Source organism: Pogona vitticeps, chromosome 2, assembly GCF_051106095.1.
Source record: "Pogona vitticeps strain Pit_001003342236 chromosome 2, PviZW2.1, whole genome shotgun sequence".
Lineage (NCBI taxonomy): Eukaryota > Metazoa > Chordata > Lepidosauria > Squamata > Agamidae > Pogona > Pogona vitticeps.
This window is the reverse complement of record NC_135784.1, coordinates 39,003,395-39,075,483: the sequence shown is the minus strand read 5'-3', so window position 1 is coordinate 39,075,483 and position 72,089 is coordinate 39,003,395. Positions and strand designations below refer to the sequence as shown.

Here is a 72,089-nt window from a genome sequence, read left to right as displayed (position 1 = left end):
ATGATTGTTCTGCCACCAGCTAAGTCAGTGGTTGGCGCTCTGCACTCACTTTCTCTCAACACCCAGTACCATGTGGCTGGAACAGAATAAAAAGAGCCAAAACAACCACATGATAAAAGCAATGCTATCTTCAGCCCATTGCAATGGACTACAAGGCTCTAGATAGGAAAGTGAAGGACCTTACAGCACAGGGGTGGGGGTTTGGGTCACTCTTTTCTGTTGAAGATCATGGCCCTTCAAGAGAGACAAAAGTGAACAATTTGCAGATTGTGTCTCTAGGAAAGGCTTAGATTCTTGGACCATAGTCCGTGTTTCCATGAAGAAGGCCTATTGGCAAGAGATAGGTTGCACCATCCAACAGTTGGGAAGAGCATATTTGCTATAAGATTTGCAGATCTGATCAGGATGGCTTTAAGATGAATTCAGTTGTGGGGGGGAGATGATAATTCAGAAGACACCAAGCACAGGGGGCAGGAGTGTCAGAGAAGGATACTGAGAAACAGGAACTTGTCCAGAGGAGAGCAACCACAATTGTAAGAATTTCCTGACCAAGCCCTATGAGGAAAGTCTGAGGGACCTTGACAAGTTTCGTCTGGGCAAGGGAAGGCTGAGAGGCAACATGATAGCCTTTTTAAGTAGGGTTGAAGGGCTGTCTTGCGGAAGATGATGAAGGCCTGTTTTTCATTGCTCAAGAGAGCAACACCAGAAGTTACAAGGAAGCAGATTTAGAGTAAACATTAGAAAGAAGATTTTGACTAAACATCAGGAAGAGCCATTGAACAGTAGAATTGGCTACCTGAGCCAGCGGATGCCTCTCTTTCACAAAAGATTTTAAAGCAATGATTGATGTGGATTTCCTTCACTGACAAGGAGCTGGACTCAGTGACCCCTGGGGTTCTTTCTTGCTCTATGAGTCTATGGAAAACAAAGAAACCAACTGCCAAAGAGCCCAGTGAAACAATCTGCCTCAAGCCAACAGGCACAACAACATCTTCTTTTATCTCTCACACCAGTCCCTTGCAAAAGACCCATTTGTCCACCTTGCTTGTGAGCTGCTGCCAGTAACTTAATAGGAATTGTGCGTGCTTAGTCTTGATTTCTGTCCTGTTTGTGATCACAGAATCTACAGCTTGTCCAGACTCCACTACCACTGCTGGTATTCAGAATACGATTGTTCATAATTCAATAAAACATGGTTGATGGAATTTAATTTCACTGTGCTTTACATATCCAGTACTTCTAATGACTTTGTTCTAGGTGAGCCAACTGATTCCTTATCAATATGGCAGGCCCTACCATTAGGCAGTTAGAGAGCCACCTTAGACGGCAGCGAAGGGCTAGAAGAGAGCTGTGAGTGATATGTATCTTTCTCATATACCTTACACTACTTTGTCTTTGGATGCCTTATTGGCAGTGGAACGGGTGGGGTACCATTTTCTGCCTCAGGCAAGATAATATCTTGTGCTGGACCTACCTATTACAAACTCTTGTTGTGATACTTTTGGGGGCCCTAACGTTTGCAAAAGTAGAGGAGGCATTTTGAGAGCAAAGAGGGTAAAAATTGCAAAATGGACCTGTGATGACTGAACTTGCTAAGTGGCCACAGAATGCTTCATCTCTATGACTGGAGAAAGGAAACAGTAGGGAAGGGCAAATGGAATGGAGTATTGTAAACAAAGCATACTATAAATAAATAAATAAATAAATAAATAAATAAATAAATAAATAAATAAATAAATAAATAAATAAATAAATAAATAAATGCATGCATGCATGCATACATACATACATACATACATACATACATACATACATACATACATACATACATACATACATACATACATACATACATACATACATACAAGTTGCGACTTACAGCTACTCATGGTAAACTCAGTTACCTGAGTGAAGATCCTTACATAGGAAAATAATGCCACTCATACTCAGCAGAAAGTTATCAGCAGCTTTGGGGCGACCTCAAGATTTGCAGGTGCAAACAAAGGGGAGAACACACAAATAAAAGGGTGGAGAGAAAATAAAACTACAAAACCCAAAACCAAAAATGAAGACAAAAACCCATACCAGTCCAATGTGGATTGAGTTATTTTAGTGTGTGATGGTTATCAGTGGACTGTGGAGGACAGGGACAGGATGTGAGGGGGCTGTGTATCTTGAAAGAGAGCATGGCTGGCTGGCAATATGCATTCCATACATCCTGCTACAGTTTCCACCTACCTATACATAAAACCCCAACTCACTCTAAAGAACCTTTTACATTCTAGATCAGTGGTTCCCAGGACTGCAATTGGTCTGCAATTCCCAGAACCCCAGCTAACCCCAGGTGAAGGCTTCTGGGAACTGCAGTCCAAGAACACCTGAGTTACCCAATGTTCTGTTCAGGATGAAAGGAGTATGGCAACACATCCCAATCTGACATATTGGATAGTTGTCCCATTATAAAGGAAATCATCTTATAGCTACAATTACACACAAGGGAGAGCAGGGTGCATATTTGAGGGCCAACCCATTCAAGAGAAGGGACACCCAAGGTTTTTTTTTATTTTAGTATCATCTTCCTCCAAAGTCCCATAAACTGCCAAGTCTCTTTCCACTTCCTTCCCTGCTTTGCTTTTTGGCAGTTGCCAAGCTGTTCTGCAGAAATAGAAACGTTCCATGTATAACAACCAGCCTCTCCCTTCTGATTCATTTTCTTAACAAACTTGGGGGTGGGGTGGGGAGACGGAGAAGATGTCACCAGCATAGCTTGTACCATCACGGAACACATCCAGCACAAGAAGAAAGCGGAGGCTGCTTGTAGGCAAAAAAGCACAATTGGACTCAGCAAATGGCACAGCAATCCCAGACTTCGGGGTGGGGGTGGGACAGGAGAAGAGGAAATGTGTGTAAAAAATCAGAACAGGGTAGGTCAGCACTGACTCTTCAGACAAATTCTAAATGCAGTTCATAGACGACACGGAGGCACAGCGACAGACTTCCTTTCATTCAGGCACCAAACCAGCTTTTAGGTTTCTCTTGCTGTATTTCTTGCTAGGATGGGATTTTTTTAAAAAAACAACAGGGAAGCATAAAGCCTAGTCTAAATCCTGTTTCTTTTGAATTATCATTGCCATTAAGTGATTAAGAATGAACAGTACCTCTCAAAAGTTTTTCTAACTCTCTCTTATGAACTGGCATACCAGTTTTCAGGTTGATGTCTGGCAGAATCACAAGTGAAACAAGTGAAAGGAGCAGCCAGGGAGGAGCAGATCAAAGAAATCTGCCTGCTTTCACCAGGAAGATGGTTTCTGTAACATGTACATGAACAGCCTGCAAACACAGAATTGTGACTGCTTGTATTTGAAAATGCATCATTATCTATACGTTTCTTTCAATAAAGCAGCTATGTGGATTGCAGAACTGTGACAAATTCTAGTGTAACAGCAAAATGCACGTTCATAATATGGCAGCTTGGGACCAGTTGTTGGCCTTTAAAGTCAGCCTGTTGCACATGCTTCCTTCTTAGAGTAATGCAAACAAGAAACATGCTGCTCACATCGATTTTAAAAAAAATTGCAGCACAATTGGATGCATGAACGTCCCATTGTAATAATGTATAATCTGTAGTGTTTGCAGTTCTGAACAAGGTCAGCTCTACTGAACAAAATGAGAGGTGGGTGGAGGATTGGACACACAAAGTTATGATATGCATAGCCATGTATGTGTACACGGATTTTATTTCTGGGTTAGAGAAATGACCATCTTCAAGAAGGGTGGAATGTTTACTGAATGTATGCAGTTCTCTGCTCCGTGCAGAATTACTATATTCTTGTATGGGTCTTTGCATTCATCCTGTTGAAGAGATGCTGTCAGAATCATGTACCAAGTCCAGTAATTAACTTTTATCCACAGAAGTGAACAATATTCATTTATTCATATTGGAGGATGTAAAGGATGAGAAAAATCTACAACTGTTTAGAATTCAGGGCTTCCCAACCTTTGGTCCCTGGATGTTCTTGGACAACAGCTTCCAGAAATCCTGGCCAGCACAGCTTCTGGTGAAGGCTTCTGGGATTTTTAGTTCAAGAACATATGAGGACCCAAGGCTAAAGGGCATTGGTTTAGATAAATCCCAACATTAACCCTATGATTAACACTCAGCAACAGTAGAATGTTCATGGTACCACAAAATCCCCCAACTCAATCAGTGAAAGGCTTTTTTAAAAACCTTGGTGTATGAGGGTTAAAGAAACTATTATTAAGAGCAACTACAGCTTGTTAGTTTAGATAATACAGCAAGTCATTGTTAAACCAAAAATGGAACCAAGAGCTTCTGCTCTCCTTAGGGTCCCAAGGAAGAAAGGGAAGTGTGTATGTTGGTGGAAGGGAGAGACTAGGCTCATACCAGTTATGAGAAATAATAATTTACTGTGCTATATGAATGTAACTGTTCTATATATTAATTAAGGTGCTTAAACAATAAACTGAAAATTGTTTATAATCTGAAATATAGATTTATAGATTAAATTCACTATACACAAGCCAACCTTTCCAAGATCTCTTTACAGTGGGGTCTTGACTTGAGAACTTAATCCGTATTGGAAGGCGGTTCTCAAGTCAAAAAGTTCTCAAGTCAAATCTGCATTTCCCATAGGAATGCATTGAAAACCATTTGATCCGTATCTGCTCTTTTCCGTCCATAGAAACTAATGGGAAGCTGCTATTCCGCCTTCGACCACTAGAGGGGGATATTTTGTTTCTTTTTTTCTTAGGTCAAGAAAGGTTCAGGGAAGGCAGGGAAAATACAGCCCAGGCAGTACCAGGCAGTCTGAAGACTCCCAATCCACTCTCTAAACGCTGGGAGGAGTGAGGAAGCAGACAGGCACCCTTTTCACTGGCCAACAGTTAACCGAAAGTTCAAATTTTGCACTTTCCCTGCCTCCCAGGTGGGTTTTTTTCAGTTCTTAACTCAAATCTAAGTACTTAAGTCAAGTCAATATTTTCCTATGAGAGCGGTTCTTAAGTCAAAATGTTCTTAACTCAAGTCATTCTTAAGTCAAGACCCCACTGTATACGGGATTATGTAGAGAATTCTAAAGAACTGTAATTCTACATAGGAGGAACAGTATGTAGAACGTGTAATATGAAAAATATAATAGAAGCATTTTTGGAGTTGCAAGACAGGTTATAAAGTCATTTTTTCCTGTTTCCCAATTCCTCCAGCCTTTATTACACCTCCCCTATTTACAGATAATCCTACTCAAGAAGGATCCATCTCATAGTTGTGAGAACAATGGTTTTAAAAGAACTATGTTCTCAGTGTTCATTTACTTTTCATTTCTCCCCTTCAATTAAAGCTGATAATAATTGCAACATATTTTAGTAAAAGTGTGAGAATGTTTGAAGACACATTGGATGTCTCTTTTATGTCCTTTTGAATAATCTCCCACAACAAGCCAAAATTGTCGCGTTGCCTTCCTCCTCCTCCTCCTCCATTCTGTGGTGTTCATAAAAGCCCAAGCCATGGATCAGCTCTTCATGCTTTCTAATTCAATTGCATGGCAAAGGACCAACTCTTACAGAAGAAAACATTACCAACTTGTCTTCATGACAGAACACTGAGTAGGTATATAAAATTGTGATGGACTCTATGCCAGCTTTTGTTTTTGTTTTAAAAAAAGCTTCCTTGCTTATAAAATGAAAGCCTAATTTGATATTTTTGTAGTTATATAACAGTAATATTTTGTGACATTTTGTATTGTGACACTATAGATGAAATTGTCATCGGACTGACACCCTTTACTGTTTATTCCTTAATTACAACTGTTAACAACACTGCAGAGAAGCGTGCTAATCTGCCATCACATATTATGAAAACAACGTTATTGTTACAAACACCAACACCCACTCAACAGGATAGTTCTAAGATGGCAGTTTCTGTTAAAAAAAGAGAGGAAAAAACTGATTAATTTAATGGACACTTCAGCAGCAAAGGAAAAAAAAAGTTGACAGCAAACTTCTAGCCGTCTCTTTCAAAAACAGAAACATTTGTGAAATAGCAGTTTAAGAGAAATTCTTCATTAGTCCAGTCCTAAATAACTGAAATGTACACGCTCACTAGAACTGTGCTCAGCCTTACAGACCCTTTATATTTCTGAAGAAAGCATTTACACCTTCCACGCCTTCAAATCCTTTGTAAAAACATATGGTGGCAGTGTGTTTGCTCCCTCTGCTGGCCGTACATCAGGCTACTTCTCTCTTTGGAATCTTTACTCCTCCCTGCAGTCTTTATTTCTCTTGCAGGTAGTTTTGCAAGTCTAGAAATTGCTACAACACTACCTGCCTGCTTTGCTCCACCAGCGAATTACAAAAAATAATCAGCTGACCAAGAAGGATGTCACCTTGATGACACCTTTATTATGAGATAAAGGTGTCATCAAGGTGACACCTTTATCATGGGATAACACATTTATCATGGGATAAACCCATTACACCACTGGAAAGCAAAGGGCAACCACAATTCACTGCAAGAACAATGGAAACTACCACTTGTGGTTGTTGTGGGGTTTTTTCGGGCTCTTTGGCCGTGTTCTGAAGGTTGTTCTTCCTAACGTTTTGCCAGTCTCTGTGGCCGGCATCTTGAAAGGACAGGAGTAGCACTCTGTGCTCTGCTACTCCTGTCCTCTGAAGATGCCGGCCACAGAGACTGGCAAAATGTTAGGGGGAACAACCTTCAGAACACGGCCTTAGTCACCCTTTTGCAACACATGCATACATTCTTTGCATCCTATCTTTCCTCACATACAAACCCACTGGTACGTGGATAAGTTATCCACATGCACCACAGGTGCCCCCCAATCAACAAAAAATAAATAAATAAATACAGCAGCAGAAATGAAACTGTATTCCTCAAAAGCCCAAAGAGTCTTTTTTGTGGGATTTGCCGGTGGGGCTAATCTCTCCTTGTGTGTAGTGCCCCCCACATTTCATCCCATGGGGCAGACAGGCTTATTAGAAGCCCCCATTGCTACATTTTTTTAAAAAAAAGTTAAATTATTCACAACCTTTGAGGGGGGTTACTGCTAGGATGGGATGATCTAATCTGGACCATATATTACAATCCCCTCTCTCATTCCCTCACATAGCAATCAGGTCTGGGGGGGGGGAGACTTGAACTGAAAGTAATGGAAGGTATTTTTCATTCCAAATGCTGCAGAGATGCAGCAAGGAAAAGGGTGCAGATGGGGAGGCATCATGGCTGGAATCCTCCTGGCTCAGCTGCAGCCTCACTTCCACCCTCATTCTACAATTAAGCTTGGAAGAAGGCTTTGATTTGGCTTTAATGGAAGACTTTTTTTCACCATTAACTGGAACGCATAGCATCTTCCTGTGTATGTGTGCGCATATGTTAGATGTAGGAAAGTTACGTGCAAGAGACTATAGGGTATCCCTATCTGACAGTATTTACTGTGCCTACTTCAGATGGCTACTATGGGACAGAAGTATTCCCACTCCAGAAAAAGTTATATACATGTACACAGATACCCACCCACCCCTTAGGAACAAAGCACCTTTGGTTTCTGTGGCCTACCACATGTAGTATGCATCTGGCTATGGGAAACAGCCGTTGGTTTGACAGTATAACAGTTTTTAAAGGCTCCAGTTTAATACAAAAATTAAACCCTATGTTTCTCTTGCTTCTCGGCTCTGAGGACCTCCACACCTCCCACCCACCACCACTTGCAACTTCTAAGATGCTCACTTGACAGTGCAGAAGTCCTTAGCATCTTTAACAGTAAAGTGCAAAATGCATATATAGATTTTAACCTGTTATTTATAATCCACTGCCCAGAACTGCCAAATGAAGCTTAAGGGGTTGCGTCAGTATTCATTTTGAGATATGAAAAGCTACAGATGTGATCTATTACTGCACAAAAAGAAAGATTACTTACCTATAACCATGGTTCTTAGAGTGGACCTCTGTGAATTCACACATAAGGTTTAGTCTGCGCCTGCGCTGACATTCTCGGAACATTCTAGAGCTTAAAGTAACAATTTTATGGGATGATTCCCCATGAGGCACAGGCTCCTCCCACCCAAGATTCCCCTCAGTTCCTGCAATTTGTCCGCTGGGCATGAGAGTCATACAGTAATAGATACCCGTGACGGACAGAGGGGAGGATGGGTGGGTTGTGTGAATTCACAGAGGTCCACTCAAAGAACCATGGTTACAGGTAAGTAACCTTTCTTTCTTCTTCATGGCCTCTGTGAATGCACACATATGGGTGACTGGCAAGCTTCACTTATTGGCCAGTGGGTCGTCATGGTAGGCAGGATGCCAACACCATTCTGCCAAATCCAGTGATATTGTGAGTTCCTACGTCTAGCCGGTAGTGTTTCGCAAAGGTGGATAGCATGGATCATATTGCTGCACGGTGGATGTCGAGAGTCTCGATTCTACCCTGGAAGCCGTCAAGGTAGACGGCGCTCTGTGGAACGATCCTTAAGCTGATTAGACAGCCACATGTCTGACTGCCGATAAGCCATCGATACATTCTGAACCCTCGATGTAGAGATGGATAGGACGAAGCTGGACCTTCGAAATGAGGAGTATGGAAGCATAAAGGGAGCCTGTCATTTGTTCAGAAGTACTGGTAGTGTCCAGACAAAATGCTAGTGAGTGTCTACATCGATAATATGGAGCATGTGTTCTAGAGGAGACGATGGCGATCCGAAGAATGATGGTAATACAAAGCATAAATAACTATGAAGATTTAGTCAAATTAGGGTAAAGGTGAGACATTAAGGTAGTAAGTCATTTATCAGAGAGAAAGTGAATAAGTGGTGGGTCGGATCACAGTCCAGCTGTTTTGCTGGCTCCCTTGGCAGATGTGACAGCCACCAGGAAGGCTGTTTGAAAGTAATTTTGCATTGAAGATAAATGGGAAACAATAGCAGATATATGATGTTTTAAAGTATTGTATAAGGAGATCTGCTAAGTAGGTAACACTTTTAAGGAAAGTTGGTAAGGTAGTTATTTTTCTCAGCATATTTAATAAAGATTTCATTCATTTACATATCAACACTGAGTTGATGGTTTTCGAGCTCAATCAAACACGAATGTAAAAATGGGAGTATTCTCCCGGCTGCCAAGTGCACGGACGATAGATCCAGATGGTAAACCATCCCTCCTTCCAAAATCAGGAGGTCAGGAAACAGAGGGAACTGAAACGTGACTGCCAACATCGAAATAAAGTAGAAACAGGACTGCCTTGGTCACCATGGAGGTATTAGGATTGCATTTGATTAGGAATGATGAAGACGGAAGACTGTCCATAGGATAAGGGTATTGGGGGGCAGAGTATGGCAAATTCCCTGTCCAATGCCATATGAATGTGTCCTCGACGGTGTTCATGTCCGCACCTGCACAGGAACAACAGACCCTGTATTCGGCGATCAGACCTATAGCAAGTAAGTAGATGGCTGGTACTCTCCAATGGTAACAGAACTGAACTTGCAGCTGCTGGGACAGTGATTCCCACTGGGTCGAACAGCGAAGGACACCACTCATGGAGTGGTTTGAAGCTGAGCCTGGCTTGCTGTAGCACTGAAGTCACGGAAGGTATGAGCCCGGGGAGATGTTGTACATGATGACTATAATCAAAGCCCAAGGTCAAAAAGCGGAACGATTCTTTTTTTTTTTAAACGAAGTTGAAGATCATCCTATATAGGAAACGTATGCTATGGTACCAGATGAAACTTTGGGTGATGTAAGTTGAGACCCATGATAGCATCGTAACATGATTTAGGAGTAGAATCCGTTGTAGAGGCCTGACGTTGGAACTTGGATTATGGCATGCTTGTCCAGGAGGCAGAGATCTCTTCCTGGAGGGTTAGCGAAAAAAGAGTAAGTTTTTAAGGTTCCGCAAAGAGGAACAGAGTTAATTCTATAATGTAACCTTGAGACATGTGGTGACATTCTTGTATAAACCGAACCGTCTGGGAGGCTAGGACTCCAGATACGGTTGAAAGAACTATGGGTAGAAGTGAGATTGTCTAGACTGAAGTCGGGAGGAATGAAAGGGCTGTGTGTCCATATAAAATTTAGTTATGTATATTTTTCCTAGTGTCACCAGTCATAGACTGAAGAGACTGGTACCATGCAATGTAAGATATTCAGTTCTGTCCTTTGCATCCTCTGATGAGACAGGCGAACCTAATCAGGCAAGCCTTCTATCGAGATTGAGGATGCCACAGTAATTGAAGCCATTTGCGTGCCTAGCAGCAATCCTGTGTTGCTTTGCTAGAGCCGTGGTCTCAGTGTAAGTAGATATAAGCCTTGTTTTAATGGATCTCAAGATAGGTAAAATCTTAGACCATAATTGCTCTTGGTAGGTGGCTATCGTGACTGGTAGTTGACTACATGGAGCCGAAGTGATTGAATAAATCTCCATGCCAAGGACATCAATGTTTCCGTACTCTTTATAGTAGAGTTCACAAAAAAATTGTTTCTTGCCTTTGCTAAATTTGAAACTACAATGATTGGATTGGGGCTGGTGTCATCCTGAAATTTCTGAATCATTTCGGTGTACCTTGTACCTGCTATCTACTCGTCCTGAGATCTGTAAATAGGAGGTGATTTGCCCTAAACATCCTTTATTAGATTCAGTATAGCTGGTAAAATGCTCAGCTAAGTGATGGTGATCTGTCCAGAGTGATATCAGTCACAACAAGGTTGAAGTCTGGAGAAGGTGGTTCCTCCATTCACATCTAAAGGGATGCAGTAAGCTGCGCGTAAGAGGAAAAGCGCACTGAAGGTGACATAGGATGATACTGGATTGCATCATGATGGAGGGAGATTCGTTCGAGGAGTGAGTTCCCAGTTTACGATCTAAATAGGCAGAAGTTCAATTCGAAGCTGAGACCAGTGTAGATTTGTGTATTTATATGGCGGCGTCACTGGTTGTCCATGTCTTACCCAAGCATAATGGGCTTTGACTTGAGAGATGGATTGGCATCTGGGAAGCATCTTTTTCTGCCGAAGTGTTGATATGGTAGAGAAACAACAAGAACAATATCAACGTAAAGAGGATTGGCATATGGAAACCATCATTCCATGTCAAAGTGTTAATATGGTGGAGAAAAGGGAACGTTAGCTGACCCATGTCTAGCCCAATATAAAGGGCTTCGATAGGCATAGTTCCCAGCCAAGGCGTAGATGTGAGGGGGAAAGAAGAAATATCTAGCTCGTCCGTGTCAAGCACGATCGTAACGGCCTTGACTAGAGATAGGTGGGCTGATAAGAAGCATCTGCCATGCTAAAGCATTGATATTCCAGAAAAACTGAAAGATTTAGTCTGCTCCTTTAGGCCGATTAAAATGGCCTTCAACATGAGACGAACTGGAATAAGGGGAGGATTATTCCACATCAAAGTACTGAAATGCTGTGGAAACAACTGAAGCATTTAATTTGGTGATGTCAAGCTCGATCAAAGCAGGCTTTGATATGAGATGGATCGGCATATAAATATAGCTCCATGCCGAAGTGTAGTTTGTCCGTGTCGAGGCTGACCAGAATGGCTTTGACAAGACATGGATCAGCATATAAGGAGCATAGCTCCATGCCAAAAAATAGATTGTACATGTTGAGCCCAACCAGAATGGACTTTGTTATGAGATGGAACGGCATATGAGAAGCAGCATTCCATGTCGAGAAGCTGAAATACTGAAGATGAAACAGAGGCATTGAGCATGTCCATGTCGAGCCTGATGCAGCGAGGGAAGCATCTGTCTCCCTATCTTCCTTATGAGATAAAAGATCTTTGAGCTTGAAATCTGGACTGTCAAATGCCCACCCTAATGTAGGGCTAGAGAGGGCCAAGGGTGGACTGGACAGTAGCACAGTCATTGAATGGCCAGTTGAAGGAGAGAGACTACTGGGCAATCCTGGAGTTTGTGTAGGTGGAGCTTGCATGCCCTCTCTTCCAGAGGCAGATCGACCAGCTTATCCCAATGATAGTCCATATGGAGGCTTAAATCGAGGTAGGGAGACGTGTTTCCCTTTTCCTCCCTCTTCTCGGGAGATAGAGGAAGAACCTCGAGCTCGAAGTCTGGACTGTCAAATGCCCGTCCTAATGTAGGGCTAGAATGGGCCATGGACAGACTGGATGGTAGCGCAGTCAGTGAATGGCCAGTTGGAGGAGGGAGGCTACTGAGCGATCTCGGAGTTTCTGCAGATGGAGCTGGCACATTCTCTCTTCAGAGGCAAATTTGCCAGCCTCCCTCGATGATTCAGCAGTCTCTCACGATGATTGTCCATATAGGGTCTGAAATCGGGGTAGTGAGACGCGCCTCCATTTCACTTTCCTCTTCTCGTCGAGTAGAGGAAGAGCCTCGAACTCCAACTCTGGAACGTCAAATGCCCGCCCTCATGTAGGGCTATAATGGGCCACGGCCAGACTGGACAGTAGTGTAGTCAGTGAATGGCCAGTTGGAGGAGAGAGGCTACTGAGCAATCTCGGAGTTTGTGCAGATGGAGATGGCTCATCCTCTCTTCATAGGCACATTTGCCAGTCTCCCTCAATGATTCAGCAGTCTCTCACTATGATTGTCCATATAGGGTCTGAAATCGGGGTAGTGAGACGCGCCTCCATTTCACTTTCCTCTTCTCGTCGGGTAGAGGAAGAGCCTCAAGGTCCAACTCTGGAACGTGAAATGTCCCCCCTCATGTAGGGCTATAATGGGCCACGGCCAGACTGGACGGTAGCGCAGTCACTGATGGCCAGTTGGAGGAGAGAGGCTATCGGATGATCCCGGAGCTTGTGCAGGTAGAGCTGACACATCCTCTCTTCAAAGGCAAATTCGCATAAGACGGGCCCCCTTCCAGATTGAGGGGATAGCTATGTGAGAGGGAACTGGGACTGTCACTCGATCTAATTTTCTGGTGGCTGAACAGCGGAGGTAGCCAAAATTGCGGGGAAAAAACAAACTAGAACAAGTGCCACTGCTAAAGCGTGGTTTCTAAACTTTCCTGCGGACTGCAGCTACTGCAACTGGGTAATATGCTACTTACCCAGGCAGAAAGCATTAAATTGCCCTAGAGTCAATGGGCTGAGGAGGCCATAAGAGGCGGGAAAGCCGAAAGAAGTAAACGGTTGGTGTGTGTGTGTAAGTCAAAAGGCTGGAAGCGAAAACAAAAACAACTCACGGGGGATCGTTGATTAGTTAATAGAGAAGGGAAGGTAACCAATTTAGAGGGGAAGTGATCAATAAACTAAGAGAAAATCCTGTGGAAATAGCTCTATTTCTCCGTAGAACTTTACAGCACGGCGGAAAAAAGGAACTGAGGGGAATCTTGGGTGGGAGAAGCCTGTGCCTCATGGGGGATCATCCCATAAAATTACTTTAAGCTCTAGAATTCTCCGAGAATGTAAGCGCAGGTGCAGGCTAAACCTTATGTGTGCATTCACAGAGGCCACGAAGAAGAATAACATTTTTGAGCAAGCCCCTTGTGTTACACACATTGGTAAAACAGATATTGTGTACAAATATGAGTTCATCTCAGTGTGGCAACAGTCTAAAATCCAGTCATACCAGCGAGAGTCAATCTGAAACTCTATAACAGAGGAGAGTAAGATTTAGGCACAAGACATTGTGTCCATAGACCAAACACTGAGCAGGTTCCTACCTTAGCATGCACCATTTTTGGTTCCGTTGAGACAACACCACCTGCTACATGTTCTAATCTACAGACACTCCAAAGATGTAAACCCTCTCAAGGGACAGACACTCAGATTGATATCAGTTTCCTATTTTATTGGGAAAAGGCATTGCTGCTTTGTAAATGTGAAAGATGAGTAACAGATTACATTATTTATCTTAGCAAAGCAAGCAAACAGCTGAATTTCCAAACTGCATTGTTTCATCGACGTTTGATTCCAAAGTTGGAATTCACACACAGGCAGATAACAGACACAGGCACCCTAAAACTCTTCAGTGCAGTTTTAGAATTAATTGTGCTTCGTCAGTAAATATTCAACAGACACTTTATAAGCAATACACTGGAGGCTTGAGTAGATTCTTCCCACAACTCTGGCCTGATTTTGGTTCCTGATTATCTTGATAAAAATTCTTTGGAGCGAGGCGTGTTCTGCTTTGTCAGCTTTATTTTAACCCCAAGAGGAGCATCTGTTCTTCCTAATAAAAATGGCTCCCATTTTGGGATGGATTCTTCCACTTTTGCCCAGTAAAGAGTCTGGAAAAGATACGACATAGTATGTACTTTAAGTTTGGTTTTCAACGAAATCCATTCCACTCTCAGTCCAACCTATCAACAAAACAATCTAAACCATGTGTTTTTAAAGCTTGTTATTATATGTGAAATAATTTAGATAAAGGATAAAATACTTTAGTATTAATTCTTAAATCCCTCAATTATACAGTACAATGAAGATTGGAAAGATTTATATGCTTTGAGTAAATCTGCAATGAGTGGATGTGCCCTCTTGTGGTGAATAATACATTTGAAATGTGAGCCTTGAACAATCTAGTTACGGAATCACAGAACTCTAAAGCCGGAAGTGACCCCTAGGTCATGGTGTCCAACTCCTCCGAAAGCAGGAAATGTACTAAAACCCATAATACCTGAACTTGGAAAAGTTCATTTCTGGATTGCTGCTCTCATAATCCCCCCAACTCAGATAAAACATTCATGGCTATGGGTTACTTGCTTTCTATACAAGGTTTGTAGGCAGCTTTGCAAGGGTCAGGCATTCCCACAACTACAACGTCTTTGGCTAATTCATCTGTGAGCTAATTTTAAACTGTGGATGGCTTCGCTCATTGTCTAGTCAAATGGAAAGGCTTTTTTTTCTTGCAACATTTGGCCAAAACAGGGACTACATGCATTGCCTTATACAGTAACTCCAGTTCTATAAGGGATAAGGATTTTTTTTAAAAAAATGAAGGCTTATAATCAGGGCCAGCTGATGGCGTAAATGGGCACTGGGTGGCATGTATAAAATCCAGGAATTTGTCCAACAGTAATGTGACAACCCTATTCAATACACTATATGATGCCAAAGTACAGTATATATATATTTATATTTATTTATCAGCACTAGTGCTTTTTATACACACTTTGTGAACTAGGCATTAGACTAGCTTAGTTATGCATATTAGGCCTTCAGCAAAGATTTCTTTGTTTCTTTTACAGGCACAGAATTTTCTTTTCATTATATTACACATATCTTATGCTTATCTGTACCAAATTCTTCATTAAAATTCTCTTCTTAATGTGAATTAACTGAGAACTGAAATGAGTTGACCTCTAGAAAAGTACAATGAACAGCACTGATTTAAAGGAGTTTGCAGCAACCAGGTCCAAATAGTTTTGAGCACAGAAGGGGTCAACCCACACCCACATTCCATCCCATCTCTCTGTTTTCTTCCCTCACCCTGTCCACTGAATCCCACACTTCCCGTAAGATCCCCCGAAACAGTCTGGGGCAACCTCCCTATGGATCTACAGTGAGCAATACAACTTGATCTTTCATGCCAGGCAATACAATTTACAACTGATCTTAGAACACATCAGACCAGAATATGTTCATGAATTAAAAGCTGTAAATGTATTTGCTGATGGAAAATAATAGCCAAAATAACGGGTCCTCTCTGATACAGGATAACACATCCTAACCTAAGCCAGAGCTTAGGGCAGTGGTTCTCAACCTTGGGTCCCCAGATGCTCTTGGACTAAAACTTCCAGAAGCCTTGCTGGCTAGGATTTCTGGGAGTTATTGTCCAAGAATATCTGGGCACCCAAGATTGGAAACCACTGGCTCAGGACAAAGGAACACATTTTTGGACCATAACTTGCAGAATTCTCTGGTCAGTGGTCATACTTGGAGAGGGGTGCTGTCAGATTTGCAGTTCAAAAATACAACTTTTCCAAGTTCCGAGTCCTCTCTTTAACAGCTAATCTAATGATCAGCCTTCTGACTCATCCCTCCTTTCTCCTAATCCTCTAAATTTCATTTGCATCTTCTGTTTTCTTCTATACATTGTCATTCTCAGCTGAGGTATCTCATGACCTTCCCACACTCAGATTTAGCTCCACCAACTGTCCTATAACCATCCTCTGTTGTCAATCATTCCTCTACTAATTTTTCTGATAACAGAAGCAATGCAAAAGTTGCAGTCAGTGAGAACTTACATTGTCCTTGAATAGTACCATGATGTTTCAAAGTGCTTCCCAGGTGCAACGCAAGGCGACAGTTTGCACTGTGGTCTTTTCTTCCATTTGTCAGTCCAAAAGCTCAGAAGGAAGCTTGGATCTTGCCTGTGCAAGGCTTTGCTACAAGGATGCTTGCAACACTTCCAAAGACTGCATGACGGAAACACTTCCCAGCCTTTCTCCAAAATTTGAAAGAAAGGAAGGGGACAAAAGATTGCCCCCCCTCATTACTTGGGCCCTAAATGTACTCTGAGCACCTTTGAAATGGTGTGACTGAGGAAACAGTGATGAAACTAATTGTTCAGTATTGACTGATTTTTCTTTAATATTAATATTATTGAGAAAAACTCCCCAAATAAGTTTTTAAAAAGGGGATGCATAGTGTTGAGCCTATCACTTATCCTAATGAAGATAACAAGGCATAACATATTGGCAACTGAAATTGTGGCAACAATTAAGTAGATGTTAACACCCAGCTAAAGCAGCATCCTATTACACAATTACCGTAACATGAATTCCAATACTTGGTCTAACAGAGGGCCTTTAACAATGACCTGAATCTTCAACACCGCACATGGACAGAGTGATGACTACGTTTTTGAAGAATACTGTCCTTTAACAAAAGCAAGAAGAGAGAGCTTGGGTGTTTGTGTTAAAACACAAGGAAGAAGTGGGGATCCACTATAAGCTTACCTGAAGATTAATAGTATCAGGGTGCAGAAGTAAATGCTCTCTTGATTGTAGCCTTTTCTCTGCCACTTCTATATCCTGTAATGGATGGAATTTCAAAACTGTGATGCTTCCAGAACTCCCATGTTTGTAAATGAATTTTCTTTGAAACCACCACATAACTGAACATGTTTCTCTATTCTTACAGTTGATTATAGTGTATAAGCGACATGAATATGCACAATGCTTTATAATTAATTAATTACAGCATTGATTCCAACTTATGGCCACCCTTTTCATGATTTTCTAGGCACATGAGTACTCAGAAGTGGTTTACCATGGACTGTGCAACTTGCCCAAGGCTACATAGGCTGGCTCTTCTCCTGGGAGGCACAGTGGAGAATCAAACTCTCAGCCAAGCAGCCAACTCACTGAATTATCTATCCAGTCAGCAATGGTGCTTCTATCCGAGGCAAAAAGGGATAGGTCTGAAGTAAAATTGCTTACAATTTATAGAGACTGCACAAAATAGGGGGAAAGTGGAGGGTTTTTTGGTAGGGTTCTCTTGTTAGTTCTGTGTTTTTTTTTAGCACATGACGATATCTTCATTAGCTTCTCATTTGTTTCCAAGCGAAATTCAAGGTGTTAAAAGGCCAAGACAATTGAGGACTAGGAACTTTCTCCTTCCACAGAACCTCTTTCTCAATTGCTGGAATGCACAAATAACCATTTTATGTAGCTGCATTCCTTCCCCGGGGTGAGGAGGTCTATTTGGTCCTCTGGCCAGATGATGCTAAAGACACTATTATTTCACCAGGACTCGGATCCAAAAATTAGTTTGTTCTATATCATCTGAGCAGTCTTGTTATTATTAGAATTTTTAAAAAAATATAAAGAGGCCTGCTGGATTAGAGCAAGACCTATCTAATGCAGCAGGCTCCTTTCCACAATGCTTGGTCAAATACAACAAGGCCAAAGTAACTCTTCTTTTTTTATAGTTAGAAGTTTTGTATACCTTGGTTCAATCATCAATCCAAATGGAGATCGTAGCCAGGAAATCAGAAGAAGATTGAGACTCAACAGGGCAGTAATGAAGGATTTAGAAAATGTCATCAAGGATGTGTCACTGGAGACCAAGACAAAGGCTATCCACACTCTTTTATTTTTTATCACCATGTATGGGTGCGAAAACTGGACAGTAAAGAAAGCTGACAGGAGAAAAAGTGATTTGTTTAAAAATGGTGCTGGAGGAGATCTTTTCAGATAGCCTGGAATGCCAGAAAGACAAACGAACAGTCCTAGATCAAATCAAGCCTGAACTATCTCTGGATGCAAAAATGTTGACAGTTCTACTTTAAGGCATATCATGAGAAGGCAGGATTCTCTGGAAAAAACAACAATGCTGGGAAAAGTGGAAGGCAGTAGGAAAAGATGAATATGAAATACAAGATCGACTGACTCCCTGAAGGAAGCCACAGGTTTGAGTTCAGAAGAGCTGAGCAGGGCAGTTGGGGACAGGACATTTTGGAGATGGCTTATTCATAGGGTCATTGTAAGTCGAAGGTGATTTGGCAGCACATAGCAACACAAATTTGTATTTTATAACTCATCCTATCTGCAACTTAGGGAAAATAAAGACAATTTTTATATTAAGAAACCCCCCCAGAATTAACTTTCTCTATTTTCAGGTATTAGCTGTCTGTCTAAACAAAAAAGGGTCCCTGTTTAGTATTGGGGTACATTAGCTTGCTAGATATATACTACCAACCGGCCCTTGTTTCTTTCTATCATGACCATTTGGTCAAGTAGCAACCTGCTGAATCCTGAAAGTCTGGTTAACAACTGTCCTTCTCTGTCTCTAACCAGACTATTTTGGGTGACAGCTCAAGTACCACAAACTCTTTTGAAATTTGCTGTTTTGACAGCGTCTCTGCTCTGGGAGTTTCGTCGATATTAAATCAGTCCATGCCCTGTTGGCATTTCCACAACAGTGGATCGGTTCTATTCTTTCAGGGTCACCTCAGGCAGTATGGTCAAATTTAGTTCTGAACTTGCTGCCACAAATTATGACACCTGGCCCTTACTCCTTGAATCCAACTTGGCAGTGGGAGTCCAAGTGTAACGGGAGATTATTATATACTACAGCAGAACTAGTGAAAAGCATCTCGGGAGAATGATTTCCCTCAGCTGAATAGGAGTCACTGCAATATGGCTGGAAAAAAAGGCTAACAGATTTTAGGGCTGCACTCACAGAAACATGGTTTCCAAGACATGGAAGCAATACTGCCACCTTATCCTGCATTAGTCAAGCCTCAACTGATACAGTGCAGAGGAAGAGAAAGTTCACTGGACATCTTCGGATAAAAGAGCTCTCATTTTCTGCACCAAAGGTGGGTTGGATGGAATCACCTATAAGGATGGCTCTAGCTCTACAATATCTGATGAACACTGTATCAGTATCTCTCGAGAAGTGTCTGGATCTCTCAGAGACAACTCCCCTTAACCCATTTACAAGATAAAATCCTTGAGGAAACAATTAGGAAGACAGTTAATACAACAGAGATTTCAAAAGAATCAGTTCTACCCTGAAAAACACCATGTATGGCGAAAGAATTGTTATTGCTAAGGCATTTTTTTTTGTCAAGAGCTGTGCATCTTGGATGACTTGAACTGTGCATGTTGGGTAGGTGGGAATATACAGTTAAGACGATTCACAATGCAGAGAAGAAGCATTTGCTGCATTCATGTGAGGGCGCCAATATTCCTTCTCAAAGAAAGCTACGAAGTGACAAAGCCAGAAAGAAAAGCAGCAATTTTGTTCAAACTCTTCTCTGCTCAAGACAAAGATGACTTGCTAATATGCATTCATAACATGTGCAGAAAGATGTAGAGAGGCAGCAAGCTGTTCACCAGACATTCAAACTCCAACGAAAACTCACCTCTATTAGCTTTTCTTAGGAAATTTGCACATGGGCTTCCACTTCCATGTGCTGCGTTCACACAAAACTAGACTGAATTTAAGAGGGGGAGGAAGCTGCAACACTCCCCCCTTTTTTCGTGGGCTTTCATACACAAACATTAAAGGAGATCAAGCGCAGGCCTTTTGGGCAAGCCGAGAGAGATGGGAAGGGGCGTAGGAGTGGGGTGTGAAGGAGCCAATGTGGAACAGAAATGGAAGAAGAAAGTATAGCAGATGGCACCGTCGGGAGCAGAAAGTGAGTGTGAAGAGTAGGCATCTTTAAAAAATTAAGTTTTAAAAAAGAAGGAGGAAATTCCCCACAGGGACTTCCCATAATTCCCAAATCTTGGAAGCTCAGAAGAACAGGGACAGGATCAAAAAGGCACAATGCTCTCAAGGAGCAGAGGAACCACTCGGGAATATTGTAGTTAAAGAAAAGCCACTCATATATATATATATATATATATATATATATAAAGGGATTATGGGATCTGGGCCAAATTGACTGCAGACAGCAATGAAAAGAAGTGACCATCTGAGTGACTGTTAACATGCCAAAAAGGGTGTGTGTGTGTGTGTGGAGAGAATGCTAGCAATCTTTCCCTCCTTCCCACATTTCTGCATTTATAGCAGCAGAAGACCCTCCTGATCTCTCTAAGGGGGGGGGGGAGTTCACTATGTCAGACTAACAGATTCAGAAACTAAATGACAGCACACACAGATGCCCCATGAAACACAGATTCTTAGCACTCATATTAGAATCTTTCTGCCTTGGCCTGAAGACAGTCATGGTTATGGTACCAAGGCACCTCATACTCCTGGTTTTAGCAGCATGTTATATAACAGCTATACCATATTCTTCCGCTTTAAAGCACTTTTTAAGGAGTATTTCTCCTAGGACTACACAATCCAATCCTGTTCATTTCAAGAGCTATCATCTCTTTAATTTAGTTCAGTGGTAGGGAACATGCTTTTCATAAAGGTCCTAGGCTAAATTCCTGACATCTCCAGGGAGTGTGCAAAAACCCCTGCTTAAATACTATGGAGAGTGGCTGTGAGTCAGTCTTGATCATCCTGAGCGAGATGGGCCAACAGTGTCTGTGAATCGCTGCTTTCTATGTTTTCAAAATAATGTTTGTGATGGTACAAAAGAAATATACTTTGGGGCAAGAGCAAATAACATTGGCTTGCATTGACTTCTGTTGAGAAAGGCACTTTGGCAAGACCTACATACCAGATGTGTCTTTTTGTTGCTCCTACCCAGTTAAAGCATATTTTGAATTTTATTGTCATCCATAATACTGATTTGATGACAGGCACTGACAGAAATTGTTGCTGGAAGCTGAACTCTGCCTCAAGGGGGGGAATAATGCCACTGAAATATTAGATGGCACCTTTGCATGCGGCTGGAGGCAGTCATGCCTTTTTTGTTTTTTCCCCTTTAAGGCTTGGTGACAGGGTTTGCTTTTGGCAACTTTTCCCAATATTTTCGAAGTCAGCAGTGCACACAGTTTTTGGCATATTAAGTGAAGGGCTTTTGCTGTTATTGTTGTTGATATTGTCATTTTGAACACTGTGTCTTCATAAGTTTCAAAGACAGCTGAAAGTAAGGGGAGGGAGGATGACAAATAAAAGCATCAAGCTACACCCAACCCCTGAAATGTCAATCAGATGCTGTTGCCTTACAGTATTGAAAAGAGTGCAAATTGAAAATGCTACTACAAAAATAATTTCCAGAAATTAAAATAGTACTATCTTTCAAAAACTTTTGTATGAGCCTCACATTATTAGTTAACCATGTGGCACTGAAGCCTCTCTGCAGGTAGGATTGGTGATGATTTTCCTAATTTTCTGTGATGTTTACCTGCTGCACTATTTCATTCTCTAGATTAGAGGAAGGCCAGTTCTGTCCATTCAGACCATTGCAGGTTTAAAGAAACAGTAGTTTGGGCAATGGGTTCTAATGAAATTAAACACATAGCAAAATAGAGAAGCACCATCAAAGGAAGCAGTATCCAAGATGGGGACAGATCCACATCTATGCATGACCTAATGCACTGGTGCTACAAGAAGAGCATGTGTTGTTCTTGCACAGCAGTTAGCTTTAGCTTCCAAAGGACATTCACTGATAGGTGCCATGCAGAGAGTGAGATGTCATGCAACTTTTATAGGTGCTGTGCATTTCAGAGTTATCATGCGAAAGTTTGTCTCTCCTAGATGTCTTAATATCACAGGAACACAGCAGAAAAGTACAAAATTATCTGACACTCTATCACGCAATTCTTCATCTTAAGAAATGAAAGGAACTAAATTCTTAATATGTAAAATGGCTCCTTTTGATGGATTTTGAGAGCTGAGTAGCACACTATTAGGCAAAGGTTGAAAAGTTACTTTTAAGGAGAATGAAGATAATGACAAGTGGAAACCATTGATAACAGCAGTGGTAGGATGAGATAAAATATATGATTGTCAAGCTGAAAATGTTTTTCATAGTAAGAGCTTTATTTTTGCTTGACTCATAAAGCAAAAGTTTTGAGTGTTCTAACACTTGTACATAACCTGTGTTAAGAATATGTAAAGTAGTTAGAAATCTGAAGGACAAATTTGAGATAGATACTTGTGGTGTTGTGTGCTTCAGAGACTGATAGCTGTGACAGTAACGCTGCCCTTAGTCTAATTTTTAAGAAAGATTATGGCATGTTTGAAAGCCTCATATGACAGAATGAGCCAAGTTCCACAAAAATATTGCATCAAGACACTTGTTTATTCCTCTTAATGCCAAAGAAAGGTATAGCTACCAGATGTGAGTGAAGAGTGATTAAATCCAGTTTGATTAATTTATCATTATTCCAGAATAATTTTAGTTTTAACCCAGCAGTACTTCCAGCCAGAAAACTTGTGAAAGACCAATAATCTATCCCAATATGCAAAAATTCTAGATTAACCCCTGACCCTTACTTTAAAAAAAATTTAAACAAGAGAGATCCCAGTGAATTCAGTGGGCTTGCTCCTAAACAAGTATACTTTGGATTGTAGCCCAAATGCTCCTTTCAGAAAATCTATTTAATTTTAACTTTATCCTTTGTTTAATGAACAAGCACATTGTTATTTAAGCATTTTCCCTGATTTAGAAGCTGAAAATTTCAGTTGCAACCAAGAGAGCAGTTCTAACTCTTTTCATAGCTGAAAACAAAACTGAAATAATTTTACTCAGTTCCATTGAAATGCAGGCAAATACAGTAACACCTCATCATGGCATCGGTGTATTTCTGAGAAAGCCAAATCAACAACTCTCCACATGGTAACTGTGAAATGTACAATGCCTGCTATCGGGAACAATTTTCAAAAGTTGGCAGAAAAATCTGAACCTTATTTTCAAGGTTCTAATATAATATTCTGTGTGGATCTTGTTCCTGTTTTATTTTGTCACTAGAAAGCATCTGCAGTGCTGTATGCCTGTTAAAGCCAGAATAAAATTAATACATCTAAATTCCCTAATGCTATTATTTCCTGCCAGACAATTTGTTTTGATGGTCATGCATATGCTTTTATTTCTTCCACGGATGCTGTAACATTTCTGACACTTGGCAAAATTACCTAGAGCAGTGTGATGGCAGGCAGAGACTTAATATATAACTGTATCACTGGAAAAGCCTAATATATTTCTTCTACAGGTATGCACATAATCTACGGTTTCAGCTTATGCAATTGCCATTTTATTTAGAATTAATAAATAATATATCTGAAATATCTTATGCATCCATGGAAAATAATATTTGAGACAATTATTATGGTTTCAAGAAGATGATTTGACGTCTTTCCCCTCACAACCAAAGCAGAATGCAGAAAATACAGATTATAGAGTGACAGATCAGTCACTCCATGCCTGGACCCAGCTTCACATTAATACTCTAGGTCATTGCCTGCAGTTCTTCTGAGTTACTCAAAATGCGACTTTCTCTAAAATCTACATGATATGGATGCACAGCGGAACCTATTCCTCAGTATAAAAGAGATGCTTGACTGTCTGATCATCACTGTTTTATGTAGAACGTTTTATTTCATCTAATCCAGCAAGACAAGTTAGGTTTGTTTAAAGCAGAATGAGAACTACTACAGAAGGCTAGCTCTAGTGAACCCCCCCCCCCCCACAAACCCTAATCTTCTCCCCACTGGGCATCTAAGATGACACTGGGACTTCTCCAAGCTGTAAATTGCTCATTCTAACAAAATTCAGTTCTTAAAAAACACATCCAGTTTATGAATCTGAGATACTGTGTTGTGCTTCCATATCCATGATTTGAAATGCAAGAAAAGAGCACAATATTGCTGCACAATATCATGCCCACACTGCTAGCAGGAAAAAGCAAAAAGCAAAAGCAAAGCGTGCTGCTTATATACCGCCCCATAGTGCTTCAAGCACTCTCTGGGCGGTTTACAATTTAATTATGCAGGCTACACATTGCCCCCCCAGCAAGCTGGGTACTCATTTTACCGACCTCGGAAGGATAGAAGGCTGAGTCAACCTTGAGCCGGCTACCTAGGATTTGAACCCCAGGTCATGAGCACAGTTTTAGTTGCAGTACAGCGATTTAACCACTGCGCCACGAGGACGCCAAACTTTACATAGCAAATGGCGGCTATGGCCACAGTCAAGATGGTCTGTAGGACACTCTCTTGTGCTCTATACCATTCATAAAATGACACTAAGAAAGGGATAATTCCAGAAGCCGTCTCCTTTTTTCATCAGTTAACTATTTCTCACCTGAACACAAAGCAACTGTCAGGGTTGTTTTTCAACAAATGTGAATGGTAGTGAGCACTGACTATTTTTGTGACCTTTCATTGCCCTTCAGAGCACTGACTATTTTTGTGACCTTTCATTGCCCTTCAAACATCTCCTTTCCTGGCCTACAAAGCTGCAACAATGTATCTCCTTTGGAACCCATTTGCTGTTAAGCCTGTTCCACCCATGCTCAGTCATTGTTTTTTCCCTTTTGAAAGGCCTTTTTTGAGGATCAGTCTTTCAGCCCCCCCAGCCTGAATTATTTCCAATTTTTTTTAAAAAAAGGGGGGGTAACCATTCTCTTTCAAGATAAACAAGATCGGCCTTTTCAACTTCTATGAGCTACTTTAAATCAGGGGCATGTTTGCAGTCACCTATTTCTGTACTGAGAGATAAAACAGTTTTACTTTTTAAAAAACCACATCAAAAACCCTTTACCCAAACTTCCTCAAATGGGGCACAGAGCAGGACCAAACTGTCTGCTACAACCATCCCAAATTTGGTGCTTATCTAAAACCCAGTTTCAAAGTTATAATTTTTTGTTCAGATTGCCCCCATTTAAAAAATTCCTTTGTAGCTGTTGGTTTGATGTCCTGCACAATAGGACAGCTGCATTACTACGCAGCTATAATGCACTACCATTCAGCTATAATATAGCCTAATTTCAGTTCCTGTCAAGAACCAAGAATCCCATCATATGCACATTTCCGTTTCAGCTCCAGACAAAAATAATCTCATATGCCATGAACTGAAATGTGCACAAGAAGGTTACAGAACCCTCAGCTCCAAAAAGAGCAGAGTGGATGAGTGGGTGATCTGTCATAACATGTTTAGAACAAAGCAATTAAAAGGAAGTAATTTCTCATTTTTCAAAGAATGAGGTGACACATCCCTATCTTTGAGACTGTACTACCCCAGGGATGTCTCTAGAAAAATAAAACAAAGACACACTGTCACCAAACATGACACCACACAATATGCAACAGAAGAGCAACAAGGTGAATGTTAAAGGCATAGTTGAAAACACAGCTGTATATGCATCTGTGGGAGAGATATGACATGTTGGTTTCCTTTTTAAGGGGGTGGCGGAGAAATGAACTGCAAAATAAAGACACATCATCATCACAAGGAAATATGAGAAAGCACAGAGATTAACAAATACAAGGTAGACAATAGGCAGTTGACCCTCAAGCTTCTTACTTTAGCAAAAGCGGAAAGCAGATGTGTCACAACAGAAGAAAAACCCTTTATAACCAGAAGGAGCCTTGTGTTTATAATCTCCTAAAGGGAAGACTCAGTAATCCGCCAGTTGGAAATGGTTTCCTTAGAGACAGTAGAACCTGCTGACTCTGAGCCAGAAGAAAGACGACGATGGTGAGATTTCTCATGCCTTGGCTCACTCCTAGAGAAATGTTTTGTCATAAAATTTGTGGAGATAGCCTTTGCTGGAATGGGTGAACAAGTGTGAAAGAAATAACATGAGCTCATAAGCCCGCTCTTTGGAATTACCCAAGGGATTGCTTTATTTTTATAGAACATGCAGGATAAGGATTCAGCTCTCTATAGCTTGGAGCATACTCACAATATTTCTGTACCTCACTGCTACTGCTTCTGTTACTGCAAGCTGAAATAATTTCTAGCAAGGGAAAGATTCTCAATTAAATTTTTTTAAAGGCAGGATTCCTCTCTCGTCTCATTCTAGACTTTGTCTTTTCTCACAAAAGGTGTCCTGGGTCAAAACGCAATTTTAAAAGCTTCCATTTGTAACAGTAAACACCATTCATGCTTCTGTTCCAGCATTACCTCACAGGTTAGAATAACAAACAGAAACCAGTGCTTTGTTCTGCCAGTAGGATGGACAGGCTTCATTATCAATGGCTGTGGCCACATAAATCTTTCTTCTACATAAATGAAAGAATATTAACAATTCCTGTAAGTACTCAGATTTGATACAAAATTATGGTGATTGCAAAATCTGCCCATCATGGTTAACACTGGGAGGAGTGTTCTTTATCAACGGTATCCTGTTCGAGACAGGAATGCATTTCTATGCACGTTATTTCTGCTCCCGTACCTCATAGGGATTAGGCTGTCATACAAGCTGACAAGCACTTAAGAGCTGTGTTGCCTATGCCAAAAAAGCAAATGAAAGAAAACTTGATTGCCATATTATAACTCTGATAAGGGTCTTGGAATGACTTTAAAAAAATCAGTTAAGAATGACAGGATCAGATTAGTAACTGTTTCAAACACTGCAGACATGTATGTACTGGGAACAGAGGTGGAGAGGGAAAGAAGGACGAACCTTCAAAGAGGCTTTCAAGGTGAGGATGAGGAACCTGCAGAATTTGGAAGAAGACAGGAAGTCAATATAGGGATTTACGGAAGTATCATGTTGTCAGATTGATAAGAGAGGTAAATACTGGTCAAGACTGAGGGAATAAGGTGAAAATGGAAGATGAGAATAGGGTTTTCGTTAAGCAGAGAAAAAGAAAGAGTGAAAGGAATCCGATGTAACAGCTGATATCACAGAACGAGACATTATGATGTGCTACGTCTTTGCAATCTCAAGCAACCACACAGCAACCACCATCAGAAGGAGAGTCACTCAACCACTTCTGAGTATTTAGACCTAGAAAGCCTTGAAAGGGTTGCTGTAAGAATGTTTAAGAACATGCAGAAGTTGGAGGGTTGACTCAGTAAGGTGGATGACAGTATGGAGGAATGCCCAGTGTCTCCTTTCTTTACTCATTTAGGAGCTAGTTGAAGTGGACATTTGAGAATCGAGATCCTCAGACCTCTGGCTGTTTCATCCCAATATTATTTTACTACAGAGAAAAGAGCTTTCAGTGATATCTAGACATGATCACCAAAATGTTCATGTTCTCAATAGGTATTTATCAAGTGCCATCAACCATTCACAGATGGAACCCTCATCATGTCTTGCTTTGAGACGCCTCAGGACTGCATGATTAGTCATTGCAAAAGAGACAGTCAGACCCCTGGTCTAAACAAGCAAAAGAATTCTCATCTTCCTAATAAAGTCTCTTAAAATGTCTGTAAACAGAAGATGCAGAACAGTTAATTATGTTTCACAGTTAAATTTATTCTTTACTGCTTTTGGCACATGGCATAGTCAGGTTAGGCAGTATTTGAAAAGCCAGCAGAAGTCCATGCCTTAAGAAGTCACATGTAGATTTCCATACAGTCACTTATAAAAAGTCATGGATTCTTACGTTTAAAAGTACGACATTTCTTTTATGAGCTGCAGCAGCTTCTTGCATTTGCCATGCCTTCTCAGCTTCTTTGTCTTCTAGATGACTCTCCATCTGCTGAAGCAACACTGATCTCTGAGATAGGCTACAAAAGGGAAACATTCTGTTAAGTGGGCACACCGTTCTTTCTGCACAACAGCAAGAGAAACAACAACCTTTTACCCTCACCCAATTTTCCACTAATTATACTGAATACAGCGTGGGTGCGCTGAAGGAGGAGAACAGCACAGGAAGTCCCTTCCTTGCAGTGCATGCATGGAGAAAGCAATCTTCGTATTGTACAACAAGTTGTCTCTGTGCACAAATGAGACACCCAGCAAAGAACATCTTTGAATGAGAAATGACTATGAAGTGCAGAGTTTGCAAACTCCAGTACTTATTACTAAATGGATTCACCAGGTCCTGTGCTTCTGTGTGCAGTTCTGTGAAAAAAAGGCAATGCCACATTCAGAAGGAAGGCTTCTGGGTTTTTAACTTGGGCTTCACATAGCTGTTCAACAAGGTTTGTGCACTTTATAGTGTCTCCCCCCCCCTTCTTCCTTGCAATAAAGATTGCTTACACATAGTCAGATGCTTTTGTTTCTGCCAGAATTGTTCTTATAACATCTTTCCTGGGTTTCACATAGTCTGCCTAAAGTTCTGCTCACTTTTCCAGTGGCACCACAAGGTTCCTTCCAGATACTGTTATTTTGAAACTTGTCACTCCTTATAAATTTATAATTCCTTATGGAAGATGGATGAGGATATCTTAAAGTTAAAGTAGTTTTAATGTTTACTTGCTTTTTAATTATTCAACTGTATTTTAATTAGCATATATTTTAATTGTTTTTTAATGTTTAACTTATTATGTTTATAATTCTATTATTTTTAATATTGTGAGCCGCCTTAGGTCCTCTTATTGGGAGAAAGGTGACCTATAAAACAAACAAACAAACGAATAAGTAAATAATTCTGCATTTGTGGGAGATCACTACCCAAAGGAAAATCTGCAGTGGGAAATCTGATGATCAGGAATATACAGAAATGGATTTGTGACTCCACCTGTCATGATGACTTGAGGGCATCCTGATCTGTCAAGGTCGGTTGGTGGATACAGTGACTTGGTGCCTGTGGTACATGTTGGTACCAGCAGTATTGAGAAACACTGTGATGAGGCCTTAGAAGTGAGATTAAATGTCTAAGGCAGGGGTGTCCAACCTTTCACCTTCCCTGGGCCACATTAGAAGATGAAAATTTGGTTTGGGCCGCACATACATTTGGTTTGGGCCGCATGGGGGGGGCAGTCCTAGCCGTCCTCCGCAGCCCCGCTCCAAGCACGCTTACTGGCAGCTCCGATCTCAGACAGCATAGGCTGCCAGCTTCGACTCCAGCGGCTTTATGGGGCCGGGAGGGGGTCCACCTATTGACGGGGATGGCGCAATGCAGTCACGCAGCCCCCCGTCCCCTCCCCTCCCACTCTTTCCTTCCTTCCCTCTCTCCCGGACATGCCCCGGCCACATTCCGGCCTCAAGCGCCGGCAGTGTATCTTGAAACTTTGGAATTTCTTTTAAAATAAAAAAATTGCACTGGGCCGCATTACGAGCTGACCTGGGCCGCATGCGGCCCTCGGGCCGCGGGTTGGACAAGCCTGGTCTAAGGCCTTCAAGGACAAAATGGCATAAAGTATGTTGAGGTTGGAAAACAGGGTTTAGATGCTTTTAAATTACTTGTGTTTTGTTAAAGTTTTTGAGACAAGTTTCACTTGAGAGGTGGGGAGACAGGTCCCTAATTGAGTCAAAAGAGAACTAGACCTCTCATGGTCAAGATAAAAAAGGTGGATTTTAAACAGTCTTGTGGGATAATGCTAATAAAACCTGCAATGCATCTGTTCTGGGACAGTTCATATATTTAAGATGAAGGTGCAGAAGATACAGAGTTTTAAAGTGGTGATAAAACAGATCTTGACTACAAGCATTCAGAGACAATTGATAGCTACTTAAAATGGCTACAAAAATGGCAAGAGTCCAATAAACCAGAACATGTAAAAGGAACAGCCTCCTCAAAATCAGAAAGAGGTGGAAATGCTGGACAACAAAATTAGTTCAGTGCTGGGGACATAGTTTTTCACGATGATCAAAACCCCAAGGGTGATCTTCATGGGAGCAACAGAACCAGGGACAAAATGTTGTAGCAAGGCATGACCTCAGTTCTCCTCATATTGCTTGGATAAATGGATGTTTGAATTAAAAAGAAAACTTCTAGATAAGATAATTGACAGTGATTGGAACAGTTGTCATTCAGCCAGCTGGGAGGAACCAATTGTGTTTTTTTAAAACATCCTGAGCAGTGCCCAAGACCTACTGCAAAAAGTATTTGGGACAATGACATAACACAAATTCCACATGTATCCAAGTAGAAAATTGATAAAATTAATGAGAGAAAAAAATGATAGAGAAAATTTGATAAACAAACAAAACATTGTGGTACCTCCGAGGCTAATAAATTGTTCCAGTGCAAGTGTTCATGGATATAAATATGCTTCCTCAGATGCAAAGTAGGTTTCGATCCACAAATTAAATTTTGTTAACATGCTGAGACAGACAAAAACATCTTTGAAAAATATAGAAAAATAGAAAATTGACCAGCATGCTATACTATATACTCTATAGTAGCCAATTTCAAGCTTTTTTGGCCATAGCCATAAACACAATATGAAAGAAACAAAGAATAATTTCCTTAGAAAGGAAAAGTTGTGAACATAATAAAAGTAAGGAGCACAGATGCTAGCAAAATAAGACGTAAGGTGAACAATAGGTGAAAAGACAAATTTGAGAAACATATTGCTAAGATCTTTTTTATATAATGAAAATCATTTAAATCGACCAGAAACAGAAGGAGGTTGATTTATTATGAACAAGAATATAGAAAGATTACTGTAGGAAGACACAGAGACAGTAGGAAGGCACTGTCAAACTCTTGCATCAATTTTCCCTGTAGAAGTTACTGGATGCACAAACACATCCACACCAGTTTTGGGGGTGGGTTGTGGTATGTGAAAGTAATGTTTCTGAAGAATTACATACAATAAGCAATAACAAGAGACAAGGTTCTATGGGTATCTCAAAAGTTAGGCAGTGGCAAATCACCATCTCCATTCACTTAGGAGTTCTTAAAAAGCTTATATATGCTCATGGTTTGATGCAGCTATGAGATCTCAATAAAAAAGAGCTTTCAATGATTAAAAGGCAGGGAACATAATTTCTTGGTTGGAGGGGGGGGGAAGGAAGCCATGCAGTTAAACAATAATTCCAATAAATTCAGTTCCAGGAAAACTGGTAGATGGTAGAATTGCCAAAGAAACATTTGCATAGAATTTACGAAACAAAATGGCTCGCTGGTCCTTCAGAATTTCTCGAGTATTAACAAACATGTAGCCAGCTGACCAGTTAAGCATACAAGAATACTTGAAAATGGATTGGCCAACCCAATTCCAAGAAACCTCTTCTGTGAAGGCAGACGAAAGAAGGACGGTTTTAGCAGAATTAGAAAATAAAAAGTCAGGAGACTTCCACAATAATGGAGACTTCCTCACACTACCAGAAGGGCACAGAAGAGAGATAATGATGGAAGGAGGAGAATCTCAGACAAGTAAGTGATATTACACAAGAATGAAAAGAGCACAAGATGAGTAGCTCTTCGGCCTAATAATGACTCCAACCATCTCAATTACATTTCTGAACACATGAGCATCAAAGGCTACAACAGGAGAAACGAAGCAACACCTTGAAAAGGCAAGGGAAACACTGCAACATTTACAAAAGCAATTAAAGAGGTAATCGACAGATTGGTGTGTATATGTGTCTGTTTGGAGGGGGGAAATAACAGAATACAACCTGTATTACCACATGTAATCAAGAATGTGAAAAACAAGTGATTAGGCAGAAAGATCTTGATTTTGCTGAACTTAGAATAATTTTTTCGATTGCAACTCCCAAAATCGTTCAACTTGCTGGCTGGGGGATTTTGGAAGATATGGTACAAAAGCCACTGAACTTTTTCAAGCTTTGACAAAGCTGCTGAGTACCAGTTACAGTCATGTCGTCTGCAAATCATTTAAATACTTTTTTGGTCATATAAGGTGGTCTGTGATTATCTTTTTTCTATATTTATTATATATATTAATTATAGAGATAGGAAAAACTGGTAGGAAATTGAGCAATTTACTCAACAAGATAATAGATTTTTGGATTGATAGCCCACCCCAAAATGTAATTTTAGTTTGCAGTTCATTCAAGGATATTTTCAATCTATCCTTGTTGCAGTGTTCTGTCCCCACTTGCCTGAAGACATCTATTATAGTGCCATTCCCAAGCAGTCAGCTGTGGTATCTCTCAATGACTATAGACCAGTAGCTTTAACATCTGTTATTATGAAATGTTTTGAGAGATTGGTGCTGGATTACATTAAGTCTAGACTTCCACCTTCTTTGGACCAATGGCAATTTGCATACAGGAGAAATAGATCTACTGATGATGCTGTGTCCATTGTACTCCATACTGTATTGAGCCACTTAGAACAACAGGGAACTTATGCGAGGCTGTTGTTTGTGGATTATAGCTCTGCTTTTAATACCATTCTACCAAATAGGTTGTTTTTTAAAATGATCAACCTGGGGATTACCTCAGAGGATCTGCGTGTGGATAAAGGACTTTCTGACAGAAAGGCCACAGTCAGTAAGGATGGGATCTCACCATTCTTCTACCCTGGTACTAAGTACAGGAGCTCCCCAGGGCTGTGTGCTAAGTCCCTTCCTCTATTCCCTGTACACACATGATTGCACCCCACTGTATAACGCCAACACAATTATTAAATTTGAGGATGATACAACAGTGGTGGGGCTCATAAATAAGAACAATGAGTCTGCTTATAGAAAGGAAGTACAAGGGTTGATAGAAAGAAAATCATCTCACACTTGGTGTAAAGAAAATCATCTCACACTTAACATCAAAAAAACTAAAGAACTCATAATTGATTTCAGGAGGAAGAGAAATGTACATTTACCACTGTACATAAATGGCGAGGAAGTGGAGAGAGTTGGTAGTTTTAAATTTCTGGGCACTAACATCTCAGAGGACCTCTCATGGAATATAAATGCCAACATGCTAGTGAAGAAGGCACAGAAGAGGCTGTATTTCCTGAGAATTCTCGGCAAGTTAAATTTATCTCAGCATTTACTTCTGTCATACTATCGTAGCACCATTGAGAGTGTCCTAACCTATGGCATTCTGGCATGGTTTGGGAGTAGCTCTGTAGCGGACAAAAAAGCTCTACAGAGAACCATTAAAATTGCCCAGAATATCATCGGGCTCCAGCTACCAACCCTGGATGACATCTTCACATCACGTTGTCTGAGGAAGTCACACAGCATCCTGAGAGACTCTTCCCATCCTGCTTATAACTTTTTTAAACTGTTGCCGTCTGGCAGAAGATATAGAACAATTAAGACTCGGACCACACGTTTTCTGAATAGTTTTTATCCCAGAGCTATAATTGCACTTAATAATGAGCTTAAAGACCACCAGTAGTGAATAGTTAGTTGGACTGTGTTACTCGGCCTATGGTGTAGATCAGTGGTTCTTAACCTTTGTTACTCGGATGCTTTTGAACTGCAACTCCCAGAAACCCCAGTCAGGACAGCTGGTGGTGAAGGCTTCTGGGAGTTGCAGTCCAAAACTCCTGAGTAACCCAAGGTTAAGAACCAGTGGTGTAGATGTTTGTATTTTTAGTGGGGACTTTTAGTGGGTGGGAAGTGTTGGGAGATTTTTTAGTGGGTGGAGAGTGTTTGGGGAATTTTATGTGTGCATGTGTCTGGTCTCTGGGTGTCTGTGAATTTCATTGTATGGGTATACTGTGTATATACTTACAATGACAATCAATCAATCAATCAATCAATCAATCAATCAATCAATCAATCAATCAATCAATCAATCAATAACATTTACTTCTTGTTTTATGCCCACAACAATTTTTATTGCTCTTGTTGTACTTTACAAGATCTGATACTTCCTCTTCAAGAATAAACTATCAGAAATGTGCATAGATTTTTCACAGATTTCTCTGCTAAACACATGACAATTTTGGTACTATTTTTACCCTTTCTGAAATATTAATAGTCTCTCTGCCTTTTCAGCCACTGAAACACACACAAGGAGGCAGAATGTTTTCAGTGTTAAATCTGTTGGAGTTCCTTGTGCAGCAGAAACAGCACTTACGCTACATGAAGAGAGGGCACGTTATTAAAGGCAGAAGGATTAAACATATAGAAGGACAAGTCTTGCTGAGAAGGATCAGCATGGTTTCCAACAAAGAGAACCACTACCATTCTGAAGTTCTTTCAGAGTGTTAGCAAACTTGTGAATAAGGGTGATCCAGCAAACATCATGTAATAAATTCCAAAGAGCTACTGACAATATTCCTCAACACAAACTCCTCAGCAAACTTACCAATCATGTGGTAAGAAAACAGGCTTTCTCATGGATGAGAACCTTGCTTTAAAAACAGGGAGCCAACGGTAGGAATAAACATGCAGTTGTCTCAGTGGAAAGGAAAGCAGAAGTGAGTTTTTCTAGAGCTCATAATGGGAGACATTTAGCTTCTTAAAAGATTATGCAACATTGGGAAGAACAGTGAGGTGGCTAAATTAACAGACAACATCAAATTATTCAGGTAAGATTAACTTTTCAAATTGAGAAGCAGTAATATGGACACAGGGGTTTAGCCTAAGTAGGTATAATGTGAAGTACACTGGTAATGAAAGTTATTACCACATACACATTGATGTACAGTAAGTTGGAACTGATGTTGACTATTCAAGGCAGGAAACTTGGGATTGTGGCAGATGGCTCAGTGAAACTATCAATGGCATGTGGTAGCTAAGAAATGCCAGCTAGAACTCCTCAGAAACAGAAAATAAAACTGGCAGTATCAAATTCCTTTTACAGCAATTTCCAAATAAGTAGCTATATTAATCTGTTTCAGCATGTTAGCAAAATTAAAAGTGAGGGGAGGGGGAAAGAACCAAATATTATAGTGTATTAAAGACTAACACATTTGTTTAAGTGGGAACTTCCATGGATCAAAATCCACTTCTTCAGACTTTAATCTACGAAAGTGTCTACAATAAAAATGTTTCTGTCTTCCTGGTCTTTAGTCTACAGTAAGCTTTCTTTGCTCCTAGTCTACCAAACTGTAGAACAAACATTTTTTTCCTACAACACACAATTAATTTATAGAATTTACTGCTACAAGATAACACTAATGGTAATTAGCAGGGTTGGCTGTAAAAGGAGATTTGACAAATGCACACAAGATGGATCTATCCACTTCCTGGAACCTAATACCAGCTTGCTATAACACACGGAGGACTAGGAATGGCCTGGATATTAGAAACCACTCACTGTCATTGTGGAAGTCAAGAGGAGGAACAATATAAGCTTCTGCTGTGATCCAGCAGACGTTTTCTGATGCTTTTAGAAGCATCCTTTCTTCTGAAGATTTCTTGAATAAATTTTAGAATCCCCTAAAGATTACAATTTTACAATTCCCTCTGGAATGAAAAAAAAAAAGATATAAAATACTGCTAAGTAATGCTATTAGCTTTCCAGTATTAGCAATCTAGATATATTCTAAATGTTGGTTCTGATTTGCGGAAATGCACTGGGGTGAGACTTCAGACTGAATTTAGAAAGGCAGCATCCAAAGGTCCAGATATAGTTGTAATTTCACTTAGCCTTTCATCTGAAAAGCAGCACTGGCAATAGAGTTCCCTCTAGAGTCTTTAAAAGGAACAGCATCCTTTTTAGAATTTCTACAAAATTCAGCAGAACAAAGATGCTCCTTTTCAAAACGGGTTTCTTTTCCTGGATTGTCAAAATAGTTATGTAATTCTTCAATGCAGAAAAATAGCTAACTAGTTTTTAGTGACTAAAACAAGGCCTATAAAGATGCCAGTAAAATATTTGGATTTCTTAGCAATGATGTTGATACTCCTATTTTTCTAATGTCCAGAGGCAGGGTGTCTTCTGAAACAAGCACTTACATTTCATCATGTCTTTTAGCAAGCTGAACTTCTCTTGCTAAATAGGATGCCATCCCTGGTCACATGATAAACGCCCCAGGTTTATCAACCTATTAAGAAGAAGAAAAAAACAGAATGAGAGAAGCAAGTAGTGTTTCTTTAAAGAAATACAAAGGCACTGCCTGGAAATATTGCAGATAGTGCTATAAGTATAATCAATATTGAATTAGTGGTTTAAAAAGTAAAACCTGATATATTACCAGCATTATAATATCATTGTGTGAAAACATTCCTTATTTGGACTGGTGAATTCTGAGTGATATACACACAACAGCTAATGTCTCCAAGCTCTGTGTAATGCTGTTCAACAATATTGTATCCATAAGACAATATACATGCTGATGGAATGTTTGCAAAAGATATCCTATTGAACAAACTTTGCAAATTATGGGGTTTAGGCCTGACTGAACCTGTTCCTACTGCTATCATTATTAGAGATGGGGGTATTTAGAGATGGGGGTATTCATATATAAGTACAGTGGTGCCTCAGCTTATGACCATAATCCATTCCAGAAGATGGACATAACTTGAAATGGTCGTAAGTCAAAGCACCATTTCCCACAGAAATGCAATTAATCCATTCTGGTCGAAGAAAAAAATCACACACAAAAAAAATCACTGCAAGACTCACTGGAAACACAATTAACCACTTCCGGTCGGGGGGGGGGAGAAAAGCAATCAAGTGTGAAAGACCCATTGGGAATGCACAGAAAACAAATGGAGCAGATCGGAAATGCACAGAGAACAAAGGGGGCAGGTTGGAAATGCAAGGAAAAAAGCAAGGGAAGCATGCAGGACCCATAGGAAATGGGGAACCCCTCAAAAAAGCAACCAAACTCCCAAGACCCATCTGAAATGGGGAGGAAAAACAAAAAACTAACCCCAAAGACGCATTGGAAATGGGAAAAAACACTCCAAAAAGCAACAAAAACCCCCAAGACCCATCGGAAATGGGGGGGGAGACCCAAAAAACAAACAAACCGCTAAGACCCATCACAGCCAGAAACATAACCCCCCAGCCCAAAACCATGCTGCAAAAACACCCAGGACAGTTTTTAAAAAGCAGAAAATAGCACCTTACCTTACTAGGGAGCCTGAAGCCTCCCTGCAAACACACACACACACACACACACACACACAGAAGCAGAAGCGAGGCAGTCCCAAGCCTCCTCCAATTGCAAACTCTCTAACTGCTGGGGCAAAAGAGCTACAAAAAAGCAGCCTCATCACCACCTAGTTAGAAATTTGGATTTCCTGCCTTTCCCCCCTGCTTTTTTCTGTTCGTAAATGGAAGCTCCGGTCGCACGTAGAAGCAACATTTCGCGGCTGGAGCTGGTCGTAACTCAAAATCGTCGTAAGTAGGGACATTTGTAAGTCGAGGCATCACTGTACAAATATCCCACACATTTAGTAATAACGAGAGTGATCCACCATTGCTGCTGTGATTCTTCCAATGGCTTTGCAGATCACGAATGGCTAGCTACTCCTGGCGAGAGGCTGGAGGATAAGCCTCGCTGCAAGGTTGAAGACTGGTTCGCAGATCGCTGGACAGTCCACTCACCAATCCACTGCTGCCTCGGATGCCACAATTCTTCCAATGGCTCTGTAGATCGCAATCTGACAAGAGTCTGTTATTGCCACCTGTGCAGAGATATTCATATACAAATACCCCTGTCTCTAATTACCACCGATGACATTACCCAACAATGGTTACAACAATAAACACACACAATATAATCAATAGTTCCTTTTTCAAAAACTGAAACATGAATAAATAACTTAGTAAACTAAATAAATTACGAAGTAAACTAAATAAATAAAATATGTAAATTCATATTTAATTTTAAAAAATTGAGTACTCATAATGTTAAGGTGTTTCAAGGAAACTCAGAAAATCAGTAAGTTTAGAATATTACGTTTTGAGTCCAACAAGCACATATCCAAATTGATATTTCTGTTTTACAAAGCTATGTCCAGAGTTGAAAGGGGGTGCTTCTGAGAAGCAGCTGATAGGCCATTGCCAGAAATAGGGAATAGGCTCCAGATAAGCTTCCGCTCCACTGCATAGTGGACTAGGCCCTTGGGTGGGTTCATTTGGTTTATAAAGACCCAATGATTCAAGACTTAAATATACAATAAAATTTAAGATACAATCATCATAAGGAAACCACACACATCCAAACCAGTATTGGACAGAAGGAAGAACATGGTGACCCACTTGTCAATTTCTCGACCATCTACTGCTCACTGGTTGCTGGGATTTTGCAGAGGGGCAGGAAATGCTGATTTAGATGGATCTTGGTCTACTCTAAGAAGTTGCCTCTGTTCCTATGCGATGCCACACACTCAGGATCACCTAACAAATATTAGTTATAGCTTCACTATTAATGCCACTTGTCTGATAAACTTAAAACAGATTGACCAAAACCACGTTTTATGCCCACAGGCATAATGCAATTGCCATTAATGTCAATGTTACAATCTTGCTGACATTAAACTGATCAATGTTTAGCCAGCACCTGAATGGGAGGACATCTGGGAATCATCCAATTACTGCAACTGGTTAAAATAACCACCCTTTTAAGATCTGGATGGTAGCAAAGTCTCTGGAATATTCTTGTCTTTGAGGGATGTTGTATTAAACATGTTAATAGTTTAAACTGCTAGCGGTATAAATCTCTGAATGTACAGGTCCCACCCTTCAGAGGTTAATAATTGGATTAGGTGAAGGTAAGGCTGCTTGTGAACAGCAAACAAAAAATTAAAGAGGAAAAGGAAAAAAAGAGAGGAGAAATGGCAAAATATTCTGGCACTTTAACAATTAAAATATTTATTTCATCCCAGGCTGCTGGCTATCCTGGGATGCACAGTGAGGAATCGAGCCCCCAACCTCAGGTTCCATAGCCAGATACCTAATTCACTGAGCTACCCAGACAGACAATATTGATAGATATTAGCAGGAAAAACACCAGTCTTGGTAGCAAACACTGGCACCTGACATTCTCATTCCTATAGTGCCTCTAGGGCAGTGGCTCCTTAACCTTGGGTAACCTCTGTGGTTTTGGACTGCAATTCTCAGAAGCCTTCGTGTCCAGCTAGGTTGACTGCGGTTTTCCCATGCAAATGGTCACTGCGTGAGGAAACCCCAGCTCCGTTGGAGCTCAAGAGAATGAAAGTGAATTCAAGTGGCAGCTCAGCTTTCCAGTTAAACCAGGTTTCTTCCCTCTTGCACAGCTCTGGCCTACCTGCTAAGCATTTAATTTTCCTTTCTTTTATTTTCATTTCCTAATGTTTTCTGGGCTTGGGGTACCTCTCCACAAGTTGTCTGCCCCTGAACTAGCATGAGCACCGGGGCTCTGCACGCTGTGAAGGGCTTGAGTTGATGATACACCTTGTCTGGAGAGCCCCTGCATGCAATCAGACAGCTGGGGATACCAGGACCCATGAGGGCAATGCAGCACCCAGCTAATATTTTCACACACCATGGATCCACTGGGGCTTATTTTGGGACCCAGAACTCCTTGTACCCAGTTGTGAGCGGAGGAAGGAAAGTGAGCCGTCCTCACAGGCGTCAAAAGAAGAAGGAGGCGGAGAATGCGCTGTGGGAGAATTGATAAAACTAGACGAGGAAGAAGGGGGCGCTAATAAGGCTATAGAGGTGTTCCTAGCGGAGAGGACGAGAGACTGGGGGGAGGAGTCGGGAGATTGGAGATGGGATGAAGTTATAAAGGAGGAGAGAGGGGAAAAGGGGTTAGACGGAGAAAGGGAGGAGAAAGGCACTCAAACGAGAGAGACAGGAGTAGAGAGAGAAAGAATTGCGACTCTGGTTAAGAACTTCCCAAACCTGATTAGAGAAGACGGCTTGCTACCTCTGCCTAAAGAGCTGAGCCAGGCGGGAGTTCGTGAGTCCAAAGAGGGATGGAAACCGGGAGGGGGTATGGCTTTTCGCCCTACGATGGACAAGGCAACCCCTGGTGGAGTCACCCCTTTCCTACCCAGATTGGAGGGGTCGACCGTGGTCCATCCCTGTTGCAGGACTACCTGCTCAGTTCTGACTGCGTCGGTCGCGAGCCCGAACGCAATCGCTCGTTTTGGGGTGAAGAAACAATGAAAAACAAAGATGTTGTGCCTGGGACAAAGCCCAAGAAATATAACTTGTTAACTGACGAAGAGTTGCCGGACCCATTCGGTCCAGAGTTATCTGATGTTAAAGTTAATAAAACCAATCCGTTTTTGACTGTTACGTCGACTCCTGCCATTATTCCCGCCGAATCCCTTGGCCCGCCCTCTTCAGGAAAAGAACCCAATCACAGTGGCGCCCAACGTGGGGCGGACCAATGGGGAGGCAAGGAAGAGATGACGAGGATGTTGAAGACCATAGAGAGGCAGGAGAAGATGATTGAGAGTTTGACGGAACAGCAAATGTTGGTTACCAGACACATGATGAGGCTGGGGATGGACGATGAAAGAACCCCAAAGAATAATGTGCTTATAAAGAATGGTCTAGTGGCCGGCCCCGCCCCCATCAGAATACAAAAGATGAGCGCTAGCGATGACCCGGAGGCGTATCTACATACATTTGAGCGAGTGGCGGTGGCTGCAGGGTGGCCCAAAGAACAATGGACTTTAATATTGGTGCCTTGCTTGACAGGACTATTACAAGAGGTGGTAGACACCCTGAGCCCCCAAGAAGCCGCACAATACGAATCCGTAAAAACAGCGATTCTGAGGACTCTTAATTTGACGGAGGAAGCGTATAGGAAAAGATTCAGGGAACTTAAGTGGAAACCCGGGGTACATCCACGAACCTTGGTGCAGAGAATGAAAGCTAACATGACTAGGTGGATTAAACCAGAAGACAAATCTAAAGAGCAAGTCATGGAAGCGTTTGTGTTAGAACATTTGGTGACGACTTTGAGCGGGAATCTGAAAGGGTGGGTGCAGAAGAATAACCCAAAGCAGTTGGAAGAAGCCATCAAGCTGATCGAAGACTATTGCGCCTCCGAAGAAGCAATCAAAGAAGGTCCCGCCTTTTCAGGGGAACGTGGGAGACCTCGTGAGAAGGCGGGGACGCAGACACAAGGCGGCGGAGTGAAGAGAGGGATGGACGTGCCAGGAGGAGCTCGCCCTCGCGGACGTCCCTTCGAACCTATGGGGCCGAAGCCAGTGCGCCCGGTTACAGTGGATGACCGCGTGTTTGGGGGGCTTGTGTGTTTCGGCTGCGGGACCCCAGGCCACGTGCGTCGGGATTGCCCTGGGACAGACTGCTCTTGGGTAGGAGGATCGAATAATGCCCAAGAGAAACCTGGGAAACAAGCAGGTTGGGAGGTGGTTGCATGGGTGAATGGGGAGAAGAAACAGGCATTAATTGATACAGGATGCGGCAGAACTTTAGTGCGGGACATAAAATTAGAAGGGGTGGAAGAAGGGTTTACAGTGAAGTGCATACACGGAGACTCTAAGACCTATAAGACGACGTGGGCCGAAGTTAAAGTTGGAGATGAGAAACGGAAAATGAAAGTGGGGATTGTTCCAGGACTTTCGAGAGAAATGTTATTGGGAAGAGACTGGGTGGGGGATAGAACATTAGCAGAATGTAAAGAAGCGATGCAAGGAGACTGCGTTAAAATTGAAGTGGGAGATGATTTCTTACAGGAGACAACACGCGACCACATGCGTATGTTACAACAAGATGACGCCACGCTGCAAGAACACCTGCGAGCCGCGCGTGAGGTGGGCGAAGCAGTAGGGGGAGAAAAGGGGATGATCTTGGACAATGGGCTGCTGTATAATGTAACAGAGAAGGGGGAAAGGCGGTTGGTTGTTCCACAGAAATGGCGTATGGTGATTTTACATCTGGCCCATGATATCCCTATGGCGGGACATTTAGCATACGATAAGATGAAACCCAGGATTGAACAACGGTTTTGGTGGCCAGGAATGGAGAGAGAAATAGAAAGCTATTGCCAGACATGCCCAGAGTGCCAGAAAACTCAGGCCAAACCTAGACCAGGAGCTCCCTTAATACCCATGCCCCTAGTGGATCAGCCCTTCCAGAGAATAGGGGTGGACATTGTGGGGCCCCTTCTTAAATCGGCGGGGGGTCACACCCACATTTTGGTTATTATAGATTATGCTACCAGGTACCCAGAAGCAGTACCCTTGCGGTCCACGACATCTAAAGTGTTGGCTCGGGAGTTGTTACAAGTATTTACCCGGCTGGGCTTTCCGAAAGAAATCTTGACAGATCAGGGCACCAATTTCATGGGACAAACATTGAAGGAAATGTGGGAGTTATTGGGGGTAAAACCCCTCCATACAGCAGTCTATCATCCTCAGACTAACGGATTAGTGGAGAGATTTAATAAAACGCTTAAAGGGATGCTAAGGAAACTAGTGATGGAAAAACCGAAAAGGTGGCACCTGCTAGTGGCGCCATTAATGTTTGCGGTGAGGGAGGTTCCACAGGCTTCCACAGGATTTACACCTTTTGAGATGATGTATGGCTGGAACCCCAGAGGTATACTCGATTTGGTCAAAGAGAAGTGGGAGAGTGGGAGAGATGAGGTGCAAACGAATGTTAAACATGTCATAGAAATGAGAGAACATTTGAAGTTAGTGGCCTCTTTGGCGAGGGAGAATTTAGCGAAAACCCAAGAAGGACAGAAACGGAGGTACGACGCCAAAGTTAAGACAAGGCAATTCGAACCTGGGCAGAAAGTTTTGTTATTAATGCCAGCGGCTTCATCAAAATTGTTCGCCACTTGGCAAGGTCCCTATAAGGTGTTGAGAAAGGTAGGAGAGGTAGATTATGAGATCTGGATGCCCGACAAAGTTAAAAAGAAAGGCATCTTTCATGTAAATTTGTTAAAGGAGTGGAAGGAGAGAGAAGCATTATGGGGCGAAGTAAAAGACGAAGAATTTGGCCCGGAAACAAAGGACTTTTTACGCCAAGGGGTAGAATTAGATTTGGGAGAGGAGTTAACCGCAGAGCAAGAGAAGCAGATGAGAGAGATAGAACACCGATACAAGGAGGTTTTCTCAGGAAAACCTGGTAACACCACGTTAGTCGAACATGCAATTAACACACAACCACAAGTCATAGTCAGATCTGGAAGTAGGAGTTGGCCTAGGCACCTGAGGGAGACTATCAATAAAGAGATAGAAGAGATGCTTCAATTGGGCGTAATTGAGCCATCTTATAGCCCCTGGAGGAGTTACCCAGTAGTGGTACCAAAACCAGATGGGAGTGTTAGGCTGTGCATCGATTATCGCAGATTAAATGAGGTGTCCAAGTTCGATGCTTATCCGATGCCAAGAATTGATGACCTGCTAGAACGATTGGGAGGGGCGGAGTACCTCACATCATTAGACCTGACCAAGGGATATTGGCAAATACCCTTGAGGTTAGAAGATAAAGAAAAGACAGCATTTGTGACCCCTAAGGGCCTTTACCAATTCTCGCGTATGCCCTTTGGGTTGCATGGGGCAGCGGCGACGTTCCAACGGCTAATGGATAAAGTGTTAACCCCTGTTAAAGATTTTGCCGGAGCTTATATTGATGACATACTTATATATAGTAAAAGTTGGGAGGAGCATTTGGTGCACCTAGAGAAGGTGCTACAGGTGTTGCAAGAAGCTCAACTGAAAGTTAATCCAACCAAGTGCAAAGTGGCGCGTAAGGGGGTGAAATTCTTGGGGTTTCAAGTGAAACAAGGTAGAATACAGCCTGTATCAGACAAGATCGACCAAGTGACGGCCTGGCCCGTACCCCGGACGAAAAAGGAAGTACAGAGATTTTTAGGGTTAGCAGGTTATTACAGGCAATTCGTTCCCAACTTTGCCCACATTGCGGCTCCCCTAAGCGATTTGACTAGAAAGAAGAAAGCAAAGTTGATTTATTGGGGGGAAAAGGAGACCAAAGCTTTTGAGGAGTTGAAACAGATACTATCTGAATTACCCAGTAGATATGCTCCAGATTTTTCCAGGCCTTTCGTAGTTCAGACTGATGCCTCAGATCGGGGAGTGGGGGCAGTGTTATCACAAGAGAAGGATGATGTAGAATTTCCCGTAATGTATTTAAGCAAGAAACTAACCCCTAGGGAGCAGAAGTATTCGACTATAGAAAAAGAGGCTTTTGCTGTTAAATGGGCTATACAGGCTTTAAGGTATTACCTGTTAGGGGCACCCTTTACTCTCGTCACAGATCATGCCCCGCTACAATGGCTGAACCGGATGAAGGATGTGAATCCCAGGTTGACCAGGTGGTACCTAAGTTTGCAGCCATTTACCTTCACAGTGAAATATCGTAAGGGAAGTGCCCATGCTAATGCGGATTACTTTTCCCGACAGGGAGAGATGCTACCGCAAACCGAAGAGAGGACGGCCCACTCCTCAGGGGGGGCGTGTGAGCGGAGGAAGGAAAGTGAGCCGTCCTCACAGGCGTCAAAAGAAGAAGGAGGCGGAGAATGCGCTGTGGGAGAATTGATAAAACTAGACGAGGAAGAAGGGGGCGCTAATAAGGCTATAGAGGTGTTCCTAGCGGAGAGGACGAGAGACTGGGGGGAGGAGTCGGGAGATTGGAGATGGGATGAAGTTATAAAGGAGGAGAGAGGGGAAAAGGGGTTAGACGGAGAAAGGGAGGAGAAAGGCACTCAAACGAGAGAGACAGGAGTAGAGAGAGAAAGAATTGCGACTCTGGTTAAGAACTTCCCAAACCTGATGAGAGAAGACGGCTTGCTACCTCTGCCTAAAGAGCTGAGCCAGGCGGGAGTTCGTGAGTCCAAAGAGGGATGGAAACCGGGAGGGGGTATGGCTTTTCGCCCTACGATGGACAAGGCAACCCCTGGTGGAGTCACCCCTTTCCTACCCAGATTGGAGGGGTCGACCGTGGTCCATCCCTGTTGCAGGACTACCTGCTCAGTTCTGACTGCGTCGGTCGCGAGCCCGAACGCAATCGCTCGTTTTGGGGTGAAGAAACAATGAAAAACAAAGATGTTGTGCCTGGGACAAAGCCCAAGAAATATAACTTGTTAACTGACGAAGAGTTGCCGGACCCATTCGGTCCAGAGTTATCTGATGTTAAAGTTAATAAAACCAATCCGTTTTTGACTGTTACGTCGACTCCTGCCATTATTCCCGCCGAATCCCTTGGCCCGCCCTCTTCAGGAAAAGAACCCAATCACACCAGTAGACCTTCAGACCAGATAATAAATCTGTTCCTGGCTTCTCGGCTGAGATGGGAAACATCTAGCCCTACAGATGTGTGAATCACAGCTCCTTTAATCCCTTCTTTGACCAGGCTGGCTAAATCTGCTGGGACTAATGACCCAACTACCTGCACAGCCTATTCTCGAAGGCTTTCACGACCGGGATCTGCCAGTTGTGGGTTTTTCGGGCTCTTTGGCCGTGTTCTGGAGGTTGTTCTTCTTGACGTTTCGCCAGTCTCTGTGGCTATGGGCATCTTCAGAGGAACAAGAGTAGGAACTCTGTCCATGGACAAAGTTCCTACTCCTGTTCCTCTGAAGATGCCCATGGCCACAGAGACTGGCGAAACGTCAAGAACAACCTTCAGAACAAGGCCAAGGAGCCCGAAAAACCCGCAACAACTATCTGCACAGCCTTGCACTTTTGCAGAACTTGTAAAAGTTATTATTTTCGGCTTTAACTCAGAATCTCCTAGTCAGTGACGTCTGGAATGCATTACAGTGGACGTTAAAGGAGCACCTACGGATCGAAACAAATAAGTTAGGACCGTGTTTTGGACTACAAGAACGGGAATATTCCCAATTTCGAAAAGGGGGGGGGGGAGAGAGAGAGAGACAACGCGTGTTTTTTGTCCCCTTTCCTACTTTGCTCCAACCCCCCTCTCCCTCTCCCTCCCCCGCCCGTCGTCCACCGGGGAATCCTCCCCTCTGAGGTGAATTCTCTCTCCCTCCTCCCTTTCCAGCACTGAGCGTGGAATGTACCAAACTCCCGCCCAACGAAAGTGAAGAAGGACCAACCACCTCCGAAACTGCGGGGGGGGGGGAGGAGATCAAGGAGAGGGGCACGTGCAAAAGGAGTTAGAAGTGGCAGGTGGGCGATACCACCAAGTGAAGAAAACAGAGGTCCCCTCGAGCAAAAGAGAGCAGAAAGGACCGTACCACTCTGGGATAAGAGTGTGAGGAAGAACGTGAGCAGCCTGATTAATAGAAGTTCTGGCTTGATAGTACCTCCTCAGCGACCGTGTCATCAGGACCAACCTCTTTTTTTAAAAAAACCTCTCTGCTTCCTCCTCTGTTAACTTAAATCGAACACTTACGTTCCGCCGTTACTTGTAATCGCGTTACTTGCGGGAGGGGCGAGGGGGAAAGAGGATGACGGTTGAAGACTGTTGATTGGTCTGCCTATCCGGACGGGGGTGTGGCTATACCACCGTATGTTCTTCCCGCCTCGCCTCTCGCTCGCTTGACGATTCGCGCATGCTCGGTTGTAGCCGCCGACGTAACGTTCGGTGGTGGAGGTGTCGCCCGAAACGGGGAAAGATAACGGTGGTTGCTGAGGTGGAGGAGTGCGTTGTTGGGTGCATTTGGTCGTGTGAACACGTCTTTGTGTTCTACGAGGCATCTTAAGCTTGCTAATGAGGAGAAAAGATAATATTTTTAAAATATATTTTATGTATAGAGAGGAACATGTGCCTTTATGGCGCTTAGGCACGACTCATGATAATTAAACCACTTGAAACCTATAACATCCCCCCCAAGGAAACAGTCAGTATACAGTATATGACAATGCTCTGTTGCCTCCCTTTTCTCTGTTATTTTAATGGGACTCTTAAGTGTGTGTTTTTTCCCCTGAAGTTTTGCTCAGGTAGAAATGGCTCGGAGGTATGACAAGTTGCAATAGGGAAGTTTTGTTTTTTTTAATTGAGGAGGTTCGTGCCTTCTTTGTCGCCCGTCCCTTCACTCCCCAGCTTGTATGGTCGTTGAGTTTTTCAATTTGTGATTCATTAAAAGAAGGCTTGAGTTTGCAAGAGCAAAGTAAGGCTGTTAACAGGATGTTTGGGAGGTCATTGTTTCATAGGGTCGCTGTAACTCAGAAGAAAGTTGATAGCAACCAGATAGTTGATAGATAACCAGATAGCAACCAGAGTGGTCCTCACCGACCAGATAGGCGGGGTATAAATTAAATAAATAAATAAATAAATAACCACAGCTGCAAACCTTGAGATTACCCTGCCTAAGGAGATACTTACAGTTAGGGTTGCCAGATACACGGGTACTAAAAGGAGGACATAGAAAGACAAAAAGGAGGACAAAGGAGGACATACTGAATGTCTCATTTGAATCATTCCAGATTAAACACACAATCAATACAATTTTATTACAATAGCTGCCAATAAATGTCTCTTAGTGAACTGACCAAGAAACAGTCATGTTAAAAATTAAAAATAAATTCAGTGGAGGCTTTTTTCCAAAATACCAGGGGTGGGCCGGCAGGTGGGGGCGGGGAAAGCCAGGGGGAAGGGTGTCCTTCTACCTCTCCCCCTCCCATCCAAAATTATAACATAAAATATACAAAAGCCTGACATTTTAAAGGTTTTTATCTTTGCCTGCCTGACGGAGGACATAAGGCTAAAAAGTAGGATATGTCCTCCTTTTGCCTGACATCTGGCAACCCTACTTACAGTACAATACTTGTTTCTTGTACAACAGGCTCTTGAAGAATTAAGAGTCTTTGATATTGGCAGTTGGATCCTGTGTTTAGATTGCAGGTTCAGTATGCAAGTGCTCCTGTTCAACATCCTCCACTCCGTATTTTTTTGGGGAAAAAAGGTGCCTTTTTAAAAAATATCATATGTGCAACATTTAGATAGCATGCCATGAACACCCAATATTCCGCGTAAGCTGTTTTCTGAGATTTCCCTTGGGCTTTTTTCTTCCCTGGAATGTGTATGTCCTTCTGGAAGCTCAGCAGTAAGATCACTCTTAATTGATGGCGAGTGTAAGATGCCACATAAGTTGCCAGGGGGAAAAAAAGCATACAAGGAGCAAACATGTTTTTAAACGCCAACTTAAGACCTGGTTCTTTAGGCAGGCTTTCCCTCCTGTCAACACTTTATTATTATTATTTCCCTTTCCCCATCTTGAACTATACAGTTGGTCAAGATGGCGGCGCAAGCACTTGCAGCGGCTAGGCATTCCAGAGATCGGCCCTTATTACGGACTCTACATGCTCAGGCACAAGTAATTTACAGTCGACAAGAATTATTATCTATTGGCAGAGAAGGTTACAACTTTGAATCGACGGTCTCAACTTACAACATCCCAGCTGAGCTTTTAAGACAGCCTGCATATCCGGGGGTTACTCCCCCTGCTCTCCCTGTCAGGAAGAAAAGAGCACGGAGAAAACGCAAGCAGAAAAGAGGTTGCAGGGCCGGTCTACGAGTGAGGTTAGGCAAAAATCCTCACAAGCCTGCATTGCCAAGTCTTTTTGTCTCAAATGTTAGATCTCTACCCAACAAGATTGAGGAGCTGGAACTTACTATCTCCCTACAGAAAAATATTCGAGACTGTTGCGTTATGATCTTTACAGAGACATGGCTTGATTCTTCCATCCCAGGGGAGGTAATTGAACTACAAGGACGCAGAGTACATCGAGCAGACAGATCTGTTGAATCTGGGAAGAGCAGAGGTGGAGGGGTTTGTGTTTACACAAACGATAACTGGAGCACAGATGTTAAAATACTGGATATTCACTGTTCTCCTGATTTGGAGTATTTGGCAGTGAAATGCCGCCCCTTTTACCTGCCTCGTGAGTTTAATGTTATTATAATAACAGCAGTATATATACCTCCTGATGCTAACACAACCACAGCTTTGAGTTGTTTGTTAACTGCTATCAGCAAACAGCAGCAGGCCTACCCAGATGGAGCGCTGGTGGTAGCAGGTGATTTCAATCAAGCCAATTTAAAGACCGTCCTCCCTAACTTTTATCAGTATGTGGACTGTCCCACTAGAGGGGAAAATACCTTGGATCAGGTATATAGTAACATCATACATGGATATAAGACGAAGCCATTGCCTAGCTTGGGACAGTCAGATCATATATCTCTTTTTTTGATTCCATCATACAGACCTCTTGTTAAAAGAATCAGACCATCAATTAGAGAAATACAAGTGTGGCCAGTGGATGCATCTGAGCAACTTCAAGATTGCTTTAGGAGCACTGATTGGGCACTGTTTGAGGAGGACAATGTTGATACTTATGCCTCAACAGTACTGTTTTATATCAAAAGCTGCATCAATGCTGTTACTACTACCAGACAAGTACGAGTGTTTTCTAATAACAAGCCTTGGCTAAATAGAGAAGTGCGCCTTTTATTAAAAGCCAGAAATGCTGCTTTTCATTCTGGTGATGAACTACAGTACAGAGAGGCTAGAGCTAAACTGAAAAGGGGCATTAAGGATGCCAAAGCTATGTACAGCCAGAGAATTGAACAACACCTTGAAAGTTCTGACACTCGCCGAGTGTGGCACGGCCTAAGACAAATCACTGGTCAGAGTAACAAAAACAGTCTGTGTAGCAGCAGTGATTTTTTGGCTGAGCAGTTAAATCAATTTTTCAGCCGTTTTGAAGTGGAAACAGGAACAACCATTATTACAGCACCTACTGTCTATAATACATCACTAGAATCTACCATCAACAGACAACCACTAGTACTACAGATTTCAGATGTGAGACGCGCTTTCCAGAATATTAATGTTCGAAAGGCAGCTGGACCAGATGGAATCATGGGACGAGTTATTAGGGGCTGTGCTGCAGAATTAGCTGGAGTTTTTACGGATATTTTCAATCTATCCTTGTTGCAGTGTTCAGTCCCCACTTGCCTGAAGACATCTATTATAGTGCCAGTCCCCAAGCAGTCAGCTGTGGTATCTCTCAATGATTACAGACCAGTAGCTTTAACATCTGTTGTTATGAAATGTTTTGAGAGATTGGTGCTGGATTACATTAAGGCTAGTCTTCCACCTTCTTTGGACCCATGTCAATTTGCATACAGGAAAAATAGATCTACTGATGATGCTGTGTCCATTGTACTCCATACTGTATTGAGCCACTTAGAACATCAGGGAACTTATGCGAGGCTGTTGTTTGTGGATTATAGCTCTGCTTTTAATACCATTCTACCAAATAGGTTGTTTTTTAAAATGATCAACCTGGGATTACCTCAGGAGATCTGCATGTGGATAAAGGATTTTCTGACAGATAGGCCACAGTCAGTAAGGATGGGATCTCACCATTCTTCTACCCTGGTACTAAGTACAGGAGCTCCCCAGGGCTGCGTGCTAAGTCCCTTCCTCTATTCCTGTACACACATGATTGCACCCCACTGTATAACACCAATGCAATTATTAAATTTGCGGATGATACGACAGTGGTGGGGCTCATAAATAAGAACAATGAGTCTGCTTATAGAAAGGAAGTACAAAGGTTGATACTTTGGTGTAAAGAAAATCATCTCACACTTAACATCAAAAAAACTAAAGAACTCATAATTGATTTTAGGAGGAAGAGATATGTACATTTACCACTGTACATAAACGGTGAGGAAGTGGAGAGAGTTGGTAGTTTTAAATTTCTGGGTACTTACATCTCAGAGGACCTCTCATGGACTATAAATGCCAACATGCTAATGAAGAAGGCACAGAAGAGGCTGTATTTCCTGAGAATGCTCGGCAAGTTAAATTTATCTCAGCATTTGCTTCTGTCATACTATCGTAGCACCATTGAGAGTGTCCTAACCTATGGCATTCTGGCATGGTTTGGGAGTAGCTCTGTAGCGGACAAAAAAGCTCTACAGAGAACCATTAAAATTGCCCAGAATATCATCGGGCTCCAGCTACCAACCCTGGATGACATCTTCACATCCCACTGTCTAAGGAAATCACATAGCATCCTGAGAGACTCTTCCCATCCTGCTTATAACTTTTTTGAACTGTTACCATCTGGCAGAAGATATAGAACAATTAAGACTCGGACCACACGTTTTCTCAATAGTTTTTATCCCAGAGCTATAACTGCAATTAATAATGAGCTTAAAGACCACCAATAGTGAATAATTAGTTGGACTGTGTAACTTGGCCTGCGGTGTAGATGTTTGTATTTTTAGTGGGGGACTTTTAGTGGGTGGGGAGTGTTTGGGGAATGTTATGTGTGTGCATGTGTCTGGTCTCTGGGTGTCTGTGAATTTCGTTGTATGTGTATATACTTACAATGACAATAAATTATTATTATTATTATTATTATTATTATTATTATTATTATTATTATTATTATTATTATTATTATTATTATTATTATTACTGTTGCTTTTTATTTTATTATACTGTTTTTATTCTATTTTTATTGTTAGCCACCCAGAGTAGACATGTGTCTACATGGGCGGGGTATAAATTTAATAAATAAATAAATGTGCCTCAGTTCATGTCTAGTCTTGGGAATCTGTCCAGCTAAGGCAGAATGTGACTTCTGGCAAAATGTGTCTTATCCTACTATGCTTATTGAAGTTTGGAGACCAGGAAGGGATCCATAATATAAATGTCAACCAGATGCTGTTAATAATGACAATACAGATTATCATTAATATGCAGTATGTGCAATATTGTCATGGAAATATGTTTAAAATGCTTTTTTTATGAATTTCACTCAAAGATGCACTCTTTTATGAGTAATCATGTCATTCCCTCTTAATTTTCCTTTACTGTTGTTTAAATTTGTTGTTGATCACCAGTGCAAGTGCTTAGCTTTGCAGAGATTGAAATATCCTTTATTTTGTTAACCCATAGACTTCAAGAAAACTATGCAGGTGTTAGTTCAACATATTGGCCAGAATCCTATCAATTTGTATAAAGTTGGTGTAACATGCTGTGCCTAATTGATAAGGCACTGGAGTGTATCTTAGTTGTTTGTCTGGTCAAATATTCAATTGCACAAATGAGATGCTACCTGGTGCCTTGTCAGATACCAGCAATTAGTCACTTTTTGTCATGTAAACCTTATGAAAGCAATAATAGAATTCTGGATATTATATGTGGCCCCTCTGACTGAAGCCATGATGCTTGTTCCTATGGTTTCTCACCCACAGATGTCATGGTGCCTAGTTAACACCTGAAGATAAAGAGCTCTGCCCACTGCATGCCTGTGAGGTTTGCAAGACTGTTGTGCAGTCAGTTTTGCAGCTGGTGTTCAACCAGTTGGGTGATAGATATTGTGCATGAGTACTGTTGGGTGCATTTTTTAAAAACAGGATTTTGGCCAAATAACCGTTCGTTCGTTCATTCATTCGTTCGTTTGATTTTTTTACCGCCACTCTGGGCAGTTTACAATTCTATCACTGTAAAACAGCAGTACAAAGAATAACCAATTAACAACTGAAAACAAATTGCAACAGTAATGAAATAAAATAATTAAAATAATAAAAGGCATGACGGAGGGTTGAAGGTGTAGTTGTTGAAAGCACCACTGTATTAAGGTGTATAAGATAACATGTATACTGTTGAGAGATAGAGTTTTCTTAAATCATAAGTGGTGCAAGATATGGTTGTCCTGGGATTGTATGATGAAGAAAGGCTCACTGTGACCTTTGCCACCAATCAAGGGATTGGATTGGTGCAGAATCATGGAATGGTGACTAAAATAATGATGATGGCAGAATACATGGAGAGAATCAAGCTGAACAGAGAATAGAGGTCATTAGGAAGGCTATTCTATGATGACAACAGTGGCTAATCTATTCTGATGGCATTGGTGAAATTCTTTTTATTATTATTATTGCTTGCCTTGAGTGGGACTTCTTTGTGGTGACTCCAGACTTTCCTAGAGAACCAGGCTCAGAAGGCAGTGCTGGGAGACTCCTGTTTGACAGCAAAGCTGTTGACCTTTGGAGTTTCAGAGAGTTCCTTTTCCTCTCCCATACAATTTACATGAAACATTGGGAGAGGTTGTTTGGAGTCTAGGGGTTTAGTATCTAATTTTATTTATCCTTTTCCTCTAATTCTAAAGAAACCTGTTTCTGTTCTGAACTGTTATCTGATGTCAGTAAAGCACTGGGCAAGGAAATAGAAGCATAATCTAGACAAGATAGAGAAGCTCCTGGTTAGCTGAAAGACAGATCAGGGAATAGGGAGTCCGCCTGACATAGATTGAGTTACACTTCCTCTGAAAGGTTTGGAGAGTAGGTTAGCCACCTTCTTGTTACCCTGCTAGCAGGTTTTTTCTTTTCTGCTTAGGAAGGCTTTTAGTAGCTGAATTGGACAACTGAGAAGAGGTTTTTAAATTGTGGAATGTTGTATTGCTCATATGTACAGTATATATATTCTGTTTTTAAAAATATTTTTACATATTTGGTTGGTTTACATGTTTGGTTGGCTTTTAATGCAGTGTTTTATGTATATTTGTTTGTAATCACTTGTGATCATTATTGGACTCCCTACACTGGGAGAAAGGAGGCTCATATAGAAAATAATTTAAGTGACAATAAATAAAACCTTTTAAGGTTCCAACCAGGGAGATATGCGGAAACTGTTTGTGCTCTTTTCCCAGTTCCAACATTTGGAGGAAGCCTGGACTTTATTCTGTTCTTTCAGGTAGCTCAGCAGACCCAGTAAACAGAAGAACCACTCCACTGCTTAATGTGTGAGAGCTTAGGAGGCTGTAATATAAGGTACAGACTATTGAAATAATAACAGTTTTCAGAGAGTGAAATGTAAATAACTGCTCCATTATTCAGTTCCATAACTCGAAAATCAGAAAAAAAATTCTACTCACTATAACTTGCAATTTATTTTATGTGTGTCACATTGTATGTTACATCCAGTATCAGGTAAGTACCGTAAGCTACTATTAGCATGACAGACATTCCTTTTACCAATGTATTGCAAAACTTCTCTCAACACTGTGAAGCAGATGTTAGGCATTGCAGGTAAGACGGGGAATCTGTTCTATTGTATCACTAAATATAAACCTGTTTTACATTATCTACGCAGCCAGGTCTGGTGCTTAAAACAGCCCAAATCCTGTTGTTTAGCATAGTAAATTACACTATAGTAGGCTCATTGAATCAGTGAGGATTTGGTGAGATAATTCCTTAAGTGCAGTAGATTCAACTGCCGTACTCCAATTGTGACTTACCTTAGTGTAATAAGTTGCAGTTAGAGTAGGCCCATTTGAATCAATGGAACTTATGGAGGAATTGAATCACTAAATCCCCATTGATTCAGTGGGCCTGCTCTAGTGCAATTTACTACACTGAGCAACAGGATTTTGACCATTGTCTCATAATTTTTTTTCTTTTTCCCAGTTCACATTCTGAGCTCTGGTTCTGAAACTATTTCAGGTCAGAATTTAAAGGGCTGGGAATATACCTAAATGGGCAGCGAAGCAGTACTGTTGAACAAAGCTTTAAACAACTCATTAAACATGATTTAGGTTACCAATCTAATGTAGAGTCATTGATCAAACAAATTAAAGGATTGCCATTTGGCATGTTAGCCTGTGGTCTGCTGATCTTTGGCTGGCTGCCCCATCATTGAAAAAACTGTCAGGATCAATGGGAAGGAATGTAGTTTATGTAGTTTTTTATCCATGGGCATTAGTCTAAAGAGAAAGACATCACGGTGAGGTCGGTTTGAATTCTGCACTTGGAGCTCTTGTCAATGACAGAGGCTCCATTTAGGAGTCCGTAACCTTTTTGTTTTTCCTTTTGTTTGGAGTTTAACAAGTTTGTTAAATACACCCTGATGAAAGATTAGGCTCATTCATCCTGCTATTCTGTTCAGGAAAGAGTGAATCCCATAATTCTGGCAGATTTAAATTTTTATGAGCTGCTTGATGGTGGAATGCACTGCTCCAAAGAATGGTGGACTCTTTGGAGGTTTTTGATAGAGATTAGATGGTATGGGTTTGGTATGGGTGCTTTAATTGGGGATTTCCTGTTTTTGGCAGGAGTTCGACACAATGACCCTTCCAAGTTTTAAGATTCTATAGTTCTATGGTAGCTTTTTTTTCTCAGAAGGCAACACTGTTTCCTTAAAGTGTAGACTGACAGATATCTGAGTTTCAAGCATATTGCTTGGGATTGCTTAGAAATCTTAATATATCAAGAAGTATAGAAATATTATAAATAACTACAAGATATGCATCCGTACACAACTAATTTGAATGACTTGTGCCCCTACTTAGTAGCAGCTGCTGCAATACAGTGGTAATTGCATTCTTCATAGGACAAACATGCCACAGACTTCACAACATGCAGAAGACAAATATGCCACACTTTACATAAGTTGAACATCATCACTGAAAAAACATAGGTAGAACAGTCTGTCTTTGACCTTCAACCATTCTTCCATACCCATTCTTTAAGCAAAACACTTGAAGGGTGGATTCCAACTTTAAACTAAAGAACAGGAATGCATTAGGAGATTCAGCATCTCTGCTTTAGCTTGAATAGGAACAAAAGCTTCTTAAAAACCACACAATAAATGTTAATTGGCTCATCTATGCAAATAGAAACCTCCCACCTATTGTTTGTTAAGCTGCTATAATAATGTGCTGTCAAGTCAATTCTACACTTGGGGTCGCCTTCCAAGTTTTATGATTCTGTAGTTCTGCAGTAGTTTTTTTCTCTTGAGACACAACACTGTTTGTTTCCTTAAAGTGTAGGCTGACTGATATCTGAGTTCTAAGCATGTTGTTTGGAATTGCTTAGAAATCTCAGAGAGTAGAAAATATAAAATATGTTTCTTTACTTACAGTTGAACAACTCTGCAGCAAAACTAATGAGCTTGACTGCTCTCAGCAATAGGCCCCAACAGACTATAGGCTGCTTCCAGCAGACAAAAGAGAGTAGGAAAAACACTGAGCAGAGGCTGGCCTCTGAATTCAGAGGCAGGGAAGGAACTATTTGTTAGTGCTGGATACAGTCATGTGAAAAAGAAAATAAACCCTCTTTGAATTCTATGGTTTTACACATCAGGACACAGAATGGATTAAAATTGATTTTAAAAAAATCAGATTTAAAAATTTAATTTTTAAAATTTAAATCAAATCTATTTTGATGAAATGCTTTTGGAGGAAAAATATATCTAAAGATAGTTTTCTATTTAAGATACATTATAGTTGAAAGGTTATTCAGCACGAAATAGAACTTAGTTATGTAGCATGAAGCTGTATATTCATGCAGTATTTACACTTTTTTTGTAAACTAATTCTATTAATCCACATTATCCAATCTGGGATAATGTGCACTTTTCACAATAAAAATGGTATAAAATGAACATATTTCAGGAAAAAACCCTAATCCAATTGTTCTGTAAATCTATGTGCAAACAATGCACATTGGTATTTATGCAAATACTCTTACGTATGTATGCTATATAATGTTATTGTTTTAGTTAAATAGAACAATTTAAGTAGTTCTCCAACTTTGAGTGATTATTAAACTAAAATGTGTTTTTAGGATTGTTTTTCTAATTTGACAGGTTACAGTATTATTCTAAATTTGAAATATTCATCTATTTGCAAATATTAAAGATTATAACTACCAGCAAGAGTGAGTTTTTACATTTAAAAATTATGATTTAAATCCTGTCAGGACAGAATAAAAATCATCTGGTCCTTAGCAGGTCTGAAAATTAGGTAAATACAACCTGAAATAAACAACACACAACATATTACAGTGTGACATGATTTATTTTACAAAAATAAAGCCCAAATGGAGAAGCCATGTGTAAAAACCTAATTACACCCTTACTCTCTCCATAGGAATTAAGAGGATAAGTAGCATCCAGGTGATGCTATTCAAATGTCCTTGAGTAATTTGATTATCAAGTGTGACCACTTCTGTGAAAGCCAAAGTTCTAGCAGTTTGTTGGTCTGGAATATTCATTTGTGTGTTAACATCATGTCAAGAAGTAGATCAGCAGTGATTGTAGAGAAGCAATTGTTGCTGCCCATCAGTCTGGGAAGGGTTAGAAGGCCGTTTTCAAACAATTTAAGGTTGATCATTCTACCATTAGGAAGACTTATTCATAAGTGAAAAACATTCAAGACAGTTGCCCTTCTTCCCAGGAGTGGACGTCCAAGCAAATTCATCCCAGGCTCAGAGCAATGCAAAAAAAAAAAAAAGTTATAGTGCATCTCAGACTCTACAGGCTTCAGCATGTTAAGTGTTAAAGTTTATGACAATACAATTTGAAAAAGACTGCACAAGTATGGTTTGCTTGGAAGGGTTGCCAGGAGAAAGCCTCTTCTCTCTAAAAAGAAAATGGCTTACGTTTGCAAAGTTGCATCTGGACAAACCACAGGACTTTTGGAACAATGTCTTTTGGATAGATGAGACCAAAGCGGCGCTGTTTAGTTGTAATGCACAGTGCGACACTGGACAGAAATCAAACACAGCGTATCAGCACAAACACCTCATACCAATGGTGATGCACAGTGGTGGAGGGATGACAATTTGAGCTTGTTTTGCAGCCAGAGGACCTGGGAATCTTACAGTCATTGAGTAAACCATGAACTGTTCTGTATACCAAACTATCCTAGAGTCAAAAGTGAGGCCATCTGTCGAACAGCTAAAGCTTGGCTGAGATTGGGTCATGCAACAGGACCGTGATCCCAGGTACACCAGCAAATCTACAACAGAATGGCAGAAAAAGAAAATAAAAAAGAACAAGGTGTTGCAATGGCCCAGTCAAACTCCAGACTTTAACCTGATTGAAATGCTGTGGCAGGACCTTAAGAGAGCTGTATATAAACAAACGCCCACATTTTCACCTATCCACTCGCCATGCTGTGGAAGCTGCGGCTGGAGTGCTTGTATCCGCTCTTTCCCTTCACCGGCATGCATGGTTAAGAGCTGCCAACATTCTGGACGACGTCAAAACTAAAGTGGAGAACTTACCCTTTGATGACTCCAGGCTTTTCAATGAGAAGACTGATGGCCATCTGGAGGAACTCCAAAGGCAAAGAAAACAGCCAAATCTTACTATATTCAACCACAACCCAGGTATAACAGGTACCAATGGAAAAAGCCTTATGGTCAATATTGCCAACCTCAACAATATAGACAATACAAGACCACCTCTCAACAAGCACCCTCTACTGCCATCTCCTCTGCTTCTGCCTACCATCCACAACAGACACATTGCAGACAATCTTATAAACCTCCTGCTAAGAAACCCAAGCGTTATCTTTGACTTCACAGCTACGGTTCCTACACCACATCCCACTACAAGGCTACAATCCTATCTCCCAAATTGGCGCGTTATTACAAATGACTCATGGGTCTTGAACATCGTTCAATCAGGCTACCCTCTGGAGTTTATAGAATATCCTCCTCTAGGGCATGTGGAATTTACATCTTACGATCCTGCTCTAGAGGAAGAAGTTCTGTCTCTACTAGAGAAAAATGCTATTCAAAGAGTCCCCAAAAGAGACATCGCAAACGGCTTTTATTCAAGGTATTTCGCCATTCCCAAAAAAGACGGGGGCATAAGACCCATTCTGGACTTAAGAACACTGAACACATACCTTTGTCCCCGACGCTTCCGGATGGTGACTTTAGAATCAATAATCCACCTGCTGCACAAGAACACCTGGTCCGTGGTAATAGATCTGAAAGATACCTATTTCCACATAACCATTCACCCCAATCATCGCAAGTTCCCGAGGTTCATATTTCAAAACAATGTCTACCAGTTCCTGGCCCTCCCATTCGGACTTTCAATGGCTCCACGGACATTTACGAAATGCATGGCCCCGGTGGCAGCATACCTGCATCTGAACGGTGTGCAAATCTGCCCTTACATAGATGACTGGTTAGTGGTCTCATCCTCCAGAAGTCAAGCCCTGAAAGACACAAAGTTCATTCTCCATGTTTTGCACAATCTGGGACTTACAGTGAACCGCAAGAAGTCACACCTTATACCTTCACAAGTTGTGGATTACATTAGGGCCACAATAGATGCTACCATGGGCCGCATTTTCCTCCCAGCAGAACACATACAGAAACTACAAAAAGCCATCAAGAAATTTCGTCCAGGGGTCCGAGTATCTGTGAAACATGCCCAACACCTCCTAGGCCTGATGGCATCAACGACACCTGGTCTGGCCCATGCCCGTCTCAAACTCAGATCTCTTTAAATTTGGCTCCTATCCCTGTTCGACCCTCTCACGGATCATCCGAAGAAGCGTCTCAAAGTATTTATTTATTTATTTATTTATTTTATTTATATCCCGCCTATCTAGTCAATAGGCCACTCTAGGCGGCTAACCCGGGAATTAGTACAACAGCTCCAGTGGTGGACCTTTGTGCCTCACCTCAGGGTAGGCTGGCCATTCACACCTCTTCGACTGACCGTGCAGGTGACCAACGATGCAAGCCCCACAGGATGGGGAGCACATTGTGGGCAGCATCACATTCATGCTCTATGGTCATCACAAGAGCGAATTCTCCACATCAATCACCTGGAGTTAATTGCCGTCATAAAAGCTTTCAAGTCCTTCCTTCCTCTAATACAGGGTCGTGGTGTTCAGTTGGTGACGAACAACACCACGACCATGTATTATATAAACAAACAAGGAGGGACCCACTCCCATTCACTTTTTTATCTAGCCGTGCACCTCTGGGAGTGGTGCTACCACAGACACATTTTTCCGGTGGCGGTCCACCTCTCCACAGGGGACAATATGTTGGCAGACGAAGTGAGCCGTCACACCAGCCAAACAGACGAATGGGAGCTACACGATGAGACGTTTGCAGATCTGTGCCGTCGTTGGGGAACTCCTCAAGTAGACATTTTTGCCACTCACCACAAGAAGAAATGTCTATTATATGCGTCTCGAGGAAGTCTAGGACTCAACTCCCTAGGAGACGCGTTTATGATACCATGGACGTTCACCCTCATGTATCTGTTTCCCCCGCTCCCCCTGGTTCAGAGGACGCTAGTGAAGTTTCGTCAGGATTCAGGAGAGGCAATTCTGGTTGCGCCCTTCTGGCCTCGACAGCCATGGTTTCCTATGCTGTTGGAAATGGCTTCGGAATACATGACACTTCCTCTTTCACCAGACCTATTGTCGCAGGATATGGGCAGAGTTCTCCACCCAGAGCCGGAGACTTTGCATCTGACTGCGTGGAAGATATCCCGGAAATTAGGAAAGTCCTAGACAAACCAAAAAAACCATCCACTACCCTCTTATACAGATACAAGTGGAAAAGTTTCTTCAAATTTACCGAATCTAGAGGACTGATTTCTTCCCCTGTTTCTTTGTCTACACTACTGCAGTTTCTGCGTTACCCGTTTGATTTCAATTTATCTGTTTCTACCCTCAAGGTCTACATAGCTGCAATCGTCTCCTTTCAACCCCGCGGCTCTGACTCATCTCGACTGTTTTCTCACCCTACGGTGAAGACCTTCCTCAAGGGACTTACCAATTTGAGACCACCCGTCCGACCTCCAGTTCCCCAGTGGTCTCTCCAAATGGTCCTACACACTTTAGCACGTCCTCCATTTGAACCCATGGCTACCTGTGACCTTAAGCTTCTATCTCTTAAATGCCTGTTTCTGGTAGCCATTACTTCCACTAGGAGAGTCAGTAAGCTGGCTGCTCTCCGAGTTGATCAACCATATTTACAGTTCTTCAAGGAAAAGGTGATGCATCGTTTCTCCCTAAAGTTGTTACGGACTTTCATCTGAATCAGCCTCTTGTTTTACCTACGTTATTTCCTAATCCCACTACTGACACTGAGCGCATGCTCCACATGTTGGATGTTAGGCGGTCACTCGCCTTTTATGTTGCATGAACTAAGGACTTTAGGCTTTCCAATAAGCTGTTCTTGTGTTATTTTGGATATAAAAGAGGTCTTCCGGCTTCCTCCTCAACACTTTCTAGATGGTTAGTCTCCTCCATAACCTTAGCTTATGAACTACAACAGAAGGACCCTCCAGAAGGCTTTCTGGCTCACTCTACCAGGGCTATGGCTTCATTTAGGGCCCTGCTTTGTGGTGTTGATGTGCCGGACATTTGTAGATCCGCTACCTGGTCGAACGTCTTGACATTCATCACTCACTACAAGTTGGACCTGAGGGCTAAGAAGGAGGCCACTTTCGGGAGAATGGTATTGACTTCTGTTCTCCAGTAACGGCCCTCCTGCCAGTAAGTTAGCGTGCTAGTCACCCTTTTTGTGTGCATTCACAGAAGACCACGCTGAAGAAAGACGGGTTACTTACCTGTAACCATGGTTCTTCAAGTTGTCATCTGTGAATTCACACTATCCCGCTTGGCCTCCCCACTATCCGTCACTGTCAATATCTGGCTCTTACTCAGGTATCTCTGGCGGAAAAATGGAACTGAGGCTTGGGCTGGCGGAGCATGCGCAGTACAGGCAACCTTAAACTTTGTTTCTTTTCTCTTAAGCTCGAGAACATTCCGAGACGACAAACGCAGGCGCTGATTTAACCCTTTTTGTGTGAATTCACAGATGACCACTTGAAGAACCATGGTTACAGGTAAGTAACCTGTCTTTATTGCTGTTAAAGATTGTTCTACAAGCGATTGAATCATAAGGTATACTTAGTTTTTCACACATGGCTTCTCCATTTTGGCTTTATTTCTGTAAAATAAATTATTTTGTTGTTATTTTGTCGTGTCCGACTCTTTGTGACCCCATGGACCGGAGCACGCCAGGCCCTCCTGTCTTACACTGCCTCCCGGAATTGGGTCAGATTCATGTTGGTCACTTCGATGACACTGTCCAATCATTTCAGACTCTGTTGTACCCTTCTCCTCCTGCCTTCACACTTTGCTAACATCAGGGTCTTTTCCAGGGAGTCTTCTCTTCTCATGAGATGGCCAAAGTATTGGAGCCTCAGCTTCAGGATCTGTCCTTCCAGTGAGCACTCAGGGTTGATTTCCTTTAGAATTAATAAGTTTGTTCTCCTTGCAGTCCAGGGGACTCCCAAGAGCCTCCTCCAGCACCACAGTTCAAAAGCATCAATTCTTTGGCAGTCAGCTTTCTTTATGGTCCAGCTCTCACTTCCATACATCACTACAGAAAAAAACATAGCTTTGACTATTCGGACTTTAGTTGGCAAGGTGATGTCTCTGCTTTTTAAGATGCTATCAAGGTTTGTCATCACTTTCCTCCCAAGAAGCAGGCATCCTTTAATTTTGTGGCTGCTGTCACCATCTGCAAGAAAGTAAAATCTGTCACTGCCTCCATATCTTTCCCTTCTATTTGCCAGGAGATGATGGGACCAGTGGCCATGATCTTAGTTTTTTTTATGTTGAGCTTCAGACCGTTTTTTGCACTCTCCTCTTTCATCCTCATTACAAGGTTCCTTAATTCCTCCTCACTTTCTGCCATCAGCGTGGTATCATTTGCATATCGGAGGTTGTTGATATTTCTTCTGGCGATCTTAATTCCAGCTTGGGATTCCTCCAGTCCAGCCTTCTGCATGATGTATTCTGCATATAAGTTAAATAAGATGGGGGACAATATACAGCCTTGTCGTACTCCTTTCCGTATTTTGAACCAATCAGTTGTTCGATATCCAGTTCTAACTGTTGCTTCCTGTCCCACGTATACGTTTCTCAGGAGACAGATAAGGTGGTCAGGCACTCCCATTTCTTTAAGGACTTGCCATAGTTTGCTGTGGTCCACACAGTCAAAGGCTTTTGCATAGTCAATGAAGCAGAAGTAGATGTTTTTCTGGAACTGTCTGGCTTTCTCCATAATCCAGCGCATGTTGGCAATTTGGTCTCTAGTTCCTCTGCCCCTTTGAAATCCAGCTTGTACTTCTGGGAGTTCTCGTTCCACATACTGCTGAAGCCTACCTTGGAGGATTTTGAATATAGCCTTGCTAGCGTGGGAAATGAGTGCAATTGTACGGTAGTTGGAGCATTCTTTGGCACTGCGCTTCTTTGGGATTGGGATGTAGACTGATCTTTTCCAGTCCTGTGGCCACTGTTGAGTTTTCCAAACTTGCTGGCATATTGAATGTAGAACTTTAACAGTGTCATCTTTTAAGATTTTAAATAGTTCCACTGGAATGCCATCACCCCCACTGGCCTTGTTGTTAGACAAGCTTTCTAAGGCCCACTTGACTTCACTCTCCAGGATTTCTGGCTAAATTATGAGACACTGTAATATGTCATGTGTTGTTGTTCATCTGAGGTTATATTTACCTGATTTTCAGACTTGCCAATGGCCAGATGATTTTTTAATGTCCTGACACATAAAATCATATACAGTGGTGCCTCGCACAGCGAGGTTAATCCGTCCCGGATTAACCCTCGCTGTGTGAAACATCGCTGAGCGGAGCAGAAAAGCCCATTGGAACGCATTAAACAGTGTTTAATGCGTTCCAATCGGCTGCTGTACTTACCGTTCAGCGATGTTTCTCCGATGGCCGGCAGCCATTTTCGCGCCCTCCCCTCACTGAACGAGGGTGCGAAAATGGCTGCGATCAGCTGTACGACAGATCCAAAATGGCCGCTGGAACAGCCGAAATGGCCAGCCGCAGCGTTTTCGCACCCTTGGTAAGCGAGGGGAGGGCGTGAAAACGCTGCGCACAACCATTTCGGTTGTTCCGGCAGCGTTTTCGCGCCCTCCTCTTGCTTACCAAGGGTGCGAAAACGCTGCAGCCGCCCATTTCGGCTGTTCCAGCGGCCATTTTGAAGCCGCGGAACAGCTGATCAGCGGGTCGCAAAGTGAAGGTCGGTAAGCGAACCGCTTACCGACCTTTGCTTTGCGATTTTCGCCCATTGGGGGCATCGCTCTGCGATCGCATTAGCGATCGCAAAAGCGTCACCATAGAGCGAATTCGTCGCTCTACGGGGCACTCGTTGTGCGAGGCAACACTGTAATTCAAAGAGGGTGTACAGTACTTTCTTTTTCACATGACAGTGAAATTGATTGACAGTTGCCCCAAAGGGTCCTTCACAGCAACACATTCTGAAGGCGGCATGTGAGGTTGCCATAACTCCAACATGGCTACACTGAGTGGGGGCTTTGAGGAACTAAGCTCAAAACAATTGGAGGTCCAGTGTCCCCCAATGTTTGTTTAATAAAGTGGGCAAAACAGCCACATGGAGGATATTTTTGCAAGCTCCAAGGAACCTCTTGATATTCTCCAGAGATAGAAGCATTTAAAAAAAAACTAAAACAATAAGGGTTTTCTTTTGTTTTGATGCTCCTGTGCTTTAATTAGGTAGGACCCCCACCCGTCCCAAAAGAAGAAACACACGTTCACTCATTTCTAGTTTTGAACTTTTATATTACTTAACAATTTCTGGACCTCGTATGTCCCATGGGATATACTGAGGCTGAAAAATATGACTGTACAATTTATCGAAGCTGCCTGCCCAGTCTAAATAAATCCACTTGCCCTATGACCTGTGCAGCTTGTCCCCTAAAAGAAAAATAAGGCGCCTACACCAACCTGCAGTTTCCCCAGTGAAAATGATTGTGTAAAACCCATTAAAGGTAGAATATAACCAGTTCTTGTGATAGATGGCTGATTCTCACGTTGTCATTTTACAATGCATTCCTCTATGTGTCTGCTCAGAAGCAAGTCTCTTTAAGTTGAGTGGGTCTTATGGGATACGAATAGGCATCGGATCTCAACCTCAGTGGGATTAATGAAGCTTTACCCTAAGTTTATTTCGGAAAGCCACTATCCTGTTTGCTGACTCTGCACACCCTTACCATGCATGTTATTGGGCCTTTTTTGAATCGCTGCCTGCTTGCCTCATGGTGTAGCTGCTTTGTGGTTTGGGTTGGCTGTGTGCATGATGCCTGGCTTTATGGATCCTTGGGTCCAGGGCACTGTGGAAAGGGTGCCAAAGAATTGCCTTGGCCACCCCTTACATAGCGTACCCTAAGGATTCCCACAGCCAGGCATGGTCCACATCAGCAGCCAAGAAGCTACAGTACTCTGGAGCCTGTCAGGTGGTGATTCAAGGAATAAAAGTGTCCCCCTTCCTTCTTTCCTCTGCTTCATCTCTTTTTGTGTGAGTATAGCTGTACAATGGCTGGGACACGCTTTTGTCTTTGTGAGTGCCAAGTCCCTAGGGTGTTACACACCTCCATTGTAAGCACATTACTGGCTGCACACCTTTATATTTCCCTGTGCAGATGCTGTAACAGTATGCTTTGTACATGTACAGTCATTTTAGTATCCATATTTCTATCAGTAATACTCGCTGCTTAAATTCTGTGCCCCAAGCCCTTATAAAACAATGGAAAGTGCATAAAAACTCAAAGCATGCTTGTTTATACTGTCTGGTAGCCACATTTTTTCCATTCCTGGAGAATAAATGGGAAAGTTTGGGCAATCATAGAGATGATTGGGCTGTAAGAACTGGGTGACTGCAGTAAATTTGACATGTGCATTTTGCAGTGACTTACAATTTCAGTTCCATTGCACCAGGCCAAAAGGTTGTCACTTTAAAATGTTGCCACTTTAAAGGTGACAATCTATAGCCACATGCGTTCTCTGTCTCTTAACCCCCTCCGCATCTTCCCATCCATCTCTTTCCCCATTGTGGACTATGATTTTTTTACTTTATTTTTTGTAAAATAATACCAAGTGTGCATTGTGCCAATATGCTCTCCAGTAGCATTGATGTGGCTAAGTTGAAGTCTGTCACAGAAGCAGTTTTTTTGGAATTCCTTCTTGTCCTAACATATATAGATGATAAACAGCTCTATGAACTGTCAGTGTGTCCTGAGAAATGTATTTCTATTGCACAGTAGCCATTTCTGGGTAGATGTTTTGCAGGCTGAGAGGAATAGGGCAGGTAGATTTTTAAAAGATTAAGAATTAGATTTTTAAAACAGCTTGAAACAACAGAGGGGAGCATTGGCTTTAAAAGATATTTAACTATCTTGCTGAAAGGGATTGTCCATCTACATCTTTGTGCAATTTTTTTTCTGAATAGAAATTGGTTAATTTTAACACTAGGTGGCAGTTAAACACAACTGAAAAAGCCAGAAATTGCCTGAAAAGAATGCAATGCAGAAGCAGTAAAACATAGTCATTCTGTTCCCTGTTAATTGTGTTCCCCAAAAGATGTCATGAACCGATATTTTCAGATGTATACAAATAATTACAGGCAAGTGAAATAAAATGTTTAAGTATATAATGCGTGATATATTATTTTGGCTTATAATTTGCTACCTTCCACTGCTCTTTTTATGGTGATAGTATTTCAGTTTGTCATTTTTACTAGCAGTTCACACAGCACATTTTATTGTTATGTTCTTTCATTTATCAATGCCAATTGGTGCCATATGCCACTTAAAAAAAGAGAGTGAGAGTGAGATTGTGATCTAGTTTGTCCTTCATTTCTGAAGATTGTTTCCATCAGATTCACCATTTAGGGTTCTTATATGTATAGGTCTGGTAGAGCAAATTTTGAGTGGGTCCCTAAGAAACAGAAACAGTACACATTACATTTCCAATACGTGTTTATTAAACCTATTCCATATGCAACTGAAAATATATATTTCTATGAAATGTGTATTTTAAGGTACTTGAATTACATAACCTGGTGAATGGTCTGGGAGCACCTCATTTTGCAAACTGTATCAACACTCCAAACTAGATGTGCAGCACTGCAGGTAGGATAAAATGCTTTATTACATTAATATGTATGGTGGCGTTGGCCAAAAGTGCTGTACGTACTAAACTTGCGTATTTCAGTATGTCTTTCCCTTCTGTTCTGTGCAGTGGAGTTTCATCCATTTTAGGTCTGCTGGGGAATTCAAAGAAGCCAGGGCAAAAGGCTTCAGATTCATACACAAATGGCACTGAGTAGTAAGCACCCCATGTTTAACAGTGCCTGAACACCAACTTGATACCCAGTGTGGTAGGGTGGATAGGTTGACAAAGACCCTGGAGAACATGGTTCAAATCCCTGCTGAGCCATGGAAACTCACAGCGGAAGTGGAACTGGTAAAACCACTCCTCAAATGCCTCACTTACCCTCAAATCCTATTAGAGTCCCCATAACTCGGTTCTGACTTGATGGCACATGACAACAACCACCATCAACTTAGTATGTAGCTGCCAAAGAAAGGGGCAAATTTATTTACTTATTTGTACACTACCACATTGTTGCAAGCACTGCTCTGGGTAGTTTACAGGTTGGGGATTATTGTGAAAGAGATGAAAATTTAACAAACAGCACAAGCATACTTGAAATACTTTGTAGGCATTTTGCTCACTGAGAAAGGATATTGAGAAGGGGTGGAAAAAGTGCAACCAAAATGTTCATGAGGCTGAAGCATCTCCATGGCTATAAGGAACTGTTTCTATTTGTTCAGCTTTTTCTAGAAAGGCAAGTAAAGCAGAACATGATAGAGTCATACAGGTGGAGATAGTGGACAGCGATAGTTTTCCCCCCCTCCAAATCAGCCCTTAAGACTAGGGCCATCTAGTACAGTTGAACTGTGGGAAATTCAAGACGACAGGCAAAAGTAACTACTTTTTTTTTTAACCACAGAGCACATCATTCAGTTACAGAATTTGCACCCATAAGATGTAATGATGTCCACCAACTTCACCATCTCTGATAGGGAATTAGACAAATTTATGGAGCATGGAGCTATCACTGCAACTAGTCATGATGGGGAAATATATCACCTCCAATAACAGAGGCTATCTGCTTTCATACAGGATGCACTATGGAACATAAGCAGCAAGGTACTGTTGCGCTTCCTGTATGTCTTGCCCCTGGCCTTCCCAGAGCTAGTTGATGGGCTTTTGATCTCATCCAGAAGGACTCTTCTTCTTAGAGTCAGGGTGGAACTATGATGAACTGACAGCCTAGAGCACTTTTTCAGCTGCTTTGTAAACCCTCTTCTGTGAAAAAGCATTGCAAATTCCAAATGTTTTCTCCAAGTCCATAAATTCCAGAATGCTGATTTATGCCTTCTCCCTACTTTCTTCCGTGTTAAAGTTGTTTTAGGTCATTGCTCGGTACTGCAGCACAGGGAGGCAGCCCAATGGAAGCAGCCTGAGGACTGGCAGTCTTTAATTTCCCAAGTGAGAGACAGGGAAGGCATTGAGAGAGAAGATACCAATAAGCAGGGAGGGAAGCAGCCACATGCGAGAAGGGTGGCTATGCACTCAACATTTGTGGACTAATTGTGGAGATCCTCAGTGTGCCTTTGTGTGGAAATGTGAATACCTGACATTGTCTCTAGTAGTTTATTATATCTGTCATAAGTTTACACTCTATTGTTTAAGTTGTCAGACTAGGTTAGTTTCTTTGTATTTTGTTCATTGTTGTACTGTTTGATATTTTATTGTGACCAGATGCTTGCTAGGAAAAGCTCTCCCTCCCTCCCTCCCTCCCTTTCTCTCTTTCTTTCAAGCCCTGCCTTTTGATTGGTAGGCCAGTCCTTGATGTGAACTTGTTCCCTCAACCACCTCCACTCACTTTTCCCATTTAAAAATCTTCTGTGGTTTCCACCCCCCCTTTTTTTCCCCCCTTTGATGCAGATCATTTTCAACTTCTTGGCTTTGTGGTGTGGTTCACATCACCTTTTTCTTCTGACCCTACGTGTGTGGCACCACTGGAACTTACTCTATCTTTGCCACACATGAATGCTGTAGGGCTCCTATTTTTAACTGGTTTTGCTGCAGAGGCCAGCAGCTGCCCTTCTGACATGAGGGTCTGCTTTTTCTCTCTCCTATTGCTGATTTATGTGAAATAGGGCTATTTGATGATCTGAAAATTGATGCTAGACTTCTAGACTCTTGCAGTAAAATTATTTAATAGCCCACAAGACCATTTGCTAAAGAGTGCAGATAGCAAAATGTTTTTTTCAAAGTAGCTGCTTCAAATTATTTACTGCAGTTTTTAAAATTTATTTGATTCACACTTCGTAAAATTATAAAATATTGGTTTGATTAAATTGTATTTACCATCAGTGGCTTGTGGTTAAGATAAGGGCTGCCCCCCCCCCATTTATTTATTAGAATATTTTTACCCCACCTTTTAAAAGATAAAAAAAGTGAAATATACAGTAATTTTAAAAAGAATTAAACAAGTGTTATAACAAGTGTTGTGTTAAAAGGGGCCAGTAAAATCAGTACTAGAAACACATTTAAAAACAACAGAGCACAACAATCCATTCAAAAACAAAACCCTCTCAGGCAGCTGTTGCTAAGGAAAAGCCTGTCTGAAGAGAAAGGTCTTTGCCTGCTTGCAGAAGGAGAGCAAATATGGGGCCAGCCTGGCTTCCTGTGGGAGGGAGTTCCAGAGTCTGGGAGTGCCAGCTGAGATGACTCTCTCCTGAATCCCCATCAGACGCACCTCTGAAGGTGGTAGGACTGAGAAAATCTTAATTCCTGGCCAGGCTTTTAGAGGGAGAGGCTGTCTTTTAGACAGCTTGTACCCAGGCCCTTTTGGGCTTTATAGGTTGGAGTTGTGTTGTGTTGTGTCCTTGTCCTAGTCTACGAGTTGCCTCTTTTGTTTTCATTATCCTTCCTTAAAAATAGTTAAAATATGTGTTTTCATTTGTGTTAAGTTTGCCTGATCTTGAACAACACCAAAACACAGAGTAAAAGGGTCATGTGGCAAATGCTCTTTAAAGTCTTAAGACATACATTGTCACTGAAGTTTCCAAACACCTGCTTAATCACAACTCTAAAGCCATGGTCCTCCATGTGAGTAGCCTTAGTGTACACAGAGGGAAATGGGGGCAAAGACAGGCAAAGTGAACCCAAAAGATCAAGCATTAGAGAGCGGTGGAGGTGCCCCATTGCTATGCAGAACCCATATGAGCTCAACATCCAATCAAAGGAATAGCTGGCAAAGACAAAGTGGTGGCAGCTTCTAGTTTACTGGTTGTACCTAGATTGTCAGGAGTGGAGTGGAACCACACCTTACTAGGTGTTACGGACATATAGGGGGCAACAGCTGTGGGAACAAATAGTTAGGGGTGCCTAGTGTGTTCTCCTCTTTGTCTTGTCTAATCAGCTATTCGGCTTGTCCGAAATGATATTCTTAGGATATCTCCCTCCATTTATATCTCTCCAAAGCATATCTTAGCCACATGACCTCAATATTATCTTCCTCTTTCTAGTTGGAGTATAGGTAATCAACTTTCTTGTCTGTTCCACATGCTTGTTGTTTCTTCTTTCCAAGCATTGCCTTCCAAATGCATCCAACCCAGGCATGGCAAATGAGGTAAATCCATGGTACTCAACTTTGAATTCCCAGATGTTCTTGGGCTAAAAGTCCCAGAAGCCTTCACTACTAGCTCTGCTGGCCAGGACTTCTGGGACAAGGTTAGGAACCACTGATGTAGATAAACAAAAGAGGGACAGTCAGTGACCACTAGTCGGTGGCTAGCACCTGGGGCAAGGCAAGTATTGCGCAGCACAGGTCACATGTTGCAACACGTGGGCAGGGTGATGCGTGGAAGTGGTATCATGAAGTGGTAGAGGGTCTTTAGAACATAGGTGGAGCCTGCCAGATCTCTAGATCCAGGACTGCCATCAGCTGGCCTGGCCATTAGTAGGGAATGGTGGGAGTTGTAATCTACCACACCTGCTCGACACCTCACTCTGGCCTGGCGAGGAAGAAAACACCCTTCCCCCTTCACTAAGTACAATCTGAAGTTATTTTAAATTTTATACCAATCTTCCCAACCAAAGAGCCACTGTACACATGCAAATGAATGTTGGTTTTCTCTTGACTTTTTTTCCATCTTCAGAATTAAGAACAAAACCCCAGATCTGAATCAACACCTCAAAGCTGCAGAAATGACTTTTCCCCACTATCCTATCAAGCCCTCCTCCTCAATCCCTGCTCACACAAAGTCAAGTTGAAAACATGAGACAATTCTGAGCACAGTTTTGTGAGGGGTGAACTTAGGAACAGCAGGTTGGCTACTAGTACGGTTAGCATCGGCTTCTGAATATTTACAAGGTGTTTTTTCCACGACATCATTTCAGAATTTGAACTCCTTTAGCATAGCACAAGTGTGAAAACCGTTCCACAAACTTTTTGAAACAAGTTGCAGATTTGACAGTGTTAACAATACCTTTAGCCTAAAATCTCCAATATTATCTAGCGCAAAAAGATATCAGGTGCATGGTGCTGGATGATGTTCCAACAGCAACGACATCAGGAGCAAAACAATATATTGAAATTGTTTTTTAGAATCATCTTAAGTGCCTCTGAGTGTCTGTACACATATCCAAAATCTCCATTGAGAAAGGAGGGCAATGACATTTCTCAGTAAAAATTGGCTTTTTCCAAATAAAAGCAGACTTATCAATTCATTGTATTCTGCAGCCACAATCCCACAACATAAACTTATTTAATCATCCTTTTTTTTGGTCAGACATCTCTGTTGGCCCATTTCCAGCGAACCGATTTGCGATACTATTGCTTTCAATTTAAGAGGGACAATGTATTTTCTCGTGAGTTGATAATTCCCAGGAGTCCTGGTTTTGTTGTTAGTTTTGCCAGTGAGTTTCCATTCAGTGGCTTCACACTTAGAATCTCTCTTTGAAACTTTTTCTTTGATGGAAATAGAACATTGTGATGTTGTTTGGAACAGGATGTCTTGATAAATCAATATCTCCCCCTCCAATTTATGTTAGCAATGCCATTTTTAATGTTCAATGTGTGTTCATTTATCCTCTTGTGTGAAGACATTCTTGTTGGTCTGTGTGTAAATGGCAGAAGGACCATGTTGGCAGATAACGTATCACGTTGGAAGATGTATGGCTGAGTGAGCACTTGACGATACGGCAGATGTTGTTTGTTCCTGTGAAAAAATTGCTCAAGTGAATATAGAGATCGAAACGATCCTTGAATTTGTTGCATGGACTAGTTCCCGACTTTGTGTCTCCATCTGGCGGCTCATTGTTGGGGAAGACTGTTTATCTGTATTCTGCATAGTAGTATGTCATGTCTCCAACTTTCTTTTACATTGACTGCCCTTTTGGCTTCATTTTACACGTCTCCACCTCTTTTTGTCC

At 41.8% G+C, this 72,089-nt stretch overlaps 2 protein-coding genes across 7 annotated transcripts; one reads left to right on the top strand and one right to left on the bottom strand.

Annotated features, from left to right (window-relative positions):
- Positions 1–13,794: 13,794 nt before the first annotated feature.
- On the bottom strand, positions 13,795–46,473 carry CEP15 (centrosomal protein 15). Of its 6 annotated transcripts, XM_078388834.1 has the most exons (7): positions 46,343–46,473; positions 38,258–38,395; positions 37,601–37,680; positions 36,001–36,089; positions 27,885–28,008; positions 16,928–17,002; positions 13,795–14,254 (listed from the first exon to the last, which is right to left on the bottom strand). In XM_078388834.1, exons 4-7 carry the CDS (start codon positions 36,051–36,053, stop codon positions 14,114–14,116), a joined length of 393 nt encoding a protein of 130 aa, XP_078244960.1. In that variant the 5' UTR covers positions 36,054–36,089; positions 37,601–37,680; positions 38,258–38,395; positions 46,343–46,473; the 3' UTR covers positions 13,795–14,113. The 6 variants fall into 6 exon arrangements, with proteins under 6 accessions (XP_078244960.1, XP_020660639.2, XP_078244963.1 ...); XM_020804980.3 differs by lacking the exon at positions 37,601–37,680; XM_078388837.1 differs by lacking the exon at positions 38,258–38,395 and having other exon boundaries at positions 46,343–46,410.
- On the top strand, positions 39,874–45,156 carry LOC140706898 (uncharacterized). The gene is made up of 2 exons (XM_072998770.2): positions 39,874–41,772; positions 44,392–45,156. The coding sequence occupies exons 1-2, from the start codon at positions 39,958–39,960 to the stop codon at positions 45,022–45,024; spliced, it is 2,448 nt and encodes an 815-aa protein (XP_072854871.2). The 5' UTR covers positions 39,874–39,957; the 3' UTR covers positions 45,025–45,156.
- Positions 46,474–72,089: the final 25,616 nt, after the last annotated feature.

Coding starts and splice junctions, on each gene's coding strand:
- CEP15 (XM_078388834.1), bottom strand. CDS start 36,053: ATGGCATCCTATTTAGCAAGAGAAGTTCAGCTTGCTAAAAGACATGAT. Junction 17,003..27,884: donor GAAATGTCGTACTTTTAAAC/GTAAGAATCCAT, acceptor CATCCATTACAG/GATATAGAAGTGGCAGAGAA. Junction 14,255..16,927: donor CTGATACTATTAATCTTCAG/GTAAGCTTATAG, acceptor TATCTTTTCCAG/ACTCTTTACTGGGCAAAAGT.
- LOC140706898 (XM_072998770.2), top strand. CDS start 39,958: ATGGAAACCGGGAGGGGGTATGGCTTTTCGCCCTACGATGGACAAGGC. Junction 41,773..44,391: donor ACCTGCGAGCCGCGCGTGAG/GTGGGCGAAGCA, acceptor TTTTCCCGACAG/GGAGAGATGCTACCGCAAAC.